The sequence below is a fragment of the Aedes aegypti genome, chromosome 2 (assembly GCF_002204515.2).
Source record: "Aedes aegypti strain LVP_AGWG chromosome 2, AaegL5.0 Primary Assembly, whole genome shotgun sequence".
NCBI lineage: Eukaryota > Metazoa > Arthropoda > Insecta > Diptera > Culicidae > Aedes > Aedes aegypti.
In genome coordinates, this window is record NC_035108.1 from 191667745 (window position 1) to 191739833 (window position 72089).

The 72089-nt window shown below is 35.8% G+C and overlaps 2 protein-coding genes and 2 long non-coding RNA genes across 4 annotated transcripts; 3 read left to right on the plus strand and 1 right to left on the minus strand.

Annotated features, from left to right (window-relative positions):
- The first annotated feature begins 17115 nt into the window (after positions 1-17115).
- On the plus strand, positions 17116-17523 carry LOC110675473. The gene is made up of 2 exons (XR_002499518.1): positions 17116-17232; positions 17293-17523. It is a non-coding gene; the product is annotated as an uncharacterized LOC110675473 (long non-coding RNA).
- A 12385-nt stretch (positions 17524-29908) lies between these two features.
- LOC5572501 (signal recognition particle receptor subunit beta) lies at positions 29909-31680 on the minus strand. The gene is made up of 3 exons (XM_001660391.2): positions 31363-31680; positions 30350-30782; positions 29909-30286 (listed from the first exon to the last, which is right to left on the minus strand). The coding sequence occupies exons 1-3, from the start codon at positions 31469-31471 to the stop codon at positions 30097-30099; spliced, it is 732 nt and encodes a 243-aa protein (XP_001660441.2). The 5' UTR covers positions 31472-31680; the 3' UTR covers positions 29909-30096.
- A 16032-nt stretch (positions 31681-47712) lies between these two features.
- On the plus strand, positions 47713-48330 carry LOC110675474. The gene is made up of 2 exons (XR_002499519.1): positions 47713-47872; positions 47931-48330. It is a non-coding gene; the product is annotated as an uncharacterized LOC110675474 (long non-coding RNA).
- Positions 48331-67026: 18696 nt separating this feature from the next.
- On the plus strand, positions 67027-69406 carry LOC5572502 (vacuolar fusion protein CCZ1 homolog). The gene is made up of 3 exons (XM_001660392.2): positions 67027-67289; positions 67365-67462; positions 68123-69406. Exons 1-3 carry the CDS (start codon positions 67206-67208, stop codon positions 69294-69296), a joined length of 1356 nt encoding a protein of 451 aa, XP_001660442.2. The 5' UTR covers positions 67027-67205; the 3' UTR covers positions 69297-69406.
- The last annotated feature ends 2683 nt before the right edge of the window (positions 69407-72089 follow it).

Consider the following 72089-nt stretch of genomic DNA (forward strand, 5'->3'; position numbering starts at 1 on the left):
GTTATAGTGATATTATTTCAATAAAGTAGCATTTTTCTAGTTATTTTTTCAAATAATTAACACATGACAAAGAAAATCTCGAAAACAAAATCAAATGTGTAAATTGTCATATATTTCAGCTAACATATTCTTTGCCACAATCGTTATGATAAAGTGAAAAAAATATATACAGTTTTGGACAAAACATTTGCAACTTTTTCGATTTTCCATACAAAATGACCAACTTTGGTAAGCTATATCTCAGCTATTTATGGACCGATTTGAATGAAATTTTGGCAGAACATCAGACATAACTTGAATTTTAACATATATTTTTGAGTGATTTTTTCAATCACAAGGTCAAAAGCTGTAACGGTTTGACTAAAGTGAATTTTTTGACAATTTTTTATAAATGACATAACTAAACATTTTGAAGGAATAACTTCATGGTATTTTCAGCAAAGTTGTAGCTGTTAACGAGATGAACAAGTTTGCTGAAGACAATTTGTGTGTGGAGCTATTATATTTTGAGATAAATTGTTTTGAATTTTTCGTCGGAAATTACACTTTAGTTAAACCGTTATAACTTATAAACTCGTGATTGGAAAAATTATACAAAAATATATGTTAAAGTTCAAGTTATATCTGATGTTCTGTGAAAATTTCATTCAAATCGGTCCATAAACAACTGAGATCTAGCTTACCAAAGTTGGTAATTTGTATGGAAAATCGAAAAAGTTGCAAATGTTTTGTCCAATACTGTATATTGAAAAAAATAATAAAACAAGCAAATCAATTTGAGAGCAAATTAAAAAACAAACGGATGTTGTTTTTATGTTTATGTTCACGTTGATTGAAAATATTTTTATTCATAATTACGAAAGCAGAAAATGATACTGTATATCATTGGAGATGTTTTCGGCAAAGCTCTAAAATTATAAAATATGATTTTTCGAAACAGAATTCCAAATATTTCAATGAATGAACTTTTATGGAACAATTTATAGATTTTTCCATCTAATTTAAGCTTTGTATGAAGTGAGCAAATTTGCCAATAGAATAATATAAATCTTCCACAAAATCACATTTTGAAGGTTAGATGATTTATTGATTGATTTCAACCCAAGTAACAATTTAGATTCTAACTGGCTTTATTTATTTTTATGATAGTTTTATCGTAGATTTGCATATTCTTCTAAGTTTTATAGTGATTTTCACCCAGTAGAAATGATCTTGAACCGTATTTGGTTTTAAATACTTCTTCAAGAACACTTCGGATGCATCACATAAAACTTCATTTTCAATAAGAACAAGTGAACTTGGCAACAGTTTTATGAAACTTTCGTACTTATTTGTAAGAACGCGCTCGAGCGAGAGTAAGAATTCTTGGCCGAGAACATCATAAATTTCTCCCCCATTTATCATCGCACTAATATGTACATTATTGATTGTAGTATTATGAATCCTATCGTTAACGGGGCGCCTTGCATGGATCTGTTCTTCACAGAAGTCGTTGTTGAATTCACGGTGCACAACTTACTAATAACGCAAACAACTAGTTTCAGTGGTCTCTCTCCCCTGGCCATGATATAGGAGCGGAACTGGACCACTGGACATCTCCTTGCAAGGTAGATTTCTGGATGTGGTTAAATGTCCGATTGCTTTCCCTTCTCAACATCTGGAAGTTATCCACAGCTGGAAATACTTACCTTTAGTCGTTTGGTAGCTTTAAATTTCATGCCGTAACAAAATCTAGCTAAACGCTTTTTCTCCTAAAACAAAAAATGTAAATAATCCAACGTCAAAATGCGCTTCTCTTGAATAAAACGAACGAATCTTATCACGTTCTTCAAGAAGTTCAGTTTGTCTTCATCAAGATCGCCTTAAGCCTAAGAACTCTCAAGTGATATTTATTACGCTTGCCCGAGTTCAGCAAAATTTATCATGGTTCTATGATGGTGTTGAGTTAAACTACCGCCATTATTGCAATTTTCGATGCTTTGGCAAGGGAGCCATGATGGGAGAATCCATGTATGCTGAATTGCTCAACATTTTCGGACACCAAATTTATGAAAATGTTTTTCTGAAAATGCAATATTGTCGAGGCGCATTGTGCGTTTCGGGTGTTTCATGCATGATATTCACGATAAAATAAGCGTGACAACCGAAAAGAGAGGTAGCCCGGATAGAGGTGAATAGCAAAATAATGGTAAAACAAGAACAAATTTTGCAATCATATCTAGTTTAACCATTATTATGTTATTAATATATGACATAAATATCTCATCAATAGCAAAACATACAATCATAGCAAAATTTGTCATTGGTATGTTATACTTGAAAGTCATGTAATAACTAATCAATAACAAAAAATACTATCATGGTAAAATTTGTTATTTATGCAAAAATACTAAAAAACCATTAAATATCTAAAGAATAACAAACATCGCCATCACAGTAATATATTTCATTATTTTGATATTTGAAAACTTTATTTAAATAATTAATGAGAATGAACCAACATCAAATTTTGCCATAATAGCTCATTTTACAATTCGTATGATATTCATTGAAGATTTAAAAAGCAAATGTTTTTTTGCAGGAAAGCAAAAAGTTTATTTTTCAATCTTGCCAAATTTAGATATAAAAGTCAAAGAACTAAAATTACCATTCTCTTGATCTACTCGTGAATAGCTTATTTAGTTATTATTTTGTTATCAATATCTAAATAAAAACATATTTTGTTATTTACGGTTGCCTATATTTTTGCTTTTATTTTGTTATTACAATGGCAAAATATGATATTATTTAGTTTTTATGCCATACAAACTTAGTTATTATTTTTGTTATTTTATCTCTTATTTCAAACAAACAAAGGACAAATTTTGCTATTCAAACATTCTATTTTAATGGTAAGTTTTGTTATTCTTTTGCAATTCTCCTCTACCCGGGAGGTATCTAAAAAATATATACGGAAGGTTATCATCACAGATGTTTTAATTTGCATTTTGTTTTATTATTGATTGATAATTTTATGAAAAAGTATTTATAAATTCGTTAGTCCAACCAACATGTTAAACATATTGCGAGTTTAACTTGTCTTGAGAACTACTCATGGAAGGTTTATTGAAGTGTTGAGGATTGTCATAAGTGCATGATAACAAGTTTTAAGAGATACTTGACAGTTGCTCTCCAACACTGTCTCTAATATGGGCCACTTTAGTCTTATGAGAGGTTCATCATTGGGTTAGTGTAGGTTTGTAGAATTACTGGTTTTATTTCTAGTTTTATAGAATTGGTGTAAGAGAATACTTCTAGAATAGCATAAAATTAACTTTGCTACTTGGGAATGCTGGATACTTGCAGTGGTTACACTATCATTGGTCATTTGCATTTGAATTAAATATATGATAGAGTAAAGTGACCAGACGTCCCACGTTTCGCGGGACAGTCCCGCATTTCGACCATTTGCCCCGCGCTTAAAAGTGTCCCGCGGAATGTCCCGCATTTCACCTAAATCCTTAAAATTTCACGCATTTCAAAAACAGTTGACATCATTATCTCATTTGCTTACTCATCATGTATTATATGTATTTTTAAATGGTATTTATTGAAAATTATTAACGTTTTGAATTCTACGGTAGACTAGGCGTTTGGCAATTGAAGAATTGAAAGAAATGTGAAATTAAATTGTGCAAAGTCTAGTTTGGAAACTCAAAATTGGTGTTATGAGACAACTTTTATTGCGATGTACATTATCAAATATAGTTTTATTAAAATATTGACAAATTTTACATCATTTAAGCGACAGCAAGTTAGAGTTAGCTTATTCGTTTTCCTAGTTTTCCGAAACAAAACTCGCGGAACCCAACTTTTATTCATCAACCGAGTGTTCAAGTCTCAATCATGAAGATTATACATCCATTGCCTTTGAAATGCTCGTTTGCTAAGCTGCCGTGGCCTTGCGGTTAGCGGCGTCAGCCGTCTAGACTTATTGTGCCACGGGGTTTGGGTTCGATTCCCGCTCCGAAAGGTGAAAACTTTTCGTCAAACGAAAAATTCATCGCTGGGCTACTGGGTGTTTCGTGTTGTCCGTTGCCTAATGTTAGTGATCGTTCAGTCTGTGCAGCCTTTGTGCTGAAGACGGTGTAAATTGTCTTTTTTAAACATCTCTGTGAGCCTCTGTGAAAGAACACTTATATCAAACATTTATAAGGTTTAATAACTGCTTGACTTTATGATTATGAAAATTTATTGGATTTTTCCGGTGAACGAGTTTTTTTCAATCGATATATTTGGCCCAATCGGCCCCGTTAAGCCGGTGAACGAGTTACTTATACTCAGAGTAAGAGTGAGTGACGAAAGTAATGAAATGAAAGAATGGATAGAATTGTCAGCGAGCGACGAGAGAAATGAATAGAAGAGGGCCATATGAGTGAACAACACAATCGAGACGACAAATTGTTGCCTAGTGGCCTGCTCTTGAACGGCTAGATATTGTAGTGTTGGTCACTATTAGGGGAAGGGGTGGTCAAATGAACACCTTAAGGAAATCATTTTGTTTCTGATAGAAAAACGAGGAATGTGTATAGTTCTTTCGCACAATATCAAAAATAGGGATGTAATCTATAGCAGCGACATGGAATCAAACTAAAATAAATAAATTTTCACATATTTTCATCGCTATCAAAAAGCGATGCAAATGATCATTTTACCTGCACTATGTGGGTAAAATGAACAGCTTCTTCTTCTTCTTTCTGGCATTACGTCCCCACTGGGACAGAGCCTGCTCCTCAGCTTAGTGTTCTTATGAGCACTTCCACAGTTATTAACTGAGAGCTTACTGTGCCAATGACCATTTTTGCATGCGTATATCGTGTGGCAGGTACGAAGATACTCTATGCCCTGGGAAGTCGAGAAAATTTCCAACCCGAAAAGATCCTCGACCGGTGGGATTCGAACCCACGACCCTCAGCTTGGTCTTGCTGAATAGCTGCGCGCAGGGCCGGATTTACAAATGTGGGGGCCCGGGGGCCATTACCTTGTGAGGGAAAAACAGAAAAAAACAAAACGTTTTGATACTTGAGCATAGAATAGAAATTTGCAATGGTTTTATAAGGTTTTCTTTACCAAGGTCAAACTATTTTATAATGTTAAAAATACCTCGAGTCAGCTATGAACAAATTGAAATTTATATTAATGTAGGTAATGTTTTTTTGTATTTAAAACATTTTACAATTAGTAGATTTTATATGTGTACAGGTTAAATTCAATGTTTTTGTCTATGTCAATGTCAACAACAAAATTCGTTTAACGATTCTTTTATTATAGGTACCTTAATTCAAAATTATGCTTATTCTATTCATGTTTAATATTTAAGTTGTTTACCAAGCAGATTTATTTAACATTTTTGAGTTGAAGATATTTCTGTAGGGCCGGTAGCAGGTCTTTTTTCTAGAGACTTCCCAACAAAAAATTTCACACAATAAGAGTTGAACCAACCACTCTCAAACATATTTCATCTGAATAAATTGTTATTCAACTACTAATGTTTGTTGGGACGGTCTCTATTTTAATGAAATTCTTTAAATAGTCTCTTATTTTGATAGAAGATCTCTATGATATATAAAAATGCTCTCTAGAGTATCTTTTTCCGACATTAGGATTGCAGTGAATCCTGATGCAAAATTCTACGGGCTCCAAAGAAAAAAAAATCAAGGATTGTAATACAGCTTTTCAGCAGGTTCTTTAGGAATTTCCTCTCACATGTCACATCGAAGAACTCATAGTAAGATCCCTCTAGTTTTTTTTCTTTCAGCGATTGCAATTTCTCCAAGAAAACCTTGAGCACTTCAACCTCCAGTTATTTCCTCAGGGATTACCCCGAGTTTTTTTTTTTTCAAATAATATATTACGAGTTCCTCCAGGTTTTTTTTTCACAAATCCTTCAACCGAATTCTACAGTTGCTACTAAGGAATTCGGTGGAAGAATCAGCTGATAGAATCATGGAGGACTTAGGCATTCCTTGAAAAATATCTTGAAGAATCTTTGAAGAAATTCTTGGGTAATTTCTATTGTTATCCATGGTATATTCTTGAGATATCCGAAACAAAATTCTTAGAGGAATTTCTCTGGGAATAATAACCGATTTGGTATTTTCTCTGAATCTTTGGGAAAATACCTACAATAAATGACTACAATAAATCTTTTCTTCTGGTTCATTTTAGGTTAAATTTTGTTTTTCTGTTTTCTGTTTCATCCATTTTCGGTCTTTTTTTGTTTCCTGTCTGGTCTCTTTTTGGTCCATTTTTTCAACTTAGAGTTCTTTAATGTTCCTATATTCAAGGCACTTGAACGCTGCCAGGTCTGCAATGTGATCGATAGTGTAATTTTGTTAATAAATAAAATAATTAAGTCTTATTACTTGATCTGCATTTATATAAATTGCATTCGGATCTAGTCTTAATCTTCGTTGAGCAAGCTTTCGTTGTAGTTGGAAAGTCATGTTAGAAAATCGTTAAAAATTTGAGCAAGAGGATGGCATTCCACTTGTTTATCCACATGGTTTTTCTTTAATTTTCCTTGATCTTTTTGTTTCTTGTAAAGTCAATAAAATCCCATTCAGAATGTTTGGATATTTTTTTCTAGTAATTTTACATATGTATTAAAGTTTATTTCCAAAAAAATCGCCTATTATGCCGGATTTATTGAAAAAACTTGATTTTTTCATACCAATTTTTCAATATTTGTGGGGGCCCCTAAAATGTGGGGGCCCGGGGGCCATGGCCCCCTCGGCCCCCCCGTAAATGCGGCGCTGGCTGCGCGTTTACCGCTACGGCTATCTGGGCCCCACAAAATGAACAGCTGTGTGTGGTAAAATGAACACCATGCAAAAAACGTGAGCAAAACAAATATTTCTGAAAATGTTCATTGCCCCACCGAAAAAACATCCATTGAAGATGGTAACCCATTCAAAAGAAATTCTAAAGGTATCAGATTTGACATCATATCATAACGATATTCACCTCACTGAAAAACCTCAAGTCTTCCGAGCTAAAAGTTACGTCAGTTCTAACTTTCAAACGTGGTTTTCTGAAATCTTAGTTTTCGTTGACATTTTCACTCTAATTGACCTCGGTATCAACTCGAACACTCAGATTTATGCTTTAAATCGCCCGTGTGCGATAAAAATTCATCGAAATATGTTTTCCCTCAATAAAAGGCACGGTGTTCATTTTACCACCCCTGTTCATTTTACCACCACTTCCCCTAACACTTGTATCAAAAGGTGATAAATCAGCGAAACTCAAACTTTTTTCAAAACTTTAGATTAGCTACGAATTTTTGACGTTTTGTACATTGCGTCTCACACAGAAAAAAATCCGTTCTCGTATCCGTGAACAGCAGACGTGAACTTGTCAACAAGCAAAAATACACCGTGAACTAGATCATGTTTTTGCGTAAACATGACGGTAGTTCAGGCGTATTTTTGACAGTTCACGTTTTCCAGAACTCTTTTTTGAGTGTGCACTCACGTTTTTACTTTACTGTTATAACATTCACAATTGTGCTTTTGATTCTGTGAGAATCCTTCCTGAAAATCTCTAATAATTTTTGTGGAGCAGTCGACTGTCCCCGTGTCGAAACGTTGGGTTGAAACAAAACTCGTTTTAATCATTCCAAGACTGCTTAGCCGTAAATTCCACAATCTCTAATAATTTTGATCTGGATTCTGTGAAACTAGACACAGCATTACATCACAATTTTGCTCAGGATCCTTGGAAAATCCTACTGAGGTTTACGTGATGTTACTGTATGGGGTTTTCGAAAATACAGAATTTGTTCCGAAATATGTGTTCAATATTCTGAAGATTTCTGTTAATTACTCTGTTAGTCTTACCTAAGATTTAAAAAATGTAGTCCCGGAAGAAATATTAAAATTCAATAGAGTCGCACTCCGTGCAGCTAACGCTTAAAAGTATAAACGTTTTGTTAAGTTTTGCTGGACAAAACTGGTTTGCAGTTCACCAATTTTTTTTTATGAAATATAACTTATTAAAACAAAAAAAACTGTAGGACACGATTGACATAAAACAGTTGAAAAGTCGTAGTTCTGATGGTTAAACCTAAAAGCATTGTTCTATAGAAATCGAATGTGACTTGTCCAGAGATTCAATATCTTGGACAGCTAGATATCGTCACCTTGAATCATTAACACAAATATAGCACCTACGTAGTAGAGTTCGTAACTTTATAGAAAATATTTGTAATTTAAACAATATAAGAAATGCTTTTTTTATTTATGTCTTTAACGACATATTTTCTACTGTAAAGCGAAGTATGCACTTCAACAGAAAAGTAATCGCCTATCTCGATGCGTGGGAAATTTCTTGCAAGAAATGCTCAAGAAAATCATTTTTCTTTGATCGCAGTACGCAGTTGAAAAGAAATGTCAATTCAAATGGAGCTCACTGTACGAAATTTCTTGACCATTTCTTGGGCAGAAATTTTTACTTTTCTTGAGCGAAACAGCATACTTAGCATAAATCAGTGATATGTGCAGGAATTCCTGATTTTTTTCAATATGTGAAATTATGTCCCGCGTTGAAGCAAAATGCATCTGGTCACTTTATAATAGAATGACTAATAATCGTGACTAGGTGACACATGATAGCATGTAATGTCATGTAATCTCACAGGATCCTGCTGCATTACATGATATATATAGTGCAAGTTTGCATGACATATCATGTAAATATCCATGATTTGCAACGCTCCAATTATGTGCATTAGGTATATGTCACAGAAATTATACGTTTCATTCGAATCGTAAAGATATACCATTTTTAATGTTTTGCTACTACCATTCAATACGCTCTTTAGAAGAAAAAACAACTAGGGGAACTTACGTATTCTCGGCATTCTAAGCCGATGCCGCGCTTCTTTTGTAATTTTCTCGGACATCAGCAGACAAATTCCGTGTTTGTCTGTTTACATTTATGCGCTGCTCAATCCTCTATCGATTCACACCGACAGACGTGTCAACATATTATGTTTTGAAATGTTTGTATTGAGCATTTTGCACCTTATTAGGCTACTGTGACTATGGACCTATGCACGAGTTCACTATTTGACATTTTAGCGGTGTCGTGTTATTTATGTGACCATGGAAACCAGTGAATTCGGCACCGCTCAAACGTCAAATTAGTGAACTCGTGCATTGGTCCATTGTCGGCAGCCTCATTCTCTTCGGCAACTTTCCCATAACAACTGCAGGCGAATCTGTTCGGCAGCTCCAAATCAGTCGCATTTTGATGCGTCATCATTAGAATTGATGACATCTCTGGCAATATTGTTTGTACAGCCTGGGAAATCTCGTCAGTGGGGAGCGGACAGAGCAAAGAATTATCTAAAATCGGGGGTAGACAAAATCGGGGGCTGACAAAATCGGGTCATTACTGTATTTGGCGTTTGAAATTCGGTTGCCGATAATAGTCGAATGGTGCCGAAGCCGTAAGTCAAAAACAAAACGAACAAACGACCTATGTCATGATAAGTAGCTAAGTGCTTCAAAAAACGTTTTGAAGGAAGAATTGAAAACAAATCCAGTGGCGAATCTAAAAGTCCATCGAATTCTAATTAATCTTCTTATTATTTCTAGCGTCACGTTTCAATTGAGATAGAGCTTATTTCTCAGTTTCTACACTCATTAATGTGGTAACTGGAACCAGCCGAACTCAATTTTGCATAAATTGCAAAATTAAATTAAAGGTGATCGTTCACCCCAAAAGCCGTTGACAAACTGAAGCAAACTTCCAATGGTTCCGTTCATCTTCATCATTCAATTCGCGTATCGTGCTCAGATTTTATCTCTTTCTCACTCTCTCCTTCATTCAAGGCATCATCTTTCTTCTATCAAGTACGCATCCCCTATGATGATGCTTGATAGTATGTGTGTCTGTGATTGAGCGTTTCATCAAACGCTTATCCCATTCTTCCATTCACCAATACAACCGAAGGCTACCATCGTGCATAATGGATAAAGCTTTTGTCAGCTTGAATGTCAAAAGAAAAGCTCATGCGCATGCGTACAAGCTTGTGCGTGCGCATTCTGCCTTGTGAAGATACACTGAGAGAACTGTTTGTACTATTTTTAAACATATTTTTATAACGCACATTTGATACACCACAATCGCTCCCTTCTCTACTCTGGAAAAGGAAATTATTTCAGGATATAGTCGTCTATTTACCTTTGGGAAACTCATTACCAAATAAAACAAGTTAAAATCAAACCCATTCTAAGTGTCATTCGCACCCAATGCAATCCAATCTGAGCATAATTCTAAATTCAATACAAGTACAACCCTAGTTCAATTCGTATTCAATCCAAATTTAATACAATTTTAACCAAATCCAATCCATTCTCAAATGCGTTACGATCTAATTCCAATTTCATTCAATTCAAATGCAAAACAATCAAAATTCAATCGACATCCAATCCAAATCCATTCCAATCCGATCCAAATCTAATAAAATTAAATAAAAAACCAGTCCATTATCAATTCAAACTCAAGTCAAATCAATTATCAATTTAAAATCAAATCCAGTCCATACCAAATCGAATTGAATCCAAATCCCTTTTAATTCCAATGCGAATCAAAATTAAAATCCAATCCAAATCAAATTTGGTTCAATTCAATCCAATTCAAAATTAATCCAATCCGAATCCAATCCAAATCCAAACAGATTAAATTCCAATCCAAATATAGTCCACATCAAATCAAATCAACGTCCTATCAAATCCAATCCAAAACAAGTCCAAATCCAAATCCAATCCAATCTAAATCCATCAAATTTCAATTCAAATCCAATCGAATTCAAACCAATTCTATTGAATTCCAATCAAATCAAATATAAAATTTTATCCAGTCAATATTCAATCCAAATCTAATCCAAATTCGATCTAAATCCAATTCAAACCGATCCAAATCCAGTCCAAATCATATCCATTCGAAATCCAATTCAAACATAATCCGAATCAATTACAAATCATATCCAATCCAAAACTAATCCTAATCCAATCTAAATCCAAACCAATCCAAATTCGAATCAACTCCAAATCAAATCCAAATGCTATCTAAATCCAAACAAATTTCAATACAAATTCAGTCCAATCCATATCGAATCCAAACCAATTCCAATCCATCTAAAATCCAATCAAATCAAAATCCAATATACAATTCTATCCAAATTAAATCCAATCCAAATCTACTCCAGATACGATCTAAATTCAATTCAAACCGATCCAAATCCAGTACATTCCAAATCCTATTCAAGTATAATGCAAATGAACTCCAAATCAAATCCAATCCAAATCCGAATCAAACCCAAATTCAATCAACTTCAACTCAAATCCAATTCAATCCATATCAAATCCAAACCAATTCCAATCCAATTAAAATCGAAATCCAATGTAATCCATCCAAATCCAGTCCAAATCATATCCATTCCACACCGAATTCAATACTATCCAATACATTCCAAATCTAATCCATGTCCAATGCAAGTTCAATTAAAATCTATTCCACATCCGAATCCAATCCGAATCCAAATAAAATCAAATCTAATTCAAAACCAATGCAAATCCTATACAAATACGATCCAATTCCAATCCAAATAAATTCCATTGCAACTCCGATTCAAATCCAAATTGATCCAATTACAATTCAAATCCAAATCCAATTCAATATAAACTTGAATCAAATCCAACTCCAATCAAAATCCAATCCAATCCAATTAAAAACCAATCCAACCAAAGCTCAATCCAATCCAAATTCGATATAAATGCAATTCAAATCTTAACCGATTTCGATCTAAATCCGATCCAAATCCAACTCAATCAATATCCAACTCAGTTTGAATCCAATTCAATCCAAATCCAATGCAACTCCAATCCAAATCCGAATCAAACCCAAATTTAATCAACATTTCATTCAAATCCAATAGAAATCTTATCAAAACCAATCAAAATACTGTTCAGAACTCATCTAAATTTTAGTTCAACCCACACTAAATGCAATTTAATCTGATCAAAATCCAAATCCAATCCGATCCAAACACAAATCAAATCTAGTTCCAAACCAAATTTAGGTCAAATTTATACCAAATTTAATTCAATTCGCATTCAAATTCAATCATGTTTCAATTTAAACGCAATCAAAATCCGATTGAAATACAAAACAACTCCAATTTAAATTCAATACCATGTACACCGAAAAAGTATCAAATCCAAAAAACAATCCTCTGAATATTATCTTTGTTTTTGATCAAACTATCTTCGAATCTGATGCATTTTCATCATCGGAATCCGAATTTAATCACAGTTATCCGATAAAGACAACCAAATTTCACTTCACATTTCCTTTCAAACTTTTTCCAATTATTACTGTGTCAGTTTCATTGGCAGTCAGAAAAAAAAACTTCACAATCAATCACTTCTATTCAGAATCATCACAAAGCATAAACTTGGAGACCTGTCGCCCTAGAAAATCTAACTTCGGAGACTTGTTACTCCTGAGAATATAATCTCAGAGACCTGCCACTCTGAAACGTATCCTCGGAGACTTGTCGCTCAGTTGAAAGTAAACTACAAGAACTGTCGCTCCAGAAAACTCCAGAAATCCAATTCAAACATAATCCGAATCAAATACAAATCATATCCAATCCAAAACTAATCCTAATCCAATCTAAATCCAAACCAATCCAAATTTGAATCAACTCCAAATCAAATCCAAATGTTATCTAAATCCCAACAAATTTCAATACAAATCCAGTCCAATCCATATCGAATCCAAACCAATTCCAATCCAATTAAAATCCAATCAAATCAAAATCCAATATACAATTCTATCCAAATTAAATCCAATCCAAATCTACTCCAGATACGATCTAAATTCAATTCAAGCCGATCCAAATCCAGTACATTCCAAATCCTATTCAAGTATAATGCAAATGAACTCCAAATCAAATCCAAATTCAATCAACTTCAACTCAAATCCAATTCAATCCATATCAAATCCAAACCAATTCCAATCCAATTAAAATCAAAATCCAATATAAAATTCTATCCAATTAAAATCGAATCCAATTCTCCAGTCCAAATCATATCCATTCCAAACCGAATTCAATGCTATCCAATACATTCCAAATCTAATCCAATGTCCAATCCAAAGTCCAATGCAAGTTCAATTAAAATCTATTCCACATCCGAATCCAATCCGAATACAAATAAAATCCAATCTAATTCAAAGCCAAAACAAATACTATACAAATACGATCCAATTCCAATCCAAATAAATTCCAATGCAACTCCGATTCAAATCCAAATTGATCCAATTACAATTAAAATTCAATCCAAATCCAATACAATATAAACTTGAATCAAATCCAACTCCAATCCAAACCAAATTTAGGTCAAATTTATACCAAATTTAATTCAATTCGCATTCAAATTCAATCATGTTCCAATTTAAACGCAATCAAAATCCGATTGAAATACAAAACAACTCCAATTTAAATGCAATACCATGTAAACCGAAAAAGTATCAAATCCAAATAAAACAATCCTCTGAATATTATCTTTGTTCTTGATCAAACTATCATCGAATCTGATGTATTTTCATCATCGGAATCCAAATTAAATCACAGTTATCCAATAAAGACAACCAAATTTCACTTCACATTTCCTTTCAAATTTTATCCAATTATTACTGTGTCAGTTTCATTGGCAGTCAGAAAAAAAACTTCACAATCAATCACTTCTATTCTGAATCATCACAAAACATAAAGTTGGAGATCTGTCACTCCTCAAATACGTTCTCAGAGACCTGTCGCTCTGGAAAATTCAGCAGCGGAAACCTGTCGTTCCGGAAAATAGGCAAGGAGACCTGTCGCTCCACAAAGCATTCCGTTGGAGACCTGTCGCTCCTTATTATATGTTCTCAGAGACCTGTCGCTCTGGAAAATTCAGCAGCGGAATCCTGTCGTTCCGGAAAATAAGCAAGGAGACCTGTCGCTCCACAAAGCATTCCGTTGGAGACCTGTCGCTCCTTATAATGTATTCTCAGAGACCTGTCGCTCTGGGAAATATAGTATCGGAAACCTGTCGTTCCGGAATACAAACAAGGAGACCTGTCGCTCCACAAAATATAGCGTTGAAGACCTGTCGCTTCAAAATCCGTAATTGCAAGAACTCATCGTCCTTGTAATTAACGAAAACTATTGATCCGGAAGTCTTCAACAAAAGCACATTCCCTAGTTTCCATCACTACATACCTACCGATAAGCGCCATTGTGGTAACTGGAACCAGCCGAACTCAATTTTGCATAAATTGCAAAATTAAATTAAAGGTGATCGTTCACCCCAAAAGCCGTTGACAAACTGAAGCAAACTTCCAATGGTTCCGTTCATCTTCATCATTCAATTCGCGTATCGTGCTCAGATTTTATCTCTTTCTCACTCTCTCCTTCATTCAAGGCATCATCTTTCTTCTATCAAGTACGCATCCCCTATGATGATGCTTGATAGTATGTGTGTCTGTGATTGAGCGTTTCATCAAACGCTTATCCCATTCTCACATTCACCAATACAACCGAAGGCTACCATCGTGCATAATGGATAAAGCTTTTGTCAGCTTGAATGTCAAAAGAAAAGCTCATGCGCATGCGTACAAGCTTGTGCGTGCGCATTCTGCCTTGTGAAGATACACTGAGAGAATTGTTTGTACTATTTTTAAACATATTTTTATAACGCACATTTGATACACCACAATTAATTGAGAGGTTTATTTGTCAATGTTACGTAGCCCATCGTTTTCTAGCGAACAGCATTGGGCCTTATAATCAAAATTTCTATGTCGCTTGGTCGACTTTTGATTAGAAAAAAATGATCAAATTTAAGCAAAGGAAGAATAAAATTAAAACTGGCTGCTACATTGCCGGCGGGGACAATTCTTGAGAGCATCCAGGCGCATTCGATGAGAGCGAAAGCTTGCTCCAACTCCTTCCTGGAAGAGGTTGAGTGCTGATTAAAAATCGAAACCGGTGATGTTAGGAGCCCTCTCAACATCCAAAATCTTGGAAATAAATTAGACCTACATATATCAAGACTATAGCCCTAGGACGTGGCGCTACTATATATATAACTCGTGATGTGTTGCTAATTCTTTCGCCAGGCCGATCGCCACCATCTACAAGAAATTTAAATGCTGCCGTTTAACAGATTGGCCCATGTAGATTTGGATTTTCCGACTAGATTTTATCATCCAATTATACAGTAGGCTCTCTATGTTTTGATATTTAGGGGCATTGAGTAATGAAAAATCCCGAAAATAATACATGTGATGAAATCAATTCCAACAGCCAAGGCTCGGAAACACATCGGGTTGAATAGTGTCGAGTAAGCAAGAATTCACTGTACTCGATTTGGCCTTGGCTTTTAGCATAATTCCTCAAAGGGTCTACTTTACATAATTGTTATACTTGCCCTCTTCAAACTACATGTTCGTAGAAATACAACCAACATCATAATAAAAGAATTAAACACGTACTGCAATATCTATGCATCCTAGGTATATGACAGAAAATGTATTGTATATATACAAATTTGGACAAACGTTGAGAGATACTTGATCAGAAATTTATTCAAATTGGAACCTACTGAATGTTCGGCAGACTCGCGTGTACGTTTTCTTTGCCGCTAGTAATACACTCTCCTGTGTCGGAATCGAACTGAACTGACCCCAAAGCCGTTAAAAGGGGACAAGGGACAAATCTAAAATTTATTAGCTTCGTTCGGCTACCGGCTTGCTGTGTCGACTAACTTTATGACGGATTTTCTCACGGTGGAGCAAAAGAACGCGGCTTTAGAGCCCAGGCGGAATCCAAAATTTTCCTCTCATCCGTTCAAAAGTTCGATGATTGAATTTCAAATTTGATTTTGTGCTGTACATTCACCGAAGTTCAGTTTAGTCAGGCAGCACTCGACTCGAATTTCGTTCAGGTAAAGATTTAGGATTGGGAGCGCATCATACAGCAAAGAATAAGGTTCATTAAAATGCAAGATGCAGCCCGCAGTTGAGATATGGAGCAAAAAGTGTCATAAATATGTGAACCAATTTACGAGAGGTAGTCTGTGGTGACGTTTGTTCGATAGATTTTTCAGCGAAAAGTTGATTAAGAAATTTTTCATTTCAGCTTTTGACAATGTAGGTAGGTACTGGTGGCATGCGTCAAGATATTGGGAATGGAGACAAAAAACCGATCAAAGCAGGATTCATACATCCTGCCAATTGCAGTGTAATTTAACTTACAGTTTCGTTAAAAACTGCGAAGGAATTGATGATGAACCCTTTCCATAGGAATTCCAAATTAAACGAGCGCTACTCCGACCGATTTTGGTTTATTTACGAATCATAAGAAAATTTTACCGTCTAACAGGGTAACTTGCAACACTTTTCAACTTTGAAGATCTAAAGATCCCGCATAGAAAAACACAATCTGCCATACATTTCAAACTGTAATTTTCTTCTAACTGTAATGGTTAATGTATCAGAAACAGTTGCTTTTTCGTTCAACAGTAAAAGATCTACAGGATTAGATTATAAAAAACGGTCTAAGTAATGTAGAACAAATAGTCACAATAAATCAAAGTGTACAGACATTGTTGGACAATATAGGTACAGAAACTAGTGAGATGTGGTTGAAACGTAACATCACCGTTCGTTGAACGGTTAATAATAATATTTACGCGACACACTATTACATGTGTGTTTCTCATCGATTTCACTATTTATTACCTATTTTCAACAATTTGGCAAACGGTTGTACTTGTTGGTGTTTGTGAGCGATATGATCGAGCTACGTGCTGAAATATTCCCATCTTTTTTCTGTACTATTTTGTTTACTTGTCCAGTGAAAAATGAATGATGCAAATATTGATCAAAAGTTCAGAGTGACAAATACGTTCTTCCCTTGCCATCGGTGGCTATTTTAATCCCGCTGTTTCTCGCTCTCTAACATGGTTGGTTTTGATAATCATTCTGATACTATTGAAATTTGCCCAAAGGGAGAAAAAATCAACGATTTTCAACACTCCAGCGGGGGAAGTGTGATGAGTTGGTGGAACCAACCCAGGTAGAGTTAAATGGCTGCTACCGTCAGCTAAAACTTGAATGCCGCCTACGAATTTCTTGGTGAGTTTTTGTATCTGCACAATTTTCACCGTTTCTAAATAATTTCTCTTCCTCCGGTAGAAACCGATAACATTTATTGACGTGGATGATCAGAATGGGACAACTTCCAGGAGCATCCATAAGACCTACAGGGAAAGGACGTCTGGTGGAGCAGATCAGGCGGAAAATCGTGGTCATGCAACAACACAAGTAATCTGGCAGCATACTGAATCATCTCACAAACAAATTTGTGGTTAGTGTAGTGTGAACATCCATGAAATAAATTCATTTGAATAGACAATTGCAATTTAACTTTTGTCTTTTATTTAGAAATATTTAATGAAGAGGTACACGTGGTCTTATGGTATAAGTGCAACATCACAGTATGATATAGGGTTAAAATACCATTAATCACCGTACACCAATGATTATACATACATTATTCTATTTGTTTCAACGTTATAGTGCAACTATTTCGAGACTGTTTGCGAAACTGTGAATTGTCCGAAAAGTGGATAGTAAATCGACCATTCGGCAAATTGTTTCCAAAAAAATTTGTTCGGAGAAATCGGCATTTTTAAATGGTTACATAACTTAACCGCCCATTCCCCACATTGTTATTTTCCCATTTACTATTCCCCAAACTGTTAAAACCGTTAGTGGAAAGGTTGGTTTATTGTTATTCTGGATGTCTTACGCAATTATTCAGATATTGTCGCAAATAGTTTTGGGTCGTATGGAAAACAGTAGAAATATGGTTCGTGATTATGCGGGATGACAGCTCATAAGATTTAAATAAATTAATTATTAGTTGTCCTAATCACCACGTGTAAAATGCGATACCATAGTAACCATTGTTTCCATATTGTGGTTTTATAGAACAATTTTTGGGTGGAAGACATTCATAAAATCACGACAAAACTTAAAATGTTACCAGGGTATGATGCTTATTTTACCGACATTTATTTTCTTTGAGTTAGGAGGGACATGCTGCTTAATGTTGATTATTCGAGTTTTTCACAAATACACTTATACCTACTATTATCATAGGATAAATTAATAGAGTAAATACATGGAAATACTCTAACACACAATTTGTAACTAAAATGATTGTAATAAATCTTCGAGCTGTTTAGTAGAATGGTCTAATCCACCGATGTACTAAATTAACTCCGTCTGAGAATTGTGACACTTGAGCGGGGTATGATCACCACGTGATCTGGACCCGCTCTAGTGTCAAATTTCTTGAACCGAGTGAATTTAGTACACCGCTGGATAAGTCCATACCTATAAGTAGATGAAAAAACCGAATTTAGTACTATGGTCTAATCCACCGGTGTACTAAATTCACTCGATCTGAGAATTGTGACACTTGAGCGGGGCACGCTCCCGTATGATCCCCTCGTGATTTGGACCCGTGTCAAAATGCTCGACCGAGTTGGTTTAGTACACTAGTGGATAAGACCATACCATAGGCCAGGGGAAGTGGTTCATCTAGAGTGAATTTCTGTCAGAGAAAAAGTAGATTTTGTATAAGATTTGACAGAAAAATGAATGACAAGTTCATCCACTTCTCCTGGTCTATTTAATTTCACTGGAGTTTGATCCTTTGACAGATACGCGTATTTCGACCTCAACTGTAAGGCCGTCTTCAGTGTCGTGTACTAGACTCGACTCAACTTCACATCGAGTCTAGTACACGACACTGAAGACGGCCTTACAGTTGAGGTCGAAATACGCGTATCTGTCAAAGGATATAAACTCTAATGGTATTAAATGGTATAGTACTAAATTCGTTTTTTTCATCTACGTAAAATGATTGGTTTGGTTTGAATTTAGAAAAAAATCTCACAAGGGAAGGTCACGATGGTGTTACACGGGGTTTTAAATCGGACTATTTTTGTTAGATTCTACATGTTGAAATATGAAAAACCCCAAAGCCTTTCGAGTGATGGACCAGTGGTGTAGCCAGGAGGGGCTCTGAAAGGGGCAATTTTGTACGTATATTAAATTATTAAGCTTATTGGAAGTTTGACAAAAATATTTTTTTTTAATATCAATTGTGATGGTATCTAAATACTCGATTGATACCCGATTTAAAGTGAAGCATATGCGTTTTAAGTAATTAACTAGAACATTGCTCGTCATAGAAAGTGAAGGTTGATTATTTCAATAACTTTTAACAAAGTTTTGCTGATCAATAAGAAACCGTGATTAAGTGTTGCTTTTGTTGCTGACTACTGCCATCTTTGGTTCATTTGAACCGCCAACTACCACCACGGGTACTCAATGTTCACCCGGTCGGCTATGGACCAATGCACGAGTTCACTAATTTGACGTTTGAGCGGTGCCATATTCACTTGTTACCATGGTGACATGAATAACACGGCACCGCTCAAACGTCAAATAATGAACTCGTGCATTGATCCATTTCCAAAATCTAACACACGCAAGCAGATCAAATGGCGAGCAAAAACAAAACAACGGTGTCCACTGCATTGGTAACTGAAACAGACAAATCCAAACGGTATAAATATATTGTACTCTGCAAGATAAATCCACGTAATGCGATTATCTGAAAATGCGTTGCGTTTGAATTGCGCGCATATCTTCTGCGCGTTACCGCCGCCGCTGGATGTGGATTTAATATAAGCGCCGCAATAATACTGGAAATGCTGATAGTCACGTTGAATCTCTTGACGAGCTTCTAGTAAGGATGCAACACATGTTTGATAACACGAACACCACAATTGAGGCTACTGTAGAGAGTTGCAAACGTGATCTTTGAGCGGAGATAAATACTGCGTGCTGATGTCCACAAGATCAAAACAGAATATTCAGTTGAAATCAAACAGCTATCTGATTCTGTGATGGATGTATCAAACGATGTACGAACTAACAAGCAACGTATTTTGGCTAGCGAGAGGAAACATGATTTGCTGCTTTCGGGAGTTCCATACCATGCTGCGGAAGATCTGTCGGGCTACGTTATGAGGATTCCCAGTACGCTAGGATACGGAAATGATTGTGCTCCACTCATTTACCCTAAACGTTTGGCAAAACCGCCAATCGCTTCGGGAGCAACTCCTCCCATCGCTTTGCAATTTGCATTCAAGTTGTCAAAAGATGATTTCTACAATCGATATTTGTCTTCTCGGAACCTGTCATTGAATCAATGTGATATATAGCACATTGTCATTGAATCACCTGCCAGTGTTGCTCAGACTCATTTCCCCGAAAATAGCATTTTCCGAACTACGAAGCCACGAACTACTACAACCATGCTCTATCATCCTAAGATAGAGAAGCAGATGGTTAAGCTTGAGTACTGTACACAAAATCGATCAATTTTGATCCCGGAGAGCCATAATTCAAGTTTTGGTGAAATGAAATGAGTGAGTGAGTGAGTGCGAATCATTTCACCGAAACTTGAATTGCGGCCCACCGAGATCGAAACTGTCGGATCCCATGTGCAACACTCAAGCCCAACCACCTCCCCCTCCATCTCAGGAATACAACGTACAGTTATAACAATTCATGGCTTCACAATTAGAATTTCGGGGAAATGAGTCTGGTCAACACTGTCACCTGGGCTTCGAAGTGAATAAGCGGATATACATCAACGAGAATCTTACTGAGGAGGCGCGCAAAATCAAGACATTGGCTGTTAAATTGAAGAAGACTGGTAAACTCTCCTCCGTTTATACTAGATATGGTATCGTTTACGTGAAAACTTGTGCAGATACGGCTGCTAAAACAATTTATGCTGAGGACCAACTTGCCAAGTGAAATTTGTTACTAATTTAAAATTAAAAAAATACCTATCCGAATAGTTATTCTTCTTCCTTCCACAATAGTTAATGACTCCTATCCCGATATTTCCATGTATTATTCGATCCTAAAAGTCTATGATTAGTGTTGCTGGGCCTGTTGTTGTTGCTGCTGCTGTTGACCATCATTATTGCTGCTGCTGTTACTGAATCTCGTCGTCTGCTGATACTTTATATTATACGTCTATGCAAGAATACTTACTATTGTACTGATTTTCTGCGAATGATTTCACCTTACTTTATCTTTTTATGAGCAACTGAATCACAGTGATCAATTGAAACTTATATATTGTAAATGAATAGCTCAAAATTCAGTTTAGTTGTTAAGTTCCTTCCTCTGTTTGTGAGTGTGTTTTGCCAGTTTTTCCTGAGGTACTCGTCGTTATTGATTATTATCGATGTCGGTTGAATCGCTGATTAGCAATACCCAAACGAATAACGATATTTCTCTTATACCACGTACAGTTATTAATGCTGCATTACAACCCACACTTAACTTATTTTACGGATTTTTGTGAAATCTCAACAGCTGAACAATTCGGTGAAATAAATTAACGGAGTACGGTAAATTTTTACAGTATTCGGTAAAAAATCACCGTAATCCGTTAAGTTCCGACGAAATACGGTGTTTTATTTCAACAAACTGTTCAGCTGTTGAGATTACGGTGAAATTCACCGTAGTGTGTTTAGTGTGTTCTAATACGTTAAATATATGCCATATGAATATTCAAAGTATGTGTGCTCGACAAATGAGCAAGTTTCATAAATTTAAGCAATGCTTTTAAAATAATAAAGTTGAAAAATTTGTGTAACTGAAACATGGCTTTCGGATAAAACTTCTGATGATGTTGTTAATATTGATGGATATAAACTGATTAGAAACGATCGTCTCTATAGTAGAGGTGGTGGCATTTGTATCTATTATAAAAGTGATCTATCCTGTAAAGTAATAGAATATTCTGAACTATATGTAAATGCAGAAAACAATAATATTACAGAATATTTGTTAGTTGAAGTTACTGTACGTAGCGAAAAATTCTTGCTGGGTGTTTTTTACAATGTGACTGCGCCGAATTCCTTCTCGAAAAGCTTACAAACACTGATCTCATGAATCATGATAACAGATCTAATAGATTCCGTAGCGTTATATAAAATTTAGTTTTTAATTGCATTGGCTCTGAACCAACGCATTGTTCTTCAGAAAGCAGCTCCTTGATTGATCTTTTATTGACAAGTGACATTGATTTCATCGTTAATTTTAATCAAGTTGCTGCTCCAGGATTTTCTTATCATGATATAATATTTTCTTCTTTGAATATTCGACGCACTGAGCCAAAATCTGTTTCGTTCTTCAGAGATTACTCTCGTATGGATAGAGCTAGTTTAGAAAACACCTTAAATTGTACTGATTGGTCACTGTTTCACGCTATCCATGACGCTGATTTGGCATTAAATATTCTGAATCAATACATTTCTCAGTTATATGATACTTTTATTCCTCTTCGCAGACATAAACCCAAGATATGTAACCCGTGGTTCAATAATGCAATTTCGTTGGCTATGATAGAACGTGATATTGGATATCGGTCTTGGGTCAGAAGTAAAAATCATCTTGATCATGAACGATATAAGAGAATTCGAAACTATGTTACGAACATGATTAAGGAAGCAAAATGCAATTATGTTACTAATGTTGTGGATTATCATATCACCAACAAAAATCTTTGGAAAAATTTAAGGATATCAATGTCACTACTGATGCTTGTGCAATTCCGTTAGAAAATACCTGTGATGAGATTAATGAATATTTTTGCTCAAATTTCAATGTAGATCAAAATTTACCATCACTCGCAGTACCTAATGAACATGGCTTCAAATTTACATTAACTGACGAATATTCTGTTTCAAACGCTTCTTCTTCTTCTTTCTGGCATTACGTCCCAACTGGGACAAAGCCTGCTTCTCAGATTAGTGTTCTTATGAGCACTTCCACAGTTATTAACTGAGAGCTTTCTTTGCCGATTGACCATTTTTGCATGTGTATATCGTGTGGCAGGTACGAAGATACTCTATGCCTTGGGAATCGAGAAAATTTTCTTCACGAAAAGATCCTCGACCAGCGGGATTCGAACCCACGACCCTCAGCATGGTCATGCTGAATAGCTGCGCGTTTACCGCTACGGCTATCTGGGCCCCTGTTTCAAACGCTATCAATGCTATAAAATCTAATGGGTTGGGATTAGATGGAATTCCTCTTAAATTTGATAAACTAATCTTATCTTTCATTATTACTCCTATAACTCATGTGTTTAACACTATTATCAAAAGTCGTAAATTTCCTACTGTTTGGAAGCTTTCAAAAGTAATTCCTATAATAAAAAAAAACAAGGAAGAGTGATATACATAACTTAAGACCGATAGGGTTATTTATTAAGAAAGCTTTCAACTCAATTTTACTTCTCAAGTGATGCTGTGAACCTTATACGACCGTGTTCAGATAGTTGATGTGGATGGAAAAATGTCTAGAAAAGCTGGCATAATGTCTGGAGTCCCCCAAGGATCAGTTTTAGCTCCACTCTTGTTTTCATTGTTCATCAATGATTTACCTTCTATCTTGAGCAGGGATTGAATCCTGAGAAAATTGAGAGAATCTCTCACGTATCGCTATCTGTAACTATCATAACATGCTGCACATTATGAGAGACTGTTTATCGTATACTGTTACAAGTTTGATCAGATTGGGAGAATAGTAGTGCATGATAAAACCCCTCTAAACATGCTCCAAGCCTGGGGGACACTGTTGTTATTGGAAGTTCGTGGATTGTTTATCGTGCCAGTAAAGAAAAACACCTATCCCCAACGGTAAACAAGCGAGAAAAATGGATTTTATCATCGCTATCTCGTTGGGGCTCTCGCTCGCTGCTTCCATTTATCAGACTTGTTACACCTTGCGATACAATGACGATCGTGGACCGCAACAGATGGGATGTTTTTCTTTGCTTGCTTTGATCGTGCTTCATTCTCAAATGAGAGCGAATTCTGCAACGCCTGATCTTGAGATATTGTAGCATACATATGTTTGCTGATGATGTTCAAATCTATATTTGTTCTACCAATCTTTCTGAATCAGAATTAGCGCGTATAATTAACTATGATCTTTCAAATATTATGGCTTAGTCGATTCTTAATCTTCTCCCTATAAATTCATCGAAAACAAATATAATGTTTATTTCACGGTCACGCAGCGCACCTAGCTTTTTCCTGAAATTAGAATTGGCAATGACATAATAAATTATCTTAATAAAGCATCCAGCCTCGGTATTATTTTCCAAAACAAGCTTGAGTGGGACTCACACATTGTTTCCCAGTGTGGAAAATTTTTTGGAGGTTTGAGACACTTGAAACAAACAGGAAGCATGTTACCAACTCATGTCAACCTTCGACTCTTTAAGGTCTTACTTTTACCTCATTTTACATACGGTCTAGAAGTAATTCTCAACGCCTCAGCAAGAGCTATCGACATATTACGGATAGCTTTAAACTGTTGCGTTCGTTGGGTCTTCAATCTATCGTTCTACTCCAGAGTCACACACCTTCAACCAGAGTTACTCGGATGCAGTTTCTATGAATTCTTCAAAATCAGAACAGCTATTTCCAAAATAATTACCACTAAAACGCCACGTTTCTTATAAGACAAATTTCAACCATTTTCAAAGTATTCTAGTAAATAATTTTGTAATACCGCAATATAACACCTCGCATTATGAAGCATCGTTTTTCGTTCGTGGTCAAAACAAAATCATGTTCTAATATATCAGAGTTCCGTAGGCAAAGCACACACCACTGTTCAGGAAGGAATTAAAGTTAATGTTTAAGCATAGATGTAGTATAACCATAATAATATAATAATATAATAATTTGAATAATAATTTAATAATAATAATAATTTGAAAGTTGAATTCCGATTGCTAAATTTTAAAAGGATTGTCCTTACTTAAGGCCGGTTTGCTACTGACAAGAAAAGGAATCGCCTATCTCGATGCGTGGAAAATTTCTCCCAAGAAATGGTCAAGAAAATCACTTTTTTCTGATCGCAGTACGCAGTTGAGAAGAAATGTCACTTCAAAGGGGCTCTCTGTAGGAAATTTCTTGACCCTTTCAGTCAAGGAATTTCTTTACTTTTCTTGAGCGAAACAGCATACTTAGCTTTAGCAAGTATTTGTAATGAATAAATAAATAAAAATATTCTATGTTAGTTACGCCAATGGCATGGAAAATACATTTTAAACATACATTAATGCCAATTCTGTTCTCTACCATCACAGTACCGTAATCCGGGGTAACATTGATCATTTTTCTGAATGTTTCTTCAATATTTCGTTTGAAAATGCAAATGTTGCAGGTTTTATATTTTTAAAACAAGTACTGCCACCCATAGCTCGAGACTATATACTGTATTTTGTTTATTGAAAGATTTAAGCATGTTAAAAAAAATGTTTTAGGCGATTTTTTGATTTAGTTGATATGGGGTAACATTGATCACCCATGTAAACAACGTTCGGTAATATTGAAAATGTCGTTATCTACTAAAATCATGGCCCCTGAAGCCGAATATGAAGGCCAAACGCTTACAAGTCATTTACTTTTTGAGTTATTTTAACATTAAAAACACCTCGAACCTCGGAATACGCCTAAAGGTAGGCAATTCCCTAAGGGAATTTTACATTCTTAACAGTAATTCGGTAATGTTGCTCAATTGAGCATACTTATAAAAGTTTTGACAACGGAATCGTTTTCGGCGATGTCATTTTTAGTAAGAATCACATTTTCCTTGCTTATATCGTTTGCAGAACTTATGTGAGACATGAATCTTCGGTAGTGTCATCCTAACCAAGCAAAATCATTATTTCGAAAAGTTGACAAATTTACGCATTAGGTAAACGCAATTTTCACAAAAATATTAACATTTATTAGCTCATGAATATAAGAAAGAGAAGCACCATTCATGATTTGAAAATGTTTCATCAATAAATGATAATACGAACTTTTGATGAGGTGAGTCATTCCGATCAATGTTACCCCGCTGATCAATGATACCCCGGATTACGGTAGATACTAAAAAAAATATTTTTGACAAATTTCTAATTAGCTTGATAATATAATATACCGTAATCTGGGGTAACATTGATCATATTTTTGAATATTTCTTAAATATTTCGTTTGAAAATGCAAATGTTGACAATTTTATATTTTTAAAACAAGTACTGCCACCCATAGCTTGTGACCGTATACTACATTTTGTTTTTTGAAAGATTTAAGCATGTTTAAAAAAGTGTTATGGGCGACTTTTTGATTTAGCTGATATGGGGTAACATTGATCACCTTTGTAAACAACGTTTGGGAATATTGAAAATGTCGTTATTTACTTAAATCATGGCCCCTGGAGCCGAATATGAAGGCCAAACACTTACAAGTCATTTACTTTTTGAGTTATTTTAAAATTAAAAACACCTCGAACCACGGAATACGCCTAAATGTTGGCAATTGCCTAAGGGAGTTCTGCATTCTTAACAGTAATTCGTTAATGTTGCGTAATTGAGCATACTTGTGAAAGTTTTGACAACGGAATCGTTTTTGGCGATGTCATTTTAAGTGAGAACCGCATTTTTGTTATTCATATCGTTTGCAGAACTTATGTGAGACATGAATCTTCGGTAGTGTAATCTTAACCATTGAAATCATTGTTTCGAAAAGTTGACAAATTTTCGCATAAGGTAAACGCAATTTTTGCAAAAATCTTCACTTTCATTAGCTCATGAATATGAGAAAGCGAAGCACCATTCATGATTTGGAAATGTTCCACCAATAAATGATGATACGAACTTTTTACGAGATAAGTCATTCCGATCAAGAGTTCTGTTTGATCCTTCGACCTTGACGCTTGCTCCTGGGCAGTGCGTCAAGAAAGCCCGAACAGTTTTTTTTTTATTCTTTTTGGGTCGCGCGCTTATTTTTTTTTCCTGAGTGCTTTTTTATAGCCGAGCAAACGAGTGAAGCCGAAAGTGGATTGTGGCTGCTCAGTCAAGGATAACGGATCAATTGGTGAGCTCGTTTCATGCTACTATTTCTAATCTATAAAATATGTATGACTGCACATTCAATCGTTACAATGGTGGGATGTAAATATGATTTTTCAACAAACTATGGATGGTTCGTCACTGTGAGTGTCGACACAAACTCTGATTCATGATTTATTTATGTTTAACTTTTTTTTTTTCAGAACACCTATATACCTTTATTTTTGTAATTAAAAATAAACTTTGAATGGTTCGACACTACAAGTGTAGACTTGCGAAAGGTTCACTTTATTCAACAAACTTTGGATGGTTCGCCACTGTAAGTGTCGGCATAAGAATAAGAGTGTTCTATGATGTCCCAACCAATCGAGTTTTTTGTTTCTTTTCAAATGAGTAAAATATAATAACACATGCTTTCGTCCTGACAGCTGTAGGAATGTTACATTTAGGTATTTGTTCAACAAACTTTGAATGGTTCGTCATCTCAAGTGTCGGCATAATTTTCCTCTACATAGAAATTGTTCATATCAAATGAAAATATTATATTTACGTATAAGCATGTATATATCTCACATATCATTGTTTATCATGGTCTAATCGCTTATCAAAGTGAATCCTATGACCCAACGATCCTCCCCATTAACAAACATCCCTCCCAGTAACCTTTGTGGAGATGCAGAGGCAAACACGGTCTCCAAAAAGCAAAGGTTACACACTAACATTCCTTCCCCCAATCCCACCTGACTGCAAGGACGTGGCCGGCGCCGTTATTGACCCTGTATAAATAGAGGCACTGAATTATGCACACTGAAGAAGATTATGGCCAATCCCAACCGAACTTCTAGTTGATTCTTTGTGCATTTTCACTGACTTCGGTCAATCACGGAATAGCAACCATTGATATGTGTAGTCAGTCTAAGCTAAACTAAGCTAAGCTAAGATAAGTCATTCCGATCAATGTTACCCCGCTGATCAATGATACCCCGGATTACGGTACGTACAAAATTGCCCCTTTCAGAGCCCCTCCTGGCTACACCTCTGGTCCATCACCCGCAAGGTTTTTGGTTTTTCATATTTCGACATGTAGAATCTAACAAAAATAGTACGGTTGAAAACCCCGTGTAATACCATCGTGACCTTCCCTTTTCAGGGCCACCGAATGTGCGTAAAAAGTTGAGAGTAATTTTTCCGACTTTATTTATCACGTTGCCAAGCAATGAATAATATTTCTCTCAAACCATAAGAACAACAAAGCGATGACTGGAGCTTTCATTACAATCCTCGAATAACTTCTTTATGAAGTGAAATTTCACATTTTCATAGATAAATATGACGAATGATTGACCAAATTGTAATGTTTATACAAAACGAGCTCACGTTCATCGGATAAAGATAATGTCCAAATTAACATGATTAAACGTACACTTGGCTGCAAATCGTTATCGCATAAATATTTACGAAAGTTTTCAACACTGAAAACAATATGAAGTCAAAACGAGCAACAAGAACGTTACATTAATTACCAGTTTTTATAACCCCATAGGGATGTACCCTTATAGTTTTTCAGGGCCTCCAAGAGTATGAGTTGTTTTGAATCATATTTCTTACAAAAATATCATTATCTCACTCTAAACAAGTTTGGAATACACGAAATATGCTGCGTTAAGCTAAGTATGCTGTTTCGCTCAAGAAAAGTAAAGAAATTCCTTGACTGAAAGGGTCAAGAAATTTCCTACAGAGAGCCCCCTTTGAAGTGACATTTCTTCTCAACTGCGTACTGCGATCAGAAAAAAGTGATTTTCTTGACCATTTCTTGGGAGAAATTTTCCACACATCGAGATAGGCGATTCCTTTTCTTCTCAGTAGCAAACCGGCCTTAAAGGCCAATATAATCGGCCCTTCATTAAGACAATTTTCGAAACCATATCCTTTTTGAACCAACCTAAGGTTATCCAACGTCAACACTGCGGTCGTGTCTTGCACACAACCCCTCCAACTTTTTTCATAATTTCACTCATAATTTTTCCATCTTCACCACGCGTAATGAGTTAATTATATTCAAATACCATGCGGATTGGATTACTGATCAGCTCAATATATGTGTCAATTTATAGTTTAATATTTATTTCTGTGACTATCCGTGTAAATTTTAAATTGAAGTGCGCCAAAATATATGCATATTGAATGGAGGAAATCAAGCACGCATATAAATTACTTTTCAAAGCCTGCGTTACTAAAGTAATGCTTAGCATTTTAATGTTGGTATGATAGTCTACATTCAGGAGCAGAATGACACCATGTATGATACCATGTCAATCTATTAAGAACAGGCGTTGCAGAATTCGCTCTCATTTGAGAATGAAGCACGATCAAAGCAAGCAAAGAAAAACATCCCATCTGTTGCAGTCCACGATCGTCATTGTATCGCAAGGTGTAACAAGTCTGATAAATGGAAGCAGCGAGCGAGAGCCCCAACGAGAGAGCGATGATAAAATCCATTTTTCTCGCTTGTTTACCGTTGGGGATAGGTGTTTTTCTTTACTGGCACGATAAACAATCCACGAACTTCCAATAACAACAGTGTCCCCCAGGCTTGGAGCATGTTTAGAGGGGTTTTATCATGCACTACTATCCCCCCAATCTGATCAAACTTGTAGCAGTATACGATAAACAGTCTCTCATAATGTGCAGCATGTTATGATAGTTACAGAGAGCGATACGTGAGAGATTCTCTCAATTTTCTCAGGATTCAATCCCTGATTAAGAACATTACATATTTTCGTAGAACGATTGTTTTTTTTATAGATTTATTAAAGAAAATAGGACACACTGGATTAGTAGAAAGATACATAACATCAACCATCTTCGATACGAGATAAAACAGAAAACCAAAATAACCTACCCTAGATACTTCCTCCACAATCCTTAAATAATTACTGGTAAGAAAAAATACGAACAAAAGTCTTATCGTTCCATTCTTATAAGCTATCCAAAAATGCATTCAAATCATCGAGTTGGCATTCCTTAGCCGAACAGGCAACCAGTTTGACCTTTTGCGAGACCTGTCCGAATTCGAAATCCTTGTCTTGTCTACCAAGAAATACAGCATCCGTACTCTGGGGATCCACGGACTGCAACTGACTAGTTCTTGTCTGACGGACCAAATTTCTGGAAGAGTTTGGATTGATATAGTTAATGATATACTATGTAGAAAACGAAATTTCAACTCACATTTCCTTCTCCAGCAAACTTTTGATGGCGCCCTCGCCCTTGGCCAAGGCTTCATCCTGCTTGTTGCATAGAATAATCACCGGCAGATTTACTGTAGCTTTATCGGCCAAAACCGTGTACAGAAAGTCGGCAACATCACGAATATCTTTCTGCACCGTGACGCTATCGATAACGTATACAATCGCCTTGGACAGGTTTTTGTATTGGTCGAAGAATTTCCCGCGTAACCGTTCGTGACCTGGAATGTCCACCAAGCGTAACTCGCCGCTGGAAGTCGTGAGATAGCCGAGGTTCTCCTTGATCGAGGTAAACGTCTCCTTCTCGTCGTCCAAGATGAGGTGTGAAAATAGCAGCGTCTTGCCCGAATCGCATAAGCCCATTAGCAAGACATCAGATCGAGCCGTGCGCTTCTTCTTCCAAACGTACAACAGCGCTTGAATTATGCGTAGGAAAGATAGCGAAAGTTAATTGCAATACTATGAACAAATAATACCCCGCGACCCAATCATGATTTGCAGAGATTCTCAATCCATGGGTAACGGTACAATGGTAAATGCCAGAATCCTAATCGGTTAAAGTGTTTGATACTATACCAATTTCAAAATATCATAAAAATTTAATTGTAGGGTAAACTATTAAGGTCCAACCAAGTCGAAAAACTGAGCTTGGTGCTAATTAAGCAGTTTTTTTTAGTAAATTAGCTATCCATTCGTTTTCATAAACTTGATAAGTAAATCTTTCCTGCAATTATAATTATAATTATAATTTACACTTAAACAAGTCAAGGATAATATGTTTAAATCTCACGCTCATGCTAATAAATCGCGCCGTATTTCGACTATGCGTGGAAATCCTCAGAAGTTGTTCAATCAAAATCTTTTACCCTAGATAGATACAAGATATAGCAGTAGCTAGTTATATGCCACAACGATCAGTATCATAGTGGGTGGCAAATATAAAACCGGTTGGGAGCCTCTGGCCCATAAGTGGCGAAAGTTTGGGGTAATACTTACCGAGAGTAATGAGCACAACGAGTACCGCTAGAAAGATCGGAGTCTGGTCCAAATCTCCCTCCGGGGCCGGGCTCCTCTTGGGAACGGAGTTTGCGTTTGATCCGTCCATGATATCGGCGGGATAGGGGATGCGGATAGGAAAGATTCGAAAAACTACGACAGATCAGCTAAAGAGATAAAAAACTGTTAGCGAAAATGCACCAGAAGCAAAACACGACGACGACTCGCAGAGAGAACGATGCGACGAGGACCACGTCTGATGACAGTTTGAAGAAACGTCAGCCTCTTTTCGGGTGTTTCGTTTCCCGTTTGACCCGTTTCACTTTTACATTGTTTCTTCGGAGAGATGATTGCATCATCGAGGGGCTCTGCGATGGTAATTAGTGTAGCATTTATGTAAATGTTTAAAATATTTTTCGCATAATCTGGGATAATGCCCTAAAAGCCATTGATAACCACGTGTGTAGCTCGTTGTTTCTGAGAAAATGAATGAACAAACATCCGAACCAACACCACTGGCAGGTAGAGAATGATCCTTTCTTCACCATTGCGTTGTTGAACAACGTGTAATTCCATTTTAGTTTCATAGAAACAACGAGCTTACACACATGGTTACCAATGGCTTTTCGAGATCAGAAGTTATGCGAGATTTTAACATATCAAAAACAACGAGTTACAGAATTGGGTTGTTTAGTGATGAAAAATTCACAGTTTTTCGTAGCTTGATCAAAAGAACACTTATTTTTTAGGTGTAACATGATTTTTTTGGGCTTGAATACTTCTTCGCGACTAAAAATGGATGAACCAACGTGTGAAGTTCGATTTTTGACCAACTTCGCCGCATCGCTAGTCACTTAACTACCTTCGAACCAACGTGCGAATTCATTCATTTTTAATCGTGAAGCAGTATATAATAAGTGATTATAAAAGATTTCAATCCGTCGACTCAAAGACATTTCAATTTACATAATGACAGCATGTCCCGAAGTAAAATTTGCCGAGGATTGATTGAAAAGTGATATTCATACACTGTAAAAATTGTAATACTTTTTCAAATGTGTCCATACACATAATTGGGTCCTAAAATGTTTAATGAATTCTTGTTTTTATTTAATAATACGAAACAGCATGTTATTGCAACTACTTTAGCAAGTTTTCCAGCTCAAATAACGGCTATAACATTTTTAAACTTCAATTTTAAAAATGGTTTCGAATATGAACCTTGACACTTGTGATCTTATTTGACATTCACTTTTTCGACAAAAATGCCACAGGGCATATAGTTTGAACACTGCACGCAAAAAAATTGTGCGGTAAAAACTACCATTCTAGGGGGTTAACTTAAGCGCTCGCACCGGCAATTTTCAGCAGACCAGAAATGCGCTTGATTTTACCATGTCTGTAGTTGAAATCAGATTGTTGTAAATTATTTCTGTCAAATGTACCAGTAATGCGGTGGGGTGTACCGTAAACATAGTATATTGGTCTGAATTTCCATGGTAGTTTTAAGAATGGGCGTAGTCAGCTAAAATAGTTATTTTTACCACAGAATTTTTTCCCGTGTGGGGTTGTTCCTATCTGACATTTCGGAAGGGACACGGAAAACAAAATATACCCAACATTTGAGTTTAAACCAAAAGATGTGACAAAATCATAAAAAAATGTTTTTTGTACTTAAACCAATAAAAATCAATTAAAAATTGAGTAAACATGTGTTTCTGACCTAAACTCAAGCGTTTGGTACTAAAATTGAGACAGGGCTTTAGGACCCTATTTCAGCAAACGATTTCAAACATTGAAATAATTGATTTCGCACATAACGATTATGTGTGAATCCACATAGCAAAAATCTATGTGGTTACACACATAACGCATATATGAAGAATGAACCATCGTGAACACCGGCGATCGCATCGAAGACAGACCAAGTCAACCATTTTGCTGTTGTCGGCTTTGTACAAACTTGATGAAAATCCAGGAGAAAATCAACGATTCGGCTTTGTTTGTATGTATTAGACTGGCCCACCTTAGTACGGGAAAAAAATAAAGTTGTATAGTTCCACGGGGCACCCGCCAGGATTCTTCTTTAGCGTTAGAGGAAGACTTCCTGAAAGTTTCAGCTCATTTGGTCGTTCCATGAGCTGGCGCAATTGAATTGAAGTTAATATGGGATTTTCAGCTCCAACATATAGGAAACAGCACATCATCTCCTGTTTGAGTCAGGAAAATTGTTGATCGCGTTCAATTGACCCCAGAATGTCAAAAACACTACTTGATACTATAGCAAACAATATTGTAGAAGGTTGTATGATGATTAAAATTGATAAAGTTGGTGTTTTAACTATCTGAAGTAGATTTGCAATATTGCTTAGTATTCCTTCAACTTAGCTGGGTGATAGCCACAAAGCGCATCATAGCCACCTATGACGCTGGGCGAGCTGCAGCACAAGGTGCATGCACATGTGTGATTGTACGGAAGTGCTAATCTAAGCCTAACTTTCAACAACTGAAAGCTTAATGAAAATGAGCTTAAATCCAGATACAACCTTCGGCAACTATGTTCATTAGCGTATCAACTAGTGAATTTGTCATTCTGGGCTCAATTGAACGCGATTCACTAGTGTACGAGACGAAACAGTGACATAGGGTCAATTTTCAATATATTTGAGACGAATATTCCATACAAACTTTGAATTGAATGCGCCAGCTGGGGGAGCAACCAAATGAGTTGAAATTTTGAGAGAGCTTTTTTCTTACCCTAAGGCACATATCTAGGGGGTGCCCCAAGGGGTGGATCACTTGTTCGGTGCACATCTAATGTACATCGATTTGCATTAAATGCATTTTTTCGATAAATTCATCAACTTAGCCCTGAACCATACTATTGTATCGTACTATAGTAACGCGTCATTGTTTGTTTTGGAAGTTTCACTCTACACTCATTTTCTTCAATTAATTACAAATTTTATTCATTTCAGATCAAGATCAAGATGTAGATTTGAAGCGAGAGCATATATTATATTTAGAAGCCTAACTAGTGCTGTTTATAGACCTTTGAGTCATTAGGTATCTGGCTTTCTAATGCCTTCAATAACGATCAAAAGATGCACAGTGGGGAAATGATGATTGACTGCAGGAGTACATTATTCCAACTCATGTGAACTAATCAGGATTAACTAGATCTTTTAGAATTTCTTTCTCTTTGGCTTAATGGGGGCAAAAAGAAATCCGCATTTTTTCTTAAATAAAGGATAACAAAAAAAAACAAATATAACAAATCTTAATGTCTTAATAACTTGTTTTATTTCCTTCAATATAGGTAAAGGATCTTGGGATTAGGAAAGGAACTAAAAGCTCTTAAGCTTGGTATTCTCTTCCTTCAAGTATCTCGTGCAGAATGGATATTTCTTCATCGTCTTTTGCGTTGAATCACTGCAACGTTTGGATTAAATTGAGGGGCACGAGTGTAGTTAAAGGGGTTAAATAGTGTATGAGTCGTTCAACTCAGATCTGTCTTCAAAATCACAATTCCCACTATAAAATTCGCTGGGTATCCCTGGTACTGTGTGTCCAACTTACAGACTGATTGGAGATAAAGGTACTGAATATTAAACTCTAAGGTCAGGATAGAGGATTAGGATTATATTTATTTCACATAGAGAGTGAAGCCAAAAATGCTAATATCCGGTGCTCCAATGAATCCGATGAGTGCCAGCAACTGGTCAGAAGCATCCATTCCACAGCCTATAAAGTGTAAGGTTGTTGTAGTTTTCCTCACTGCGGGTCCTAAGCGGGTCACTCCTTTGTCAATCAGATCAAAGGATTACCATAATCGGTTACGCCATGAAGTATTACAGGTAGTGATTTTCCGGGGTGAGCAGCAGCTTTTCTTGTGAGCTTGTAGAAAAATGAGTTTGACATTCAGACTAGGATAGCGAATAAACATTAGAGCATGCCATGAAATGCGAATTTGTTGAGTGTGCATTTAAATGCATTTGAATGCATGAAATAATTCAAATATATCAGATGCATCAGAAGTGAGCCACCCCTTGGATTCGAACCCACGACCCTCAGCTTGGTCATGCTGAATAGCTGCGCGTTTACCGCTACGGCTATCTGGGCCCCATGTATCATGTAATGCACAGCAGAAAAAAATCATCCTTCAACATCCTGCATAAATCAAAATTGGGTCCTAAAATGTTTAATGAAATCTTGTTTTTATTCAATGACACGAAAGAACATGTTACTGCAACTATTTTAGCAATTTTTCCCGCTCAAATAACGGTCACATCATATTTAAACATTAATTTAAAAATTGGGTCCATAAATGAACCTTGACACTTTTGATCATGTTTGACGTTCGTTTAATCGACAAAAAAACCACAGGGCTTTTAGTTTTAACACTGGGGTTGTTCCTATCTGACATTTCGGAAGGGACACGGAAAGCAAAATACACCCAAAATTTGAGTTTAAGCCAAGGAGTGTGACAAAATCTAAAAAAATATGTTTTGGACTTAAACAAAAGATAAATATTAAAAAATTGAGTAAACATGTGTTTTTGGCCTATACTTAAGCGATTGGCACTAAAATTGAGACAGGCCTTTAGGACCCTATTGTAAAAGAACCACATGAATTACCACACGAAACCATTCGATATTTAGCACTTGTTTAGCAAAATCAAACGGGCACTGTGATTACACAAGTCCAGTTGTTAATTACACCTATCGTTTGTCTGGTGAGTTGCAAGCTTACTGTCAATGATGATGTCACGCTACACGATAAGTGTTCATCTGCAACAACCAGACAGCTCACCAATCCACCGCGAGGTGGATCGTGCTGAGTTGTTGAGTTGAAGGAGAGCGAAAGAAGGAAGGCACAAAAGTCTGTTTGACAGCTCTGCAGAAAGCGCGTGCGCACGGACAGAGCGCGTGCGCACGGAAAGAGCGCCAGTTCGGCTCGATTTGCAATGATCGGTTATTATTATTATTTTTCGCTATTGGATATTCTATGGTGGTTTGGTTGATCGATGTTAAAGTTTGTTTTAAAAGCAGCTCCACTTATTTTGAAACATATTGCCGTGTACAATAGTAGACAACACAACTAATTTAATTACAATAATTTGAAATTATAATTAGTACATATACAAAAGGGGAAGAACGTTTAGGCTGGTTGTGCATTACGATAAAATCTCTTAACATAAGTAATGCTTGTTGTTGGTTCTTGTGGAAGGATCAACATGTTCGGCTTAACGAATCTTATTTTGAATATCGAATAACACCACATTTTTTTTTTTTTTTTACTTATCTCGTTTATTTGGCAGGCTCAGGCGCCGTAGGGCATAACAGAGCCGAAATCTTTTCTTTTTTTTTACATTATTTACATTTAATAACACCACATGCAATTGAACAAAAAGGATGTGATTACAATAGACTTTTGATATTTTCAATTCTGAACCACCGCAAAAAAAAAATATTGGGAATCAAAATTCTCCTGAGAGGGATGATGTGGGGGAGGCTCATTCTAATTAATATTGTCGTTCAGTTATGGGGATAAATTAAAATTGTTATTGTTCTATACATACTTATTTATTATAATTACCTGTAAATATTGATACAGCACAATTCAAGTATTTAAATATCAAATAGCAAACATAGATATGGTCGGTGTTCAGATAGACTGAACCAAGTGTTTTTTTTTCAATCGAGTAAGAAAAATGTACCCCAAACATGTGAAACATCAACATATTATAGATATTTACTGTATTGCGATTTTTTTCACCACTTAGACTTTAGTGATTTGAATTTCGTCTTTCTCAGATTTCGCCTTCGATTTCGCTGCCCCTTTTCGATCACCGCCGCCCATGCAATTATCCTGATGTTCATGACAGATTTCTCCGGCCGGCTCAATGTTTACCATTTTTTCTTTGTTCTCGACTCACCAGCTGGTCTTGTGTACACAACAAAGCCAGCTGGTCCTCCGATGTTTACAGTCATCGTCATTGTTCTCATGCTCCAGCTGATCGTGTTCTCGTGTCAAAACCAGCTGGTAGTGACTGAAATCAAGGATGAAAGGTGGATGGTGTTCGAAAATGTACCAGAAGTACATTATTGGCAGCTTCTCAATTTCGTCATGAAAGTCTAATCATTCGTGAAAATTACAATAATAATGGAACTTATATATTTGATGATACATTTGTATCAAAATAACATGGAAGATTTAAAATTGATGGAGTTCTTTACGTATCCTTAGAGCTCCAAAATTCATCTAGTCTGGTCTGTCTAAACACCGACCATATGATTCTCAAAAACTCATGAGAATGGTATTTTACTCTTTGAACTGTTATTTAATTTGGATGTGTTTAAAAGATTTATAAATTTAATTTGTTATTGATGTTACGAGCTATGTCTGTAGTTAAACTTAATGCTACACAAGAAATATATTTATAATCAAAGAATTTTTATATATAAATCATATGAAGAAAAAAAAATGTTCCAGAAAGTACTCTAGAATTCTTTGGGAGCGTCTCCCGGGATTCTTCCTTAAATCATTCATGAATCCTTGAAATCCTCTATGGGATTGTTCTGCTGAAAATCTTGAGATTATTTCTGAATTTTCTTCCAGATATCGCTTTGGGATTCATCCAAAAAAAAACGTTACCATTCCGGTATTACTTCTGAGATTCTTTCGGATATCCCATTGCGATTATTCTGGACATCTTTTTGGATTTTTTTGCAGAACTCTATATGTGATTTTGCGTGTATCTCCTTAAGGATTACTTTTGAAATCCAGGAAATTAAATTCTTTGAAATTCTTGAAAATTGTTTTCGAAATACTATGGAAGATTTTACCATAAATCCTGATGCAATCCATTTGGATATTTAAAGAGGATTTTATCAAAAAATGTACGACTCTACTAGAAATTCTTCGAGAATTTCTCCGAAAATAACTCTAGATTTTTATCCGGAAATACTTCTGGTATTCTTATGAGAATGCCGCTGGTATTCTTCCAAAAATGACTTGAGATGCTTTCGGAAATATTTCTGAAATTCTTCAAGAAATTCCACTGAGATTTTTACGCCAATATCTTTGAAATACTCCTGGGACTCTAACAAAAATCCTGTTGGAGTTTTTTTTTTTTTTTCGGATATCTATCTATTCTAAATTTTTCAATAAATTTTGCTGGTATTGTGCTGTAAAACCTGCTAAGATTCATCCAAAAATACGATTGTCATTCTTCCGGATATCATTCAAGAATTCCACCGGAAGTTTTCGTGAGATTCAACCGTAAATCGTTCTGGTATTTTTCAGAAATTCCATTGAGATTCTTAAAAATATCCTTCTGAAAAATGTTCTGAGAATTGTTTTGGGATTATAGAAGGATTTCCAGAAGAATTCTAAGGCGATTCACAGAAACATCACTTCTGTATGAAGGATTATCGTTAATATCTGAAATAATCCTATGAGAATTCTAAATCCAAATTACAGTGATATTCAAAAGAATCCCAGAAGTTATTTCGCCAGAATTCCTGAAAGATTTAAAGGATATTCACAGACATCCAGAAGATTTCATGAATATTTTCCAGAATAATTCAGATGTCCAGATGAACTGCAGAAAGATTCATGGAATAATTTCAAACGGGATTTTCGGAATCATTTGAAAGTAACTTTTAGAAGATCCTCAGAAAAAGAAATCAGTAATCAAAGTAATCGAAAAAATCTCATTATTTCAAGCAATGCTCGTTGGTTCATGTCGAAGGATCAACATGTTCGGCTTAACGAATCTTATTTTAAATATTGAATGACACCACATACAATTAAACTAGTATTTGATTACAATTCTGAATCAGCGCAAAAAAAATATTTAGAATCACAATCCTTCTGAGAGGGATGATGTGGTGGATGCACATTCTAATTAAAATTGTCGTTCAATTATGGCGATAAATTAAAATTGTTATTGTTCCATAAATACTTGTTTATTATAATTACTTGTAAATATTGATACAGCATATAAAAAGACATTGTCCAGAAATTACTCCAGAATTCTATGGAATTTCCCTCCTGGGATTCTTCCTTAAATCACTTATGAATCCTTCAAAACCTCTCTGGGATTGTTCTGGAAATCATGAGATTATTTCTGATTTTTCTCTAAGTTCTTCTGGAAATCACAGAATACTTACAGATATCGCTTTTGAACTCATCTAAAAAACATCGTTAGCATTCCGATACTATATCTGAGATTCTTTCGGATATCCTTTGTGATTCTTCTGGACATCTTATTGGAATATTTGCATAAAGCTGTATGTGAGTTTGCGTTTATCTCCTTAAGGATTACTTTTGAAATCCTGGAAATCAAATTCGAATCGAAATTCTCGAAGATTCTTTCGGAAATTCAATGGAAGATTCTAACAAAAATCCTGATGCAATTCTTCTGGATATTTTTAGAGGATTTTGCCAAAAAATGTACTACGACTCTACTACAAATTCGTCGAGAATTCCTCCGAAAATAACTCTGGCCTTTTTCCGGAAATACTTCTGGGATTATTATGAGAATACCTCTGGTATTCTTCCGGAAATCACCTGAGATGCTTTCGGAATCCCTTTAGAATACTTTCGAGGATGCTTCCGAAAATCTTTCTGAAATTATTCTAGAAATGCCACTGAAATTTTTACGTCCATATTCTTGAAATTTGTCTGGGACTCTTCCAAAAATCCTGTAGGAAATCTTCCAGATATCTTTCTAGCATTCTTTCGGGAAGCCTTCTGGGATACTTTCGAAAATCTTTCTGAGGATCCTTCAAATCCTTCTGTTAAGGATTCTTGCAGAAATTCTTCCCGAATTACCTCTAGACTCTGGGAGTTTCCTGAATGTTTCAAGAAAACTGTTATTATTTCGACTATCTCTCTAGGATTCTTTCGGAAATTCTTCTACAATACCCCCAGATTTCTTTCTGTTATCCTGCTGGAGGACTTCAAAACATCTTTCAAAGATTCTTCCAGAAATTTTACTGGAATTTTTCAAGAAATTCTGCTGGGATTCTTCCGTAAAACCTGCCGAAATTCATCCGGAAATACGACTGGAATTCTGCTTGAATGATAAGCATTCAAGAATTCCACCGGAAGTTTTTGTGGGATTCAACCGTAAATTGTCCTGATATTTTGTTTAAATACATAGAGATTCTTAGGGAAAAAAATACAGGATTCTTAAAAATATCCTTCTGAAAATTTTTCTGGAAATTGCTTTGGAATTAAAGGAGGATTTCCGGAAGAATCCCAGGTCGATTTACAGAAAAACCACAGAGAAATCACTAAAATATTATCAGGGAGATTTCTAAAGGAATTATTTTAAGGATTTTCGTAAATTCCTGAAACAATCTCAGGAGAGTTTCGAATGGATTTTGAATGTTTTTTTTACAGTGATATCCAAAAGAATCCCAGAAGTTATTTCGCAAGAACCCCTGAAGATTCAATGAAAAGTCACAGACATCCAGTCGATTTCATGAATATTTTCCAGAATAATTACGATGTCCAGAAGAGCTCCAGAAAGATTTTCGGAATAATTTCAAATGGAATTTCTAGAACCATTTAAAAGTCACTTTCAGAAAAAGAAATCAGTAATCAAAGAATCTCATAGGCATTTTTTAAAGTCCCAGTGACTGTCCGGTAGTTTTCTTGGAGGATTTCCATTTGAAGTCAAGAGGGATTTTCAGAAAATTCTGCCAAGGATTTAAGAAAATTTTCAAGGAAAATCAATGATAAATCACGAAAAAAATCAAAAACACTTCCTTATGAATTTCCAGAAGAATCACAGAGTTTTTTTTTTCTCAAAAAATCTTAGAAAAAAATTCTAAAGAATCACGAAGGAATTTTCGGAATAATTCTGGATATACAAAATTATCTCAGGCAGAAACAATAAAATCAATAGCAATAAATCTGTAAGAATATAAGAAGGATTTCTGTAAGAATATAAGGAGGATTTACAAACAATTACAGAGGAATTTTCGGATGATTTCCATAAATAAAGATTTAAAAAAATCCCCGTCATCTGGAAGATTCTTAGCAGGATTTTCGGAAGTATTCCACAGGGATTTCTGGGAGAATTCCATTGGGATTTACAAAAGAATTCCAGAGGAATTTCCGAAAGAATCCCAAGAATTTGCACGGAAGAAAGTGAAGTGAAATAATAGATTTTTTTGATAATAGTCTCAGGCGTCTTTCCGAGAGTATTCTAGAATAATAGGTATAATCTAAGACATTCTTCGGAAAGAATCTCAAAGGGATTTTGAAGAACTTTCAAAGAGTTTCACGGAAGAAATACTGAAGAATTACGAGGAAAATATCAGAATTTAAATAATAATTTCGATTGGATTTCCAGAAGAAATCCCGAGAAATTTTGTGAGAATCACCGAAACCAGATTTTTAAAATAGATTCCATTACACTGTAAAGCAATCATTAAATCATTTTCGGCAGAATTCCAGAATTTTACGGCAGAATTCCAGAATTTTACAGCAGAATCCTGAAAGGATTTCCATAATAACCCAAGATGGGTTTCTGGGATAGTCCAATAGGAAGTCCCAAGGAGGTTATTGGAAAAATCAGAGCGATCAAAGAAATAACTACCCAAGTAACCACATGCATTATATAATTGCCCCAATTTGATTTTAAATTAGCATCTGTATTACCAAGTTGCTTTTTATTAGCATATGTTTAGCAATGATACTTTAAAACTGCATTACAAAAGTGTCAAATCGTTGCATGTTTTTTAGTTGCATTAACATTGCATGATGGCATTAATGCTTCATCGCCCTAAAATTTGCATGCATTTATTGCACTATAAAACCCATAGCTAATGCTTTCAATGTTTATATTTAGCATAATAAAAAAATGAAAGAAAAAATAAAAATTATGATCATGTTCAAAACAAAAACGCTGAAGAACAGTTTCTCATACTAACATGACATTTGACATTATTTGTACAACCACTTCTAACGAACGAACTTGAAGCCAAAGCCGAACTAATCTGAAAATTAATTGACCCCTGCTTGCAGAAAAGTTCTGTAGAGCGCTTGTTGTGCACCCTCATTCATGTTTACGGCGGATCCAATTTTCGATCGAATCCTATTCCCTATTCGTTCGAATCCATGGCCCATTTGATTTTGCTGGCGTAAACGGGATAGCCAAATGGTTTGGCGATTTTGTATCGTGATTTTTCCGAAACATAGCAGATCGTAACAGGCTTAAACGGAGGCCTAATAATGGAGAAACCTATGGAAATCAATGGACCCGACATCACAATTTCAATTTGTTTGAACTTTCTTCTTTCTCTATTTTTTCTCAGAATAATAATTCTAACAACCCTTGTCTAAAGAACGTAACTAAAATAGTGTGTTTAGAACATCAGATTTCAGCAGCTCTTATGGCATCGAGGAACAGCGCACCAGAAATTCACTACATCGATCAGCATCACATCAGCAACCTGAGTTCGAATCCCGTTCCGAGCCTTACTTGAAGAACAATAAATACTTGCAGATCGAATAACGGCAGTGAGAGCATTTTTTGTTTATTTTGTTTTGGTTAACTTTAAGTGAGCACTTTCTAAAGCACATATACGTCATGCACTAAGTATGCATACTCAAAAGTTTTATTGAAGCTTGTGCTTTTATATTGCATTAGCAATGGCAGCAATCATGCCTGCATGTATTGCATTAAAACAACTATTGTGGGGCCTTTTTCAACTTTATTTGTACTTTATTGAGCTCTATAGGATAATATTACCCTAACTCATAATTTTATAGTGCAATGTAAAGCAGAAATAGTGTATTCATATAGGGCTTCACGGTTACTTGGGTACATATAATAATTTCAGAAGGGTTTCTGAAAGAATCTCAGTGAATTTTCAAGATGTCCTCTAGCAACACAACTAATATATACTAATATTTACAACTCAATACTTAATTATAAATTGCGTTAAGGTGATTATAGAACAATGCCACACCTCAAATTTTCAAAAGCACAAGACTTGAGAACCAAACAGCTCTCACCGGTTGAAAATTTATCCCATTAGTCACCACCAGCAAGCAAGCAGATTGATTGGTTTTCAACGCAAACTGTTGTCAGATTCTCCAGTCTTGTGCCCTTGTTTGGCTTCGTTTTATAATCACCTTAAGCTGAGTGTACGCCATCCAGTTTGGGGGCGGAATGACGGTATCGAAGTGGATTAAAAACAATTATAGGAGAACGTGTGGAAAATACATATGAACTGCGCAGAATACATCAGACCGATTTAGCATTGCTGCGCACTTCTAAAAGCATTTTATTTTTATTAATATGTTTGATAATAGTAGAACGACAATGATCATCAGTTGATCTTCCGCTACTGTTTTTTTTTAAATCACAATTGTTATTTCTTTCCGTGCACGCGCTCGGGAAATGAATCTGGCCATGGTGCAACAACCGCGCTACATTCGATGAATCCTCTGCGACAAAAATTGTTGGCGCTATCCGTCAAATTCGCTCACCAAAGCTATTTTGGTGACTTTAACATCACAGCTAATATGAAACTGAGAGAGAGGAGACAGCTGGCTTAAGTCCAGTTGTTAATTACACCTATCGTTTGTCTGGTGAGTTGCAAGCTTACTGTCAATGATGATGTCACGCTACACGATAAGTGTTCATCTGCAACAACCAGACAGCTCACCAATCCACCGCGAGGTGGATCGTGCTGAGTTGTGCTGAGTTGTTGAATTATTTTTTCGCTATTGGATATTCTATGGTTTGGTTGTTCGATGTTAAAGTTTGTTTTAAAAGCAGCTCCACTTATTTTGAAACATATTGCCGTGTACAATAGTAGACAACACAACTAATTTAATTAAATAATTTGAAATTATAATTAGTACATATACAAAAGGGGAAGAACGTTTAGGCTGGTTGTGCATTACGATAAAATCTCTTAACATAAGCAATGCTTGTTGTTGGTTCTCGTGGAAGGATCAACATGTTCGGCTTAACGAATCTTATTTTAAATATCGAATAACACCATATGCAATTGAACAAAAAGGATGTGATTACAATAGACTTTTGATATTTTCAATTCTGAACCACCGCAAAAAAAAAATATTGGGAATCAAAATTCTCCTGAGAGGGATGATGTGGGGGAGGCTCATTCTAATTAATATTGTCGTTCAATTATGGGGATAAATTAAAATTGTAATTGTTCTATACATACTTATTTATTATAATTACCTGTAAATATTGATACAGCACAATTCAAGTATTTAAATATCAAATAGCAAACATAGATATGGTCGGTGTTCAGACAGACTGAACCAAGTGTTTTTTTTTCAATCGAGTAAGAAAAATGTACCCCAAACATGTGAAACATCGAAATATTATAGATATTTACTGTAATAATGGAACTTATCTATTTGATGATACATTTGTATCAAAATAACATGGAAGATTTAAAATTGATGGAGTTCTTTACGTATCCTTAGAGCTCCAAAATTCATCTAGTCTGGTCTGTCTAAACATCGACCATATCTGTGTGCTTTCTTCAAAAGGGCGATATTGACATCAACGTTGAATTGAGTAATCGAAGAATGAAATTTACCCAATGAAAATCAATTCTCTATTTCTTATGGTGTGCATTTTTGATCCGCATTATCATTCACCATATTGAATAGCAGTAGTTCTATAAGTTTAACAATACCCAAATAATTTACTTTGATTTTGTACATTTCAAGACTAACAATTCAAAAGGCCCCATCTCCAAAAAGTAAACAATGAGAAAAATGCAATCTAGTTTTGTCAAACAATAAATCAAATTTAAATTATGAATTTAAGCATTGTATGTTATTTTATCGTCCCGAAAGTCGATGGATAAACTGATTTATAGCTATGAATATTCATTACTATCATTTTAGCAAAAAAACCTGCTAAAAAAACGAGTCAAAGGAAATGAGGCTTTTATTTCACCAAAAGCTGTGCAGCCCTTTTCATTTGTGCCCATAGACGCCGGCCGACGCTGATGAGGCCTGTGAGTTGACGCCTTTGTTTACTCTAAAATGTGTTGAGGCCTTCTAGTTGTGGCTTGTTTCTTCATCATCTTCTGATGTGGCCTTTTGAAAATCATTCAAAATTGATGATCAAATAAGAAATTTGAAGTGTAGAAGAGTGTTAAGTGGTGAAGTAAAGTACATGGAGATCCCTACAGCTAGAGAAGATTCGTGCGGTCGTATAAATGTGTGATTGATTGAACCCTTCGTCATCCATGAACATTATGTATGTGGTACGCGAGTTCGTCGTCGAGAAAATGTATGGAAATATTGGTTCAATTGAAATAATATTGCAATTGAACGTTATTTTTCATGCAATTGAAACCAAATCGTGTTTTTGTTGATAAGTTGTGAAGTGCAGACAGGCTGACACAGGTATTATTTGGTAGTATGATACAAAATGCATCAGTCTACCGGAACCCGACGGAAAACTTGATAATGTTCGCCGTTTAGACAACCACTGTGTAAAACAATACAAGGAGCAGTCGTTCCGTAGTATAACCTGCATCTACTTAGTGAGTTTGGAACGTTTTTCGCAATCTACATTGCAATTTTGATGTTTGTTTAACAGGCCTCATCTCGGTTTCCGTCAGATATAGAAATGAGGCCTTTTTGAGAAAAGGCCGCATTTGCGATGAATATCCTGGTTAGCGGAAAATGAGATGGGGCCTTTTAGAAAAATGTTATTTTTTCAACTTTTATGCATATTTTTAAATGACTATTGTATGTTTTAGTAAGAATAGGCTCTTACACACTGAAATCAGCAGAAAACCGATTTGTTTACATTTTGGACTTGAGGCCTTTTCAATTGTTGGTCTTGATTTAATTTAAAGAAAATAAAATTGCGCCTTTTAATGAACATGATTTGTGATTGCGCCCTTGAAATATTTCGCCTTCTGTCAAATCTCGAATCCAATTTCGCCCGTCTGGCGAGTCCAATTGGAATGTCAGCTGTCAATTGAGCCTGTTTGTTTTGACTTTCTGTTGTTAGTAGATTCAATTGCGCCCTTCTGCACGCATTAGTATTTTCGGTGTTATCAATGATTTAACAATCAAAAATAATGCTGTTCACTGATATTATCACGTCTCTTGCTGCTTCAGAAGATCTGACCCTGCTACAGGTAAGAAAATCGTCACTAAAGCATCAAACCTGTTTATAGGCCTATTCACATGACGTCTCAAATCAGCTGATCGGGAAGTACTTTGACAGTTCTTCTATGAAAATGACAGGCCCGTGTTAGCACCGGTCCTCCACCGATGTAAACAAATGCATAGACGGATCTGTCACATGAAAAGGCCTATATTGTCGACGACACTAATCTTTCCAGCTAGGGTGATTGGATTCTGGCCGAACGTTGTTCTTTTGGTGTTTTGGTTTAATAATTAACCATTATGTTTCGATTCATCAGCGATTAGCAGAGTGCGGTAAGTAAATATGTTACTATTTGATTGATTAAAATGTGTGCAGCTGAAAATCTGATACTGGTAAAAGAGTACGGGTTATCATTGCATCGATTTGATGACTTCGATGATGACGAACTTTTAACCTCCTTATGACAAGTGCAATGCAAACACCAGGTGTATTCAAGCAGCCCTCCCTCTACTTGACTTGTATTAGCATAAAGAAGCTGCAAAAATGTGTAGGTGGTAAACATGTAGACTATCGTATGACAGTAGCCTTCTCTCCGTCTGTTCCCTAAGTTAGCATCCCGCATAGAAAAACACAGTTTGTAATACATTCCACACAGTATTTCTCTTATAACTGTTAAGGTTAATGTTACATAAACAGTAACATTAATGTTGAACAATAATAATTCTAATGATGTAGATTATAAAAAACAGTTTGAGTAATCCATATCAAACAGTGACACTATTTCGTAATGTGCGCAGATGGTTGAATTATATGGGGTTAAAACTCGTGAGAAATAGTTGAAAAATAAGGCTACCTTTTGCCGAATGGTCTCCGCTTCTATTCGCGCAAACCACGTACACATATGTATTTCACCATATTTTACCAATTATCTACAATACGGCAAACAGTTGAACGCTTATATTATACACTCTTACAAAAAACCAATCAGTCGTTTAAGATTCGCTAAGTTATAATTTTATTTTCCAGTCAGCTTGACCAAACACGTGTACTTTTAATGTAACAAAAACGCAATAATAATTGTGTTGGATACATTTGATCGAAATGCGTGAAGGAAAAAACTTTTTTTTTTATTTTACTTATGTGAAAAGGTGAACGTGTTTTGTTCACTGCGTGTAACGTATGCATCTGACGTGGAATTTTTTTAGCGTGTTTGATTTCGATTTGCCGTCAAAATTGAAAAAATAAAATAAAAATAAACCGCCGGGAGTTGTGAGAAGAAAATTTGGCTCCTTTGTGTAAACGTAGGAAAGAATCGTTTATGTGGAGATGTCCGCCCTGATCCAGCACCAGATTGCAAAACTATTGGTGAGTAATATCTATTTGAAGTTTGATTGCAATCTGATTAATTTATTCCTTTGATCAGACAGGAAAAAACCTTGATGCACTCTCCATCAATGCGGGGGAGTGCGCCTGCTGCAAGGAACTCGTTTTCAAGTTAGCGAAGGAAGGTATCCGGAAGCAGAAACATAAGCTGGGAGTGCTAGCTGAATCGCGACACCCCCTTCAAGCGAACATATCGGTAAGCTAGTTTCGTGATCGGGACTCGGTGCACAAAATCTTCGTGTTTCCGTTACTTTTTGTGCTGAAATTGCAGCTGCAGTAACACCAGCGAAAAGCCGGATGTATGACAGATCGGCGAATTGGGAGCTATCAGCAATGTTTCGCCGCCCCGCGTTCATCAAATCAGTGTATAGTAAAACATGAAAATTTATGTGAAAATAGTAAAACGAATGTTACCAATAACAAAACAAATTCAATCATAAGATCGTATTGTTACTTTATTTCAGAACAAGAAACAATAAAACAAGTAGTGTTTTTTTTCTTCTTATTTTACTTCAAATGGAGACAGTTACATTTTATTTTCAAACAACATGGTTTTAGTTTACAAAGCTTTAATATTTCAGTTGAAGTAAAACTAGAACAAACCCATTACTTGTTTTATTTCTTCTTATTGATGAACTCGTGATTTCTACACTTATGGTATAACTACAAAAGACCCTTACGGCATAGGGTGAAAATACCATGCAGCACCGTAAACCAATAATTTAACATACATTATTCGTAATATTGAAATTTTATTGTTGAACTGATTCCAAACTGTTTGCCTTACAGGAAATTGGACAAAAAATGTACAATATATCGACTATTTGGCAAACTGTAAACGAAAAATTTTGTTCTGGAAAATCGAAGATTTCGAATGGTTACATAACTTAACCGCCTATTCCCCACATTGTTAATTTCCGAATAACAATTTCCGAAATAATTAAAACCGTTCACCGTAGAGTTGGTTTATTGTTACTTAGAATGTTAAGTAAAACGATTCAGGAACTGTCGCGAATGGTTGTAGACAGTACGGGAAACAGTAATTGTATTGTTCATAGTTATGCGGGATGTGTTTTGGGGTCTTTTAAGCAATGCTAATAGTGGTATGCACATTAACTATCATTAACAAACTACTGACATCAATTATGAGTAAATTTAAACGCAAAATTGGGGCAATTTTATGAAACGCTCAAAATTGAAATGAGATGTTAGATTAGCCATTTTGTCACCATATATACTCCACTGCACTGTGACGTCACGCATCAATTTTGACAGGTACTGGTCCTGTTGTTTACAATTTGGACTTAGTACTTTTTTCGAATCATTCTTAATTTCGTGAAAGTTTGCTGCGAGGAGAGGTCAAATCCTTTGCAGATACCCACGGATCGTATTATTCTATCTTCCTACCGTGGAAAATCGTCACTATCAGCATGCTGGTGATAGAAATGCGAAGATGAAAAAATGATGGAAAAAACGACTAAGTCCGAAACGTAAACAATAGGACCAGCAGCTGTCAAATAAGTGAGGTTAGGCTCGTCATATGCAGCGCTCTATTGGGTGTGCGGGAAAATGGGCGCAATAGCACTGTAAGAAATAACAAACCAAATTTCAATTACGACTATTTGTTTTTGTGTTTTATTTAATGCAAAATCAAGTAAATTTACGATTTTTCAGCTTTTTATGAAACTATGTAGCGAACTGATGCTAGTAAAGCTTTAAGCTCGATTTGTTTACTTTTGTTAGATTCGCCCATTTGAAAAAAGTTGCCAGATATGATTCTCAAAAACTCATGAGAATGGTATTTTACTCTTTGAGCTGTTATTTAATTTGGATGTGTTTAAAAGATTTATAAATTTAATTTATTATTGATGTTACGAGCTATGTCTGTAGTTAAACTTAATGCTACACAAGAAATATATTTGAATCAAAGTATTTTTATATATAAATCATATGAAAAAAAAATGTTCCAGAAAGTACTCTAAAATTCTTTGGGAGCGTCTCCCGGGATTCTTCCTTAAATCATTCATGAATCCTTCAAATCCTCTCTGGGATTGTTCTGCTGAAAATCTTGAGATTATTTCTGAATTTTCTTCCAGATATCGCTTTGGGATTCATCCGGTATTACTTCTGAGATTCTTTCGGATATCCCATTGCGATTATTCTGGACATCTTTTTGGATTTTTTTGCAGAACTCTGTATGTGATTTTGCGTGTATCTCCTTAAGAATTACTTTTGAAATCCAGGAAATTAAATTCTTTGAAATTCTTGAAAATTGTTTTCGAAATACTATGGAAGATTTTACCATAAATCCTGATGCAATCCATTTGGATATTTTAAGAGGATTTTATCAAAAAATGTACGACTCTACTAGAAATTCTTCTAGAATTCCTCCGAAAATAACTCTAGATTTTTATCCGGAAATACTTCTGGTATTCTTATGAGAATGCCTCTGGTATTCTTCCAAAAATGACTTGAGATACTTTCGGAAATCTTTCTGAAATTCTTCAAGAAATTCCACTGAGATTTTTACGCCAATATCTTTGAAATACTCCTGGAACTCTTACAAAAATCCTGTTGGAGTTTTTTTTTTCGGATTTCTATTCTAAATTTTTCAATAAATTTTGCTGGGATTGTGCTGTAAAACCTGCTAAGATTCATCAAAAAATACGACTGTCATTCTTCCGGATATCATTCAAGAATTCCACCGGAAGTTTTCGTGAGATTCAACCGTAAATCGTTCTGGTATTTTTCAGAAATTCCATTGAGATTCTTAAAAATATCCTTCTGAAAAATTTTCTGATAATTGTTTTGGGATTATAGAAGGATTTCCAGAAGAATTCCAAGGCGATTCACAGAAACATCACTTCTGTATGAAGGATTATCGTTAATATCTGAAATAATCCCATGAGAATTCTAAATCCAAATTACAGTGATATTCAAAAGAATCCCAGAAGTTATTTCGCCAGAATCCCTGAAAGATTTAAAGGATATTCACAGACATCCAGAAGATTTCATGAATATTTTCCAGAATAATTCCGATGTCCAGATGAACTGCAGAAAGATTCATGGAATAATTTCAAACGGGATTTTCGGAATCATTTGAAAGTAACTTTTAGAGGATCCTCAGAAAAAGAAATCAGTAATCAAAGTAATCGAAAAAATCTCATTATTTCAAGCAATGCTCGTTGGTTCATGTCGAAGGATCAACATGTTCGGCTTAACGAATCTTATTTTAAATATTGAATGACACCACATACAATTAAACTAGTATGTGATTACAATTCTGAATCACCGCAAAAAAAATATTTAGAATCACAATCCTTCTGAGAGGGATGATGTGGTGGATGCACATTCTAATTAAAATTGTCGTTCAATTATGGCGATAAATTAAAATTGTTATTGTTCCATAAAAACTTGTTTATTATAATTACTTGTAAATATTGATACAGCATATAAAAAGACATTGGTCCAGAAATTACTCCAGAATCCTATGGAATTTCCCTCCTGGGATTCTTCCTTAAATCACATACAGTGAGAGGCAAAATAAAGTGCCCACCTTACCAGTTTTCGAATTTCTCTCATTGATTTGGTTCAAATTAAAGTTAACACACCTAAATCTTTTGTGATATTTTATTTTTGATGTTCTTTTAAAGTTGCACTTACGAAATTTTGATAAAAAAAAGAATTTTACTTAAAGAAAAAGAAAATCAATTTGTATTGAAAAAAAAGTAGTGACAAAAATAAGTGCCCACTTCCTTCTTGGCCCCAGAAAAGATGATTTAAGAAAAATAAAAAGCAATTTAATAGTTAATGTGTCCTCCTTTGGCCTTAAGGACTTGCTGGAGGCTCTTCGGCATGCTTTTCACCAGGTTTTGTAGGTGTTGTGGATCTAGTTCTTCCCAGGCGCGCTCCAAGGCTTCAAAATAATTATTTTTGTTGGTAACACCAGTTTTTTCAACCCTGGCATCGAGAATCGCCCACAAATTCTCGATGGGGTTGAGGTCTGGGCTTTGTGGAGGCCATTCCAGCGGTTTAATCCGACAAGACCGGAAAAAAGACTTGGTCTTCTTTCCAGTATGCTTCGGGTCGTTGTTCTAGAGAAATATGAATTTCTCTTCAAGGCCCGTCTGGATCAGCGAAACCTCCAGATTTTCCAGCAAGATGTTAATGTAGGAATCTGCCATCATTATTCCGTCGATTTTCACGAGGTTTTCTACTCCACTCCATGAAAAACACCCCCAGACCATCACATTTCCTCCTCCATGCATCACCGTTCCTTGGATGTGGTGCTCTGCATCACACACGAGCCCGCCGCTCTCGGTTAGACAGCTCGAGCTTCAGGAGCGCCACATCCAAGGAACGGTGACGCATGGAAGTGTGATGTGATGAAATGTGATGGTCTGGGGGTGTTTTTCATGGAGTGGAGTAGGAAGCGTCGTGAAAATCGACGGAATAATGACGGCAGATTCCTACATTAACATCTTGCTGGAAAATCTGGAGGTTTCGCTGATCCAGACGGGCCTTGAAGAGAAATTCATATTTCTCTAGAACAACGACCCGAAGCATACTGGAAAGAAGACCAAGTCTTTCTTCCGGTCTTGTCGGATTAAACCGCTGGAATGGCCTCCACAAAGCCCAGACCTCAACCCCATCGAGAATTTGTGGGCGATTCTCGATGCTAGGGTTGAAAAAACTGGTGTTACCAACAAAAATAATTATTTTGAAGCCTTGGAGCGCGCCTGGGAAGAACTAGATCCACAACACCTACAAAACCTGGTGAAAAGCATGCCGAAGAGCCTCCAGCAAGTCCTTAAGGCCAAAGGAGGACACATTAACTATTAAATTGCTTTTTATTTTTCTTAAATCATCTTTTCTGGGGCCAAGAAGGAAGTGGGCACTTATTTTTGTCACTACTTTTTTTTCAATACAAATTGATTTTCTTTTTCTTTAAGTAAAATTCTTTTTTTAATCAAAATTTCGTAAGTGCAACTTTAAAAGAACATCAAAAATAAAATATCACAAAAGATTTAGGTGTGTTAACTTTAATTTGAACCAAATCAATGAGAGAAATTCGAAAACTGGTAAGGTGGGCACTTTATTTTGCCTCTCACTGTATGAATCCTTCAAAACCTCTCTGGGATTGTTCTGGAAATCTAAAGATTATTTCTGATTTTTCTCTAAGTTTTTCTGGAAATCACAGAATACTTACAGATATCGCTTTTGAACTCATCTAAAAACATCGTTAGCATTCCGGTACTTTATCTGAGATTCTTTCGGATATCCTTTGTGATTCTTCTGGACATCTTATTGGAATATTTGCATAAATCTGTATGTGAGTTTGCGTTTATCTCCTTAAGGATTACTTTTGAAATCCTGGAAATCAAATTCGAATCGAAATTCTCGAAGATTCTTTCGGAAATTCAATGGAAGATTCTAATAAAAATCCTGATGCAATTCTTCTGGATATTTTTAGAGGATTTTGCCAAAAAATGTACTACGACTCTACTACAAATTCGTCGAGAATTCCTCCGAAAATAACTCTGGCCTTTTTCCGGAAATACTTCTGGGATTATTATGAGAATACCTCTGGTATTCTTCCGGAAATCACCTGAGATGCTTTTGGAATCCCTTTAGAATACTTTCGAGGATGCTTCCGAAAATCTTTCTGAAATTATTCTAGAAATGCCACTGAGATTTTTACGTCCATATTCTTGAAATTTGTCTGGAACTCTTCCAAAAATCCTGTAGGAAATCTTCCAGATATCTTTCTAGCATTCTTTCGGGAAGCCTTCTGGGATACTTTCGAAAATCTTTCTGAGGATCCTTCAAATCCTTCTGTTAAGGATTCTTGCAGAAATTATTCCCAAATTACCTCTAGACTCTGGGAGTTTCCTGAATTTTTCAAGAAAACTGTTATTATTTCGACTATCTCTCTAGGATTCTTTCGGAAATTCTTCTACAATACCCCCAGATTTCTTTCTGTTATCCAGCTGGAGGACTTCAAAACATCTTTCAAAGATTCTTCCAGAAATTTTACTGGAATTTTTCAAGAAATTCTGCTGGGATTCTTCCGTAAAACCTGCCGAAATTCATCCGGAAATACGACTGGAATTCTGCTTGAATGATAAGCATTCAAGAATTCCACCGGAAGTTTTTGTGGGATTCAACCGTAAATTGTCCTGGTATTTTGTTTAAATACATTGAGATTCTTGGGAAAAATATACAGGATTCTTAAAAATATCCTTCTGAAAATTCTTCTGGAAATTGCTTTGGAATTAAAGGAGGATTTCCGGAAGAATCCCAGGTCGATTTACAGAAGAACCACAGAGAAATCACTAAAATATTATCAGGGAGATTTCTAAAGGAATTATTTTAAGGATTCTCGTAAATTCCTGAAACAATCTCAGGAGAGTTTCGAATGGATTTTGAATGTTTTTTTACAGTGATATCCAAAAGAATCCCAGAAGTTATTTCGCAGGAACCCCTGAAGATTCAATGAAAAGTCACAGACATCCAGACGATTTCATGAATATTTTCCAGAATAAGTACGATGTCCAGAAGAGCTCCAGAAAGATTTACGGAATGATTTCAAATGGAATTTCCAGAACCATTTAAAAGTCACTTTCAAAAGATGCTCAGAAAAAGAAATCAGTAATCAAAGAATCTCATAGGTATTTTTTTAAAGTCCCAGTGACTGTCCGGTAGCTTTCTTGGAGGATTTCCATTTGAAGTCAAGAGGGATTTTCAGAAAATTCTGCCAAGGATTTAAGAAAATTTTCAAGGAAAATCAATGATAAATCACGAAAAAAATCAAAAACACTTCCTTATGAATTTCCAGAAGAATCTCAGAGTTTTTTTTTCTCAAAAAATCTTAGAAAAAAATTCTAAAGAATCACGAAGGAATTTTCGGAATAATTCTGGATATACAAAATTATCTCAGGCAGAAACAATAAAATCAATAGCAATAAATCTGTAAGAATATAAGAAGGATTTCTGTAAGAATATAAGGAGGATTTACAAACAATTACAGAGGAATTTTCGGATGATTTCCATAAATAAAGATTTAAAAAAATCCCCGTCATCTGGAAGATTCTTAGCAGGATTTTCGGAAGTATTCCACAGGGATTTCTGGGAGAATTCCATTGGGATTTACAAAATAATGCCAGAGGAATTTCCGAAAGAATCCCAAGAATTTGCACGGAAGAAAGTGAAGTGAAATAATAGATTTTTTTGATTATAGTCTCAGGTGTCTTTCCGAGAGTATTCTAGAATAATAGGTATAATCTAAGACATTTTTCGGAAATGTAAAAGGGATTTTTGAAGAACTTTCAAAGAGTTTCACGGAAGAAATACTGAAGAATTACGAGGAAAATATCAGAATTTGAATAATAATTTCGATTGGATTTCCAGAAGAAATCCCGAGAAATTTTGTGAGAATCCCCGAACCCAGATTTTTAAAATAGATTCCATTACACTGGAAAGCAATCATTAAATCATTTTCGGCAGAATTCCAGAATTTTACGGCAGAATTCCAGAATTTTACAGCAGAATCCTGAAAGGATTTCCATAATAACCCAAGATGGGTTTCTGGGATAGTCCAATAGGAAGTCCCAAGGAGGTTATTGGAAAAATCAGAGCGATCAAAGAAATAACTACATAGAATAATTTCAGAAGGGTTTCTGAAAGAATCTCAGTAAATTTTCAAGATGTCCTCTAGCAACACAACTAATATATACTAATATTTACAACTCAATACGCCACACCTCAAATTTTCAAAAGCACAAGACTTGAGAACTAAACAGCTCTCACCGTTGAAAATTTATCCCATTAGTCACCACCAGCAAGCAAGCAGATTGATTGGTTTTCAACGCAAACTGTTGTCAGATTCTCCAGTCTTGTGCCCTTGTTTGGCTTCGTTTTATAATCACCTTAAGCTGAGTGTACGCCATCCAGTTTGGGGGCGGATTGACGGTATCGAAGTGGATTAAAAACAATTATAGGAGAACGTGTGGAAAATACATATGAACTGCGCAGAATACATCAGACCGATTTAGCATTGCTGCGCACTTCTAAAAGCATTTTATTTTTATTAAAATGTTTGATAATAGTAGAACGACAATCATCATCAGTTGATTTTCCGCTACTGTTTTTTTTAAATCACAATTGTTATTTCTTTCCGTGCACGCGCTCGGGAAATGAATCTGGCCATGGTGCAACAACCGCGCTACATTCGATGAATCCTATGCGACAAAAATTGTCGGCGCTATCCGTCAAATTCGCTCACCAAAGCTATTTTGGTGACTTTAACATCACAGCTTTAAGGCTGGTTTGCTACTGACAAGAAAAGGAATCGCCTATCTCGATGCGTGGAAAATTTCTTCCACGAAATGAGTCCAGTTGTTAATTACACCTATCGTTTGTCTGGTGAGTTGCACGCTTACTGTCAATGATGATGTCACGCTACACGATAAGTGTTCATCTGCAACAACCAGACAGCTCACCAATCCACCGCGAGGTGGATCGTGCTGAGTTGTTGAGTTGAAGGAGAGCGAAAGAAGGAAGGCACAAAAGTCTGTTTGACAGCTCTGCAGAAAGCGCGTGCGCACGGACAGAGCGCGTGCGCACGGAAAGAGCGCCAGTTCGGCTCGATTTGCAATGATCGGTTATTATTATTATTTTTTCGCTATTGGATATTCTATGGTTTGGTTGATCGATGTTAAAGTTTGTTTTAAAAGCAGCTCCACTTATTTTGAAACATATTGCCGTGTACAATAGTAGACAACACAACTGATTTAATTAAAATAATTTGAAATTATAATTAGTACATATACAAAAGGGGAAGAACGTTTAGGCTGGTTGTGCATTACGATAAAATCTCTTAACATAAGCAATGCTTGTTGTTGGTTCTTGTGGAAGGATCAACATGTTCGGCTTAACGAATCTTATTTTAAATATCGAATAACACCACATGCAATTGAACAAAAAGGATGTGATTACAATAGACTTTTGATATTTTCAATTCTGAACCACCGCAAAAAAAATATTGGGAATCAAAATTCTCCTGAGAGGGATGATGTGGGGGAGGCTCATTCTAATTAATATTGTCGTTCAATTATGGGGATAAATTAAAATTGTTATTGTTCTATACATACTTATTTATTATAATTACCTGTAAATATTGGTACAGCACAATTCAAGTATTTAAATATCAAATAGCAAACATAGATATGGTCGGTGTTCAGACAGACTGAACCAAGTGTTTTTTTCAATCGAGTAAGAAAAATGTACCCCAAACATGTGAAACATCAAAATATTATAGATATTTACTGTAATAATGGAACTTATCTATTTGATGATACATTTGTATCAAAATAACATGGAAGATTTAAAATTGATGGAGTTCTTTACGTATCCTTAGAGCTCCAAAATTCATCTAGTCTGGTCTGTCTAAACACCGACCATATGATTCTCAAAAACTCATGAGAATGGTATTTTACTCTTTGAACTGTTATTTAATTTGGATGTGTTTAAAAGATTTATAAATTTAATTTGTTATTGATGTTACGAGCTATGTCTGTAGTTAAACTTAATGCTACACAAGAAATATATTTGAATCAAAGTATTTTTATACATAAATCATATGAAAAAAAAATGTTCCAGAAAGTACTCTAGAATTCTTTGGGAGCGTCTCCCGGGATTCTTCCTTAAATCATTCATGAATCCTTCAAATCCTCTCTGGGATTGTTCTGCTGAAAATCTTGAGATTATTTCTGAATTTTCATCCAGATATCGCTTTGGGATTCATCCAAAAATAACGTTACCATTCCGGTATTACTTCTGAGATTCTTTCGGATATCCCATTGCGATTATTCTGGACATCTTTTTGGATTTTTTTGCAGAACTCTGTATGTGATTTTGCGTGTATCCTACTTTTGAAATCCAGGAAATTAAATTCTTTGAAATTCTTGAAAATTGTTTTCGAAATACTATGGAAGATTTTACCATAAATCCTGATGCAATCCATTTGGATATTTAAAGAGGATTTTATCAAAAAATGTACGACTCTACTAGAAATTCTTCGAGAATTCCTCCGAAAATAACTCTGGCCTTTTTCCGGAAATACTTCTGGGATTATTATGAGAATACCTCTGGTATTCTTCCGGAAATCACCTGAGATGCTTTCGGAATCCCTTTAGAATACTTTCGAGGATGCTTCCGAAAATCTTTCTGAAATTATTCTAGAAATGCCACTGAGATTTTTACGTCCATATTCTTGAAATTTGTCTGGGACTCTTCCAAAAATCCTGTAGGAAATCTTCCAGATATCTTTCTAGCATTATTTCGGGAAGCCTTCTGGGATACTTTCGAAAATCTTTCTGAGGATCCTTCAAATCCTTCTGTTAAGGATTCTTGCAGAAATTCTTCCCGAATTACCTCTAGACTCTAGGACTTTCCTGAATTTTTCAAGAAAACTGTTATTATTTCGACTATCTCTCTAGGATTCTTTCGGAAATTCTTCTACAATACCCCCAGATTTCTTTCTGTTATCCTGCTGGAGGACTTCAAAACATCTTTCAAAGATTCTTCCAGAAATTTTACTGGAATTTTTCAAGAAATTCGGCTGGGATTCTTCCGTAAAACCTGCCGAAATTCATCCGGAAATACGACTGGAATTCTGCTTGAATGATAAGCATTCAAGAATTCCACCGGAAGTTTTTGTGGGATTCAACCGTAAATTGTCCTGGTATTTTGTTTAAATACATTGAGATTCTTAGGGAAAAATATACAGGATTCTTAAAAATATCCTTCTGAAAATTCTTCTGGAAATTGCTTTGGAATTAAAGGAGGATTTCCGGAAGAATCCCAGGTCGATTTACAGAAGAACCACAGAGAAATCACTAAAATATTATCAGGGAGATTTCTAAAGGAATTATTTTAAGGATTCTCGTAAATTCCTGAAACAATCTCAGGAGAATTTCGAATGGATTTTGAATGTTATTTTTACAGTGATATCCAAAAGAATCCCAGAAGTTATTTCGCAAGAACCCCTGAAGATTCAATGAAAAGTCACAGACATCCAGACTATTTCATGAATATTTTCCAGAATAATTACGATGTCCAGAAGAGCTCCAGAAAGATTTACGGAATAATTCCAAATGGAATTTTCAGAACCATTTAAAAGTCACTTTCAAAAGATGCTCAGAAAAAGAAATCAGTAATCAAAGAATCTCATAGGTATTTTTTTTAAAGTCCCAGTGACTGTCCGGTAGTTTTCTTGGAGGATTTCCATTTGAAGTCAAGAGGGATTTTCAGAAAATTCTGCCAAGGATTTAAGAAAATTTTCAAGGAAAATCAATGATAAATCACGAAAAAAATCAAAAACACTTCCTTATGAATTTCCAGAAGAATCACAGTTTTTTTTTTCTCAAAAAATCTTAGAAAAAAATTCTAAAGAATCACGAAGGAATTTTCGGAACAATCCTGGATATACAAAATTATCTCAGGTAGAAACAATAAAATCAATAGCAATAAATCTGTAAGAATATAAGAAGGATTTCTGTAAGAATATATGGAGGATTTACAAACAATTACAGAGGAATTTTCGGATGATTGCCATAAATAAAGATCCCTGTCATCTGGAAGATTCTTAGCAGGATTTTCGGAAGTATTCCACAGGGATTTCTGGGAGAATTCCATTGGGATTTACAAAAGAATTCCAGAGGAATTTCCGAAAGAATCCCAAGAATTTGCACGGAAGAAAGTGAAGTGAAATAATAGATTTATTTGATTTTGTCTCAGGCGTCTTTCCGAGAGTATTCTAGAATAATAGGTATAATCTAAGACATTTTTCGGAAAGAATCTCAAAGGGATTTTGAAGAACTTTCAAAGAGTTTCACGGAAGAAATACTGAAGAATTACGAGGAAAATATCAGAATTTAAATAATAATTTCGATTGGATTTCCAGAAAAAATCCCGAGAAATTTTGTGAGAATCCCCGAACCCAGATTTTTAAAATAGATTCCATTACACTGGAAAACAATCATTAAATCATTTTCGGCAGAATTCCAGAATTTTACGGCAGAATTCCAGAATTTTACAGCAGAATCCTGAAAGGATTTCCATAATAACCCAAGATGGGTTTCTGGGATAGTCCAATAGTAAGTCCCAAGGAGGTTATTGGAAAAATCAGAGCGATCAAAGAAATAACTACATATAATAATTTTAGAAGGGTTTCTGAAAGAATCTCAGTGAATTTTCAAGATGTCCTCTAGCAACACAACTAATATATACTAATATTTACAACTCAATACTTAATTATAAATTACGTTAAGGTGATTATAGAACAAAGCCACACCTCAAATTTTCAAAAGCACAAGACTTGAGAACCAAACAGCTCTCACCGTTGAAAATTTATCCCATTAGTCACCACCAGCAAGCAAGCAGATTGATTGGTTTTCAACGCAAACTGTTGTCAGATTCTCCAGTCTTGTGCCCTTGTTTGGCTTCGTTTAATAATCACCTTAAGCTGAGTGTACGCCATCCAGTTTGGGGGCGGATTGACGGTATCGAAGTGGATTAAAAACAATTATAGGAGAACGTGTGGGAAATACATATGAACTGCGCAGAATACATCAGACCGATTTAGCATTGCTGCGCACTTCTAAAAGCATTTTATTTTTATTAAAATGTTTGATAATAGTAGAACGACAATGATCATCAGTTGATTTTCCGCTACTGTTTTTTTTAATCACAATTGTTATTTCTTTCCGTGCACGCGCTCGGGAAATGAATCTGGCCATGGTGCAACAACCGCGCTACATTCGATGAATCCTATGCGACAAAAATTGTTGGCGCTATCCGTCAAATTCGCTCACCAAAGCTATTTTGGTGACTTTAACATCACAGCTATGGTCAAGAAAATCACATTTTTCTGATCGCAGTACGCAGTTGAGGAGAAATGTCACTTCAAAGGGGGCTCTGTGTAGGAAATTTCTTGACCCATTCAGTCAAGGAATTTCTTTACTTTTCTTGAGCGAAACAGCATACTTAAGGGCCGTTGTTAATTGTACCACGATTTTCTGGTGAGTTGCAAGCTTAGTGTCAATGATGATGTCGCGCTACACGATGATTGTTCATCTGCAACAACCAGACAGCTCACCAATCCACCAGGAGGTGGATCGTGCTGAGTTGTTGAGTTGAAGGAGAGCGAAAGAAGGAAGGCACAAAAGTCTGTTTGACAGCTCTGCAGAAAGCGCGTGCGCACGGAAAGAGCGCCAGTTCGGCTCGATTTGCAATGATCGGTTATTATTATTATTTTTCCGCTATTGGATATTCTATGGTTTGGTTGATCGATGTTAAAGTTTGTTTTAAAAGCAGCTCCACTTATTTTGAAACATGTTGCCGTGTACAATAGTAGACAACACAACTAATTTAATTAAAATAATTTGAAATTATAATAAGTACATAAACAAAAGGGGAATAACGTTTAGGCTGGTTGTGCATTACGATAAAATCTCTTAACATAAGCAATGCTCGTTGTTGGTTCTTGTGAAAGGATCAACATGTTCGGCTTAACGAATCTTATTTTAAATATCGAATAACACCACATGCAGTTGAACAAAAAGGATGTGATTACAATAGACTTTTGATATTTTCAATTCTGAACCACCGCAAAAATAAATATTGGAAATCAAAATTCTCCTGAGAGGGATGATGTGGTGGAGGCTCATTCTAATTAATATTGTCGTTCAATTATGGGGATAAATTAAAATTGTTATTGTTCTTACTTATTATAATTACCTGTAAATATTGATACAGCACAATTCAAGTATTTAAATATCAAATAGCAAACATAGATATGGTCAGTGTTCAGACAGACTGAATCAAGTGTTTTTTTTAATCGAGTAAGAAAAATGTACCCCAAACATGTGAAACATCAAAATAGTATAGATATTTACTGTAATAATGAAACTTATCTATTTGATGATACATTTGTATCAAAATAACATGGAAGATTTAAAATTGATGGAGTTCTTTACGTATCCTTAGAGCTCCAAAATTCATCTAGTCTGGTCTCTCTAAACACCGACCATATGATCCTCAAAAACTCATGAGAATGGTATTTTACTCTTTGAACTGTTATTCAATTTGGAAGTGCTTAAAAGATTTATAAATTAAATTTATTATTGATGTTACGAGCTGTGTCTGCAGTGAAACTTAATGCTTCACAAGAAATATATTTGAATCAGAGTATTTTTATATATAAATCATATGAAAAAAAAATTGTTCCAGAAATTACTCTAGAATTCTTTGGCAGCGTCTCCCGGGATTCTTCCTTAAATCACTCATGAATCCTTCAAATCCTCGCTGGGATTGTTCTGAAAATCTTGAGATTATTTCCGAATTTTCTTCCAGATTTCGCTTTGATATTCATCCAAAAAAAACGTTACCATTCCGGTATTACTGAGATTCTTCCGGATATCCCATTGCGATTATTCTGGACATCTTTTTGGATTTTTTTGCAGAACTCTGTATGTGATTTAGGATTACTTTTGAAATCCAGGAAATTAAATTCTATGAAATTCTTGAAAATTGTTTTCGAAATACTATGGAAGATTTTACCATAAATCCTGATGCAATTCATTTGGATATTTAAAGAGGATTTTATCAAAAAATGTACGACTCTACTAGAAATTCTTCGAGAATTCCTCCGAAAATAACTCTAGATTTTTTTCCGGAAATACTTTTGGTATTCTTATGAGAATGCCTCTGGTATTCTTCCGAAAATGACTTGAGATGCTTTCGGAAATCTTTCTGAAATTCTTCAAGAAATTCCACTGAGATTTTTACGCCAATATCTTTGAAATACTCCTGGGACTCTTACAAAAATCCTGTTGGAGTTTTTTTTTCGGATATCTTTCTATTCTAAATTTTTCAATAAATTTTGCTGGGATTGTGCTGTAAAACCTACTAAGATTCATCCAAAAATACGACTGTCATTCTTCCGGATATCATTCAAGAATTCCACCGGAAGTTTTCGTGAGATTCAACCGTAAATCGTTCTGGTATTTTTCAGAAATTCCATTGAGATTCTTAAAAATATCCTTCTGAAAAATTTTCTGAGAATTGTTTTGGGATTATAGAAGGATTTCCAGAAGAATTCCAAGGCGATTCACAGAAACATCACTTCTGTATGAAGGATTTTCGTTAATATCTGAAATAATCCCATGAGAATCCTAAATCCAAATTACAGTGATATTCAAAAGAATCCCAGAAGTTATTTCGCCAGAATCCCTGAAAGATTTAAAGGATATTCACAGACATCCAGAAGATTTCATGAATATTTTCCAGAATAATTGCGATATCCAGATGAACTGTAGAAAGATTCATGGAATAATTTCAAACGGGATTTTCGGAATCATTTGAAAGTAACTTTTAGAAGATTCTCAGAAAAAGAAATCAGTAATCAAAGTAATCGAAACAATCTCATTATTTCAAGCAATGCTCGTTGGTTCATGTCGAAGGATTAACATGTTCGGCTTAAGGAATATTATTTTAAATATTGAATGACACCACATACAATTAAACTAGTATGTAATTACAATTCTGAATCACCGCAAAAAAAAATATTGAGAATCACAATCCTTCTGAGAGGGATGATGTGGTGGATGCACATTCTAATTAAAATTGTCGTTCAATTATGGCGATAAATTAAAATTGTTACTGTTCCATAAATACTTGTTTATTATAATTACTTGTAAATATTGATACAGCATATAAAAAGACATTGGTCCAGAAATTACTCCAGAATTCTATGGAATTTCCCTCCTGGGATTCTTCCTTAAATCACTTATGAATCCTTCAAAACCTCTCTGGGATTGTTCTGGAAATCTTGAGATTATTTCTGATTTTTCTCTAAGTTCTTCTGGAAATCACAGAATACGTCCAGATATCGCTTTTGGACTCATCTAAAAAAAATCGTTAGCATTCCGGTACTATATCTGAGATTCTTTCGGATATCCTTTGTGATTCTTCTGGACATTTTATTGGAATATTTGCATAAATCTGTATGTGAGTTTGCGTTTATCTCCTTAAGGATTACTTTTGAAATCCTGGAAATCAAATTCGAATCGAAATTTTCGAAGATTCTTTCGGAAATTCAATGGAAGATTCTAACAAAAATCCTGATGCAATTCTTCTGGATATTTTTAGAGCATTTTGCCAAAAAATGTACTACGACTCTACTACAAATTCGTCGAGAATTCCTCCGAAAATAACTCTGGCCTTTTTCCGGAAATACTTCTGGGATTATTATGAGAATACCTCTGGTATTCTTCCGGAAATCACCTGAGATGCTTTTGGAATCCCTTTAGAATACTTTCGAGGATGCTTCCGAAAATCTTTCTGAAATTATTCTAGAAATGCCACTGAGATTTTTACGTCCATATTCTTGAAATTTGTCTGGGACTCTTCCAAAAATCCTGTAGGAAATCTTCCAGATATCTTTCTAGCATTCTTTCGGGAAGCCTTCTGGGATACTTTCGAAAATCTTTCTGAGGATCGTTCAAATGCTTCTGTTAAGGATTCTTGCAGAAATTCTTCCCGAATTACCTCTAGACTCTGGGAGTTTCCTGAATTTTTCAAGAAAACTGTTATTATTTCGATTATCTCTCTAGGATTCTTTCGGAAATTCTTCTACAATACCCCCAGATTTCTTTCTGTTATCCTGCTGGAGGACTTCAAAACATCTTTCAAATATTCTTCCAGAAATTTTACTGGAATTTTTCAAGAAATTCTGCTGGGATTCTTCCGTAAAACCTGCCGAAATTCATCCGGAAATACGACTGGAATTCTGCTTGAATGATAAGCATTCAAGAATTCCACCGGAAGTTTTTGTGGGATTCAACCGTAAATTGTTCTGGTATTTTGTTTAATTACATTGAGATTCTTAGGGAAAAATATACAGGATTCTTAAAAATATCCTTCTGAAAATTTTTCTGGAAATTGCTTTGGAATTAAAGGAGGGTTTCCGGAAGAATCCCAGGTCGATTTACAGAAGAATCATAGAGAAATCACTTAAATATTATCAGGGAGATTTCTAAAGGAATTATTTTAAGGATTCTCGTAAATTCCTGAAACAATCTCAGGAGAATTTCGAATGGATTTTGAATGTTTTTTTTACAGTGATATCCAAAAGAATCCCAGAAGTTATTTCGCAAGAACCCCTGAAGATTCAATGAAAAGTCACAGACATCCAGACGATTTCATGAATATTTTCCAGAATAATTACGATGTCCAGAAGAGCTCCAGAAAGATTTACGGAATAATTTCAAATGGAATTTCCAGAACCATTTAAAAGTCACTAGAGATGCTCAGAAAAAGAAATCCGTAATCAAAGAATCTCATAGGTATTTTTTTTAAAGTCCCAGTGGCTGTCCGGTAGTTTTCTTGGAGGATTTCCATTTGAAGTCAAAAGGGATTTTCAGAAAATTCTGCCAAGGATTTAAGAAAATTTTCAAGGAAAATCAATGATAAATCACGAAAAAAATCAAAAACACTTCCTTATGAATTTCCAGAAGAATCTCAGAGTTTTTTTTTCTCAAAAAATCTTAGAAAAAAATTCTAAAGAATCACGAAGGAATTTTCGGAAAAATTCTGAATATACAAAATTATCTCAGGCAGAAACAATAAAATCAATAGCAATAAATCTGTAAGAATATAAGAAGGATTTCTGTAAGAATATAAGGAGGATTTACAAACAATTACAGAGGAATTTTCGGATGATTTCCATAAATAAAGATTTAAAAAAATCCCCGTCATCTGGAAGATTCTTAGCAGGATTTTCGGAAGTATTCCACAGGGATTTCTGGGAGAATTCCATTGGGTTTACAAAAGAATTCCAGAGGAATTTCCGAAAGAATCCCAAGAATTTGCACGGAAGAAAGTGAAGTGAAATAATAGATTTTTTTGATTATAGTCTCAGGCGTCTTTCCGAGAGTATTCTAGAATAATAGGTATAATCTAAGACATTTTTCGGAAAGAATCTCAAAGGGATTTTGAAGAACTTTCAAAGAGTTTCACGGAAGAAATACTGAAGAATTACGAGGAAAATATCAGAATTTAAATAATAATTTCGATTGGATTTCCAGAAGAAATCCCGAGAAATTTTGTGAGAATCCCCGAACCCAGATTTTTAAAATAGATTCCATTACACTGGAAAGCAATCATTAAATCATTTTCGGCAGAATTCCAGAATTTTACGGCAGAATTCTAGAATTTTACAGCAGAATCCTGAAAGGATTTCCATAATAACCCAAGATGGGTTTCTGGGATAGTCCAATAGGAAGTCCCAAGGAGGTTATTGGAAAAATCAGAGCGATCAAAGAAATAACTACATATAATAATTTCAGAAGGGTTTCTGAAAGAATCTCACTGAATTTTCAAGATGTCCTCTAGCACCACAACTAATATATACTAATATATACAACTCAATACTTAATTATAAATTGCGTTAAGCTGAGTGTACGCCATCCAGTTTGGGGGCGGATTGACGGTATCGAAGTGGATTAAAAACAATTATAGGAAGGAGTTGATTTTCCGCTACTGTTTTTTTTTTTAATCACAATTGTTATTTCTTTCCGTGCATGCGCTCGTGAAATGAATCTGGCCATGGTGCAACAACCGCGCTACACTCGATGAATCCTATGCGACAAAAATTGTCGGCGCTATCCGTCAAATTCGCTCACCAAAGCTATTTTGGTGACTTTAACATCACAGCTTTAGCTTTAGATTGCGAGCTCCTAAAAGTCAACGGAACCTGTCATCAACTGTCACTGGAAAACCGCACATTCGAAGGGCAGAGCGTGAAAAACCGTCAAAACTTGACCACACTAAAACTGGATGTGATTGAAAATTCAGGTTGTTTTCCCGTGTCATCGCATATAAAATCGTTGAATATTTAAATATTGTCGATTTGACTCAAATTGTCATTGATTTTTTTTTAATTTTATAATCTTCTTGACAACAAATGGGATGTGAAAATGGTTTTGATCCAGTTTGTGCTCTTCGAAACATTGTGCACAACCCAAACATGAGAAAAAGAAATCAAAGAAGCCAAGAAAACAAGCCAGTTGTCAGTGAGCTGTCTCCTCTCTCTCAGATATGAAACAACATATCCGGAAGCCCCTTGTCACGCAAACATCATCCTTGTCGGAAAATCAAACTTGAAAACAAAATCAGCTGGTTCCAGGATCGCAAAATTTAATTTAGTGCTGCAATTTTCCTCTAAAAAGTGATATATTTTAATGAAATTAATATGTCCCTTCCCATACTAAAGGCCGGCATCTCGCTCAGAAGCTTTTTCGTTTTCAATTCCAGCTTCGGCCCGAAAGAAGGAGAGGTAAAAAATGGGTTTAGTGGCATCATTTATCACAGTGTTATCATGTTAATTAAATTAAATTTTATTGAATTTTAGGAAGAGAAGAAAATCCTTTTTTACCATCCACAAGAGACGGACATCGACTCCAAAGTAAAGGATGTGGGATTGTGTGAAGCGATTATTCAGTTTAGCAAGTAAGTGTGACGTGTTTATCCCTTTCTTTTCCACGACTTTGGTCGACTATTTCTTTACCAAAAAATGGTTTTTATGAAAAGTACTCAAACAAATAATGTTGCAAATGAAAAATATCAGTTTGAATTTTGTTCGTAACTTGAACTTTATTGATAACGATGACCTGTTACACTTGAAAAAGTCGAGTCAAAAAACGTTTTATTTTATTTTATTTTTTTTTTTGAAACAATTAGTTGACTCTTGGCTTAATCTTATGAGTATGGAATCATCTATGGACCAATGCACGAGCTCACTAATTTGACGTTTGAGCGGTGCCGAATTCACTCGTTGCCATGGTCACGTAAATAACACGGCACCGCTCAAACGTCAAATAGTGAACTCATGCATCGGTCCATAGTAACGTAGTAACTATTCAACAGTGTTCATTTGATGCGGTTTGTCTCAGGTTCGCCGAAAACAAATGGAGCTCTGGAGCTGCCGTGGGAAAAAGAGGGTTAAAGATTTTTATATACTTTGATTAGATGGTTTCGTTCAATGATACAATGATTCTCAAGTCTGCGGTAGAACTTTGACAGCTGTGGTAGAACTTGGCGGTTACCGCAAAACGAAAAATGTTCAAAAGAAACGCAATACTACATTTCTAACTGCTGATTTCTTTCCAGCACCTTCACCAATGACAACAGCGTTCATGCGATGCACACTCAGAAAACCTGCCAATTGTATCACCAACCGGAGCCGGGTTATTGGATGACCATGATCTTGAACGTTCCTTTTGAACGTAAAACCCGCGAAACGGGTGATTACAACGAATATCACGGTGACGATATTCATGACACTATTTACCAGGCTGTTCTAAAGCAGTCTTACCGGATGTTCCGTTTGTTCCATGGATCGTTCGCAAGCAATCTTAAACCAGACGAGGATTTAGACGCTGTTGCCAACCTGATTGGCAAGCTGGAAGAGTTTTACTTGAAGTACATTCTTCATCTTAAGCTAAAAGACTGTGACGTGCTGGACGCATTTGGAAGTGTACAGTACTTGCCACTGAACCAACTTTTGTTTCTTAGAGTACAAAACTTTATTAACATGATTGAGGCCACTTTCGAGTCAATCAAACATTGTGTTTTCCTGTACGACGATTTTGTTATCTGGAGTGGCATCAATCCACATGATTTATATACACTATACGAGTACTTGAATGGCCCAATGTTCCAAGCAGTAACCGGACAAGAACATTCCCGAAAGGTATACGTTCAAGAGAACGGCCAGGACAAGACGTACAATTTTATGGTATGTCGCAAAGTGCAGAACATCACCCTTTGCCTGTTCCTTGAAAAAGTTGAAAACGAACAAGCTCTTTACCACGAACTGAACGCTGTGATAAATCCCCAACTGACGAGTATCTCTTCGGATATAACGCAACACCTGGCGCAACAGCCATCCCCGGATGGTTCGAAAGATGATTCAGCTGCCACTCCAAAGTTTATCTATTTCAATGAGCTAAATCTCCACTACCGAGGCACGATCAAGCTGGGGACACAAAAGCGAAACAATCCCTCGGCAGCCATTCCAAATGATGTAATGAACTTGATCGTGGATCTGCTGGACGATGCTAAGCGAAATGGGGATGACGACAACACGACCAATGCGACGGAAGAAACGATTCTGAAAACGCACGACGACTATTGGATCGTGAAGAGAAGTTGCAACTCGCGGCATGTGTTCATCGTGCTGAACAAGAGCTCGACTCTGATCGACGTTAGCGAAGAAACCAAACGCATCTTGGATCAGAACATGAAAGGGATTTTTTTCTGCAATGGCGACAGTGGTAAGTAACTGAGCGTAATGTTGGCCTAAGTGTTTCGAGGTTATTTTGAAAATATTTATCGTGATGTTAACAATATTATAATGTATTTTGCAGTTCACATATGAAGCAACTAAACGTATGTGTGATGAGTTTTGTTGTTGCTGAAAGAACCGCCCATTTAAATGTCTATCGGTACGCGAAAGTGTCTACTTGTTGAATAATAACAATTATTTTATTTTCAAAGCATTTTTTAATATTTTTACAATGTATAAGTAATTTGTAGCTTCAAATGCTATTTGTAATGTGCTCTTACTTACTTACTTGATACTTGATGGGCAACAATTCATTGCTATTGCGTTGAATCTACGCCGAATGAAGAAGCCTTCTCCATTGGACCCGGTCCTGGGCCAATCGCTTTCAGTCGCCCTGAATGTTAAGCAATCTTGAATCCTCCGCAACTGAAAAAAAAGCCATCTGGTGCGCGCTTTCCACGGAGGGGACGGCCTCTGCCTGGTTCTCTGCTGAATATTAGTTTAGCTTGACGTTCCTCCGTCATGCGAGCTACATGCCCAGCCCACCGTAGACTGCCGTGTTTTATACGCTTAACAATTGGGTTTATTCTACGACTGGCGTGAGGTGACTATTGTCGGTGTCGTATAGCGAGGTGACAATTCTCGACTCGAGTGAAGTGACTCGCCGTGTAAATCAAATGGAGAGTCACTTCACTCGAGTCGAGAATGGTCACCTCGCTATACGAGACCGACAATTGTCACCTCACGCCAGTCGTAGAATAAACCCGAATATCCATTTCATTATAGACTTGGTATAACTCGTGAATCATGCGACGCCGCCAGATGCCACACACTAAGCTCATTTTACAGGAAATCGGTGAATTTCACCGTAATCTCAACAGCTGAACAGTTCGGTGAAATAAAACACCGTAATTTCGTCGGAATTCGACGGATTCCGGTGAATTTTTACCTAATACTGCCAAAATTTACCTTACTCCGTTAATTTATTTTACCGAACTGTTCAGCTGTTGAGATTTCACTGGTGCATTGTCCAATTTACCGCCGATTTTTGTTCGCAGCACTAATAGAAGTAATAAACCATAGAAGAAGAATGTCGCTGGCGTCGCAGTAGGAACATCTTTTGCTGGCGGAGATAGGCGGGGTTATAAATGTCAACGCGAAAATGTATGCAGTTTGACACTTATGTACCCAACATGTTTCTGAGCGAGAACAAAGGGAACACCAGCGACATTATTCTACTATGGTATAATATTTCTATTGCAGCACTTTACGTTCAAAGACCCCAAAAGCTCTCCGGTCGACCTCTTTCAACGTCCAAGATTCGTGACCAGAGGGGCGTCGTCCTACTTTCACTATGGGATTTGACAGATCAAGTTGTGCCTTTTTATCGGGAGCATAATTTATACTCCAGTATCAAATTCCACTCACACTTGTATGTTTTTCGAATGTTTACCTTCCATACGAGGAAAAACAGTACAAAACGCAAACAAAATATGCTACAGCTGAAGCCAAAGAAACCAAAATCTTTCGTAGGATAATCAAACCACAAACAATAGACAAAAAAAAAGTGAGGGTCGATTCCTTCAGAATGGCACGCGAGTAATGCGTTGGATTTGTGTTTCGTGGTTCATTTCTCCACATTCACCCCAGCTATTTTGTTGATGTTGTGAACAATGCACATTCGTGTGGGTGAGCTCTGCTATCATTTTATAAGAGACAACAAAAAGAGGTGCTCGTAGCAATCCCCTGTTCGTGACCCGGAAGAATTAGAGTCTTGTACAACGCGAGTTTAGTCTTCATCTGTAAGCTGAGGGACTTTAGCTGGTTACGAAGCCCGTAAAAAGCCCGATTCGCAGCTGCAATACGCCTTTTTACCTCGCGGGTAACATCATTATCGCAAGTACTTGAGTTCCAAGGTACACACATTCTTCAACTACTTCAAGAATATTACCACCTATCACCATCCTCACTACCAACATCACCTATGGACCCACGGAGTCTACCAGCGATCATGTACTTTGCTTTGTGGTACAGGTATGTTCCGTTTTTATCAACACGATCGGCACTTTTCAGTTGACAAAAACGGAATAATTTTCTTAGACAAAATATTTTACAAATTGTAAAAGAAATTTGCAGTTCTGTCAGGATAATACTCATCTTCATCATATAAATGCACAGTATTGATGTTTAGGATCCGTGAGAAGCATTTAGATCGTTCATTCCTAAACGCTCGTGAAAAAAGTTGATTGCCGACTTCAATCCATCAATATGATAAAACTTATTAATAGTTATAGTTTTTTTTTATTATAACTTCATTAAATGTAGTATGGAACATTAAACGATAATCACATAAATGTGCATTGCATCATGAGATGGGTCATATTTGTAAAAATATTATGTATCCGGTAGAAATCAAGATCAACATTTATTTATAATTATTGTTTTCTCGAGCCCCGTGCGGCGCAGCTAATATGTGAATAGTGCGCTGTGTTCATAAAAATCGTAAGAATGCAGCGCCATGGCAGTGTGCACACTAAAAAACTGATTTCAAAATGCGGCGAGTTGAGGCGCGTCGCGAGTCTCACTGGCGCGATCCGGTTTGGTGGCGGTGCGATAATTACTACAAGTGGGTCAAGCTGATCATTGTTTTATTTTCAAGAAATATTTAACAAGGCAGCGTCCATTTATTACGTTATGGTAAAATTGAAAATTCCCGGCCCCCTCCTCGCCGTAAGGCTTTTTGTAGGAAAAATTTAAAATTTTTGTATGAGCCGTAATGCTCGAGCCTAC

What these genes read in the sequence shown, in the direction of transcription:
- LOC5572501 (XM_001660391.2), bottom strand. Translation starts at nt 31,471, where the DNA reads ATGGACGGATCAAACGCAAACTCCGTTCCCAAGAGGAGCCCGGCCCCG. An exon ending in CGTTGTGCTCATTACTCTCG is followed by an intron (nt 30,783 to 31,362) that starts GTAAGTATTACC and finishes GCATAATTCAAG; the next exon opens with CGCTGTTGTACGTTTGGAAG. An exon ending in AGTTTGCTGGAGAAGGAAAT is followed by an intron (nt 30,287 to 30,349) that starts GTGAGTTGAAAT and finishes AAACTCTTCCAG; the next exon opens with AAATTTGGTCCGTCAGACAA.
- LOC5572502 (XM_001660392.2), top strand. Translation starts at nt 67,206, where the DNA reads ATGTCCCTTCCCATACTAAAGGCCGGCATCTCGCTCAGAAGCTTTTTC. An exon ending in TCGGCCCGAAAGAAGGAGAG is followed by an intron (nt 67,290 to 67,364) that starts GTAAAAAATGGG and finishes ATTGAATTTTAG; the next exon opens with GAAGAGAAGAAAATCCTTTT. An exon ending in GCGATTATTCAGTTTAGCAA is followed by an intron (nt 67,463 to 68,122) that starts GTAAGTGTGACG and finishes ATTTCTTTCCAG; the next exon opens with CACCTTCACCAATGACAACA.